The 72,089-nt window shown below is 36.4% G+C and overlaps 1 long non-coding RNA gene across 1 annotated transcript; it reads left to right on the plus strand.

Annotated features, from left to right (window-relative positions):
- Positions 1-8,942: 8,942 nt before the first annotated feature.
- Positions 8,943-51,856, plus strand: LOC140627626 (uncharacterized). The gene is made up of 4 exons (XR_012026278.1): positions 8,943-9,059; positions 46,926-46,974; positions 49,146-49,287; positions 49,675-51,856. It is a non-coding gene; the product is annotated as an uncharacterized lncRNA (long non-coding RNA).
- The last annotated feature ends 20,233 nt before the right edge of the window (positions 51,857-72,089 follow it).

Here is a 72,089-nt window from a genome sequence, read left to right on the forward strand (position 1 = left end):
CCCTTCCATCCTCAAAGCCAGCAAAAGGGCATTGAGTCTTCACCTCACACATCAGATCCGTCTGATTTATCTATCTGCCATACTTCTTACTCTAGCCAGAGAAAGTTCTCTTCTTTTAAGGGCTAATGTTGATTAGGCTGGATGCACAACAATTATCCAGAATAACCTCCCTACTTTAAGGTCTCTTACCTTAATTAAATCTGTAAAATCCTTTTTTGCCATGTATGATAACATATTCACAGGTTCTAGAGGTTAGGGTGTCATTCTGCCTACCACACTACCTGATAAGATTATTGTAAGAGTTAAATGAGATAAGATATATTGGGTGCTTAATATATTCAATGAAGGGGAGCTATTCCTATGCATTGTTTTTATTTGTGGGTTTTTTTTTTTTGTACTTTGCAGTTTTGGGAATCTGTGTATTATACTATAATATTGCTTTTCTTATATGCATCCATTCCTGTAAGACTCCTTTTTCTGAATAGCATAGTACTTGTTTTGCATTCATCACACACCAGATTCCCTCTCTCATGTTCAGACTGCAAACTCTGACCAGCCAATATCTAAGCATTATACCACAAAATGTCCACTGTTGTTATGATAGTAAGAAATTGGAAACGACCAACCAAAAAATATCTAAAAATATAGGTATAGCTAAATAACTGACATACAATATAGCATTTGCAGCCCGTATAATTAGACTCATGAAGACTAATGACACAAGAAATAATTTATATTAACATAATGTTACTTGAAAAACTATAAACTGTTTATATATGAAGCAAAAGATCAAATGATGTGTGTATAATGATATTTGCATAAAGAAAAACCTAGAAGTAAATGTTTCAAAAGCAACGAATATGGTGGTTATCTTTACTGTAGGATTACTGGTGATTTTTCTTCATATTTTTTCCTGTATTTTAAAACTCAAAAGGTATGTATATTATTTTGTTCTAAAAACCAATTGTTGCATGCAACAGGGATGAATGTAAAAGGCATACTGCTAAATTTAAAAATCCAGATACAAAAGACTCTTTATTGCATGATTCCAGTTATAAAACATTCTGTAAAAGGTGAACTTACAGGATTATAGACCAGCAATCAGTGACTACCAGGGACTGACTGCCAGGGACTGGGTGTAGAAAGAGAGGATTGACAGGGAAGAGACATGAGAGTAGTTTTTCATGTAATGGGAATAATTCTGAAAGTCAGTAGCATGATTCTTAAGGATCATAGAACTGTATACCTTAAAAAGGTGAATTTTACTGGATGCAAATGTTACCTCAATAAATTTGACTTTAAAAATAGTTTTTCTTTGTTTTATTGGACCAAATATAGTAGCATGCTTAAATACCTAAAGAATATACATCCCTACTTACAGTTTACAAATGCTATCATTTAACTGATTCTTCAAGGCTGCAAAACTATTTTAGAACTTTTTCATTAATAAATTTGGTTAAAGCCAGCCAACCAATCAATCAGCCGTACAGTCAACAGAAACAACAGTGGCTTAGAAGATATTACCCCCAGACCATGTCTTTAAAAGACTGGGTTTAACGCTATCTTCTGTTTGGTGTTGGCTTTTGCTTATGGCTGTCCCTTGTCATACTACATCACTATCTCCATCCTCTTGTCTTTTTTTTTTAATTCCTGGACATCCTTTGGTAAGTCAGCCATTCTTTGTGACTGCCACATCGCACTTTATGGACTCTAGTTGGCAAGAATGGATCTCACCTTTAAAGATTTGTTAAGATGATCGATCTCGCATTAAGTGTTCTTAACCAAACACAAAAAAGAGAAGAACACAAAGAAACTTTTGGAGGTGATGGATATAGCTTATATTATTGATTGTGGTGATGGTATCGTATTTGCATATGTCCAAACTTATCAAATTGTATACATTAAATATGTGCAATCAATTATACTTCTCTAAAGCTATTTCAAAAGAAAGCTATTATATTAATATAACACACTCAAAGAATACACATTTGGACTTCCTGAAGTAGACTCAACTGTCAACATTTTATCCACTTGCATAAGCAATAAAACTACAAAGACAGCAACTTAGATGCATGGTATTAGAGTTTTAACCACGTCGAATTAGGACTCAACACTCAGTCCACTAAAAGGGAGTCAAAGGTTGTCTCCACTGACATTCCTATTGCCTGTCACCCTATAGTTCCAATTCTTTTTTTCTGCTGTCTTATGTGTGTGGCACCTACAAGGTATTCAGTTTCTCACCGTCTGGAGCTAGCAGTGTTTAGTGTTCACTAGTATACTGGAAAGCACCCAAAGGATGATATCTTAATAAAGAAAAGTAGAAAATGGATGTGTCCTCAATTTATTACACAACAATTCAGAGCATTGAATATGGGGTAAACTGCTCATATGTTTCTAATATGATTTGTTAATTAAGAAAATGGTAGGGGAAGAGATAAATGACCCTCATATTACATAGCAAATTAAAACTCCAACCTAATGCTAGCATTCATTATCTAGCTTCTTAATTTACCATTGCTTTCCCCCAAAAATGGATATATTACATACATTCCTAATGTCTCCAATTTCTTTTTATGATAAATTTCATATTTAGGCCTAACATCTATATATAGAACTTATTTTTTATCACAAAACTGGATTTTAATGCCTCACTGAGAATATAAAGTTTTAAAAGACTGTTTAACAAAGCCAGAGTATTTTTTTCAAGTCACGATGAATGCATCCATTTGTATTCCCCTGTGCACAATTCACTGAACTTCATTTGGAAAATGTCAAGGATAAATATTCTTCAAATGCTTCCATTAAACAGACGATAACCATAGTAACAGTGTATAGTTTGATTTTACCTATATTTCTAAAATTCTCTCTTAAAAATAAAATGATATTCAAATTGAAGTTGCAAATGGGAAACACTTATGTGGTTTTTACACACTGTTCATATAGGGATATTAAAACAAAGATACAATATACCTCCTAATGCATTACATTTAGTGGTGCCTATTGTCAAAAAGGCTTTTTACAGTAGCTTTTTTTATTGTAACATGCTCTAACTTGGAATCAACTATATCTTCACTTGAGAATGCAGGGACACTGCTCTTTTCTAAACTCACAAATATTAGCTATCTCCCTTTTACAAATACATACCAAAAAATGACAGACAAGATAGATTAAAATGTGCCCTAGGTCTAACCACATGATATTGAAGTGGAAAGAGAACCTACAGATCATTGAATCCTGCATAGTTATTTTTACTGATAGGAAAAGGGCCACTACCTATGACTGAGCCTACAGGCAAACAGTTACATTACTTCAAAAAAGAGAGTAACATAAAGAGAGTAATGATCAAGTCATGCACACTTCGTGCTTACTTCACATTTAAATCATGTTAATGATACAAAACAGGAAACTGAGAAAAAGCCCATAAAAATAAGGAGGCCCTGAGAGATACACAGGTAGGATAGCAAAGATGATGGGGTGGATCCTTATCCACGAGGTGTTGCTTAGAAGTCCTACAAAACAACTAGCTCCAATAATCAATATTTTTAATGATTACCAAAGCCCCTTCTCAACTATGAGCTGAGAAGATTAGCACATGTTGAGAATATTTTATCTGAAGTGAAACGTTTTTTTCTTCCTCCTCTCCAATCCAATAAGAAGCTAAAACATAGCCAGAAGTGAAGTCTGAAAACTCAAAATACAAAAGCTTAATCTGCAGAGCTACTAAACAAGATTTCCAAAATCCCTGAGAAATCTTAGGTTCTGTGAAATCACTTTATCACATCAGATGAGATGTAGAACACACAGAAGGGACGATAGGAGCTGGCAGTACCAATAAAAGCAGGTTGATAGTTTTCAGATTCAAAACCTTTGTCATCTTAAGAGAAAAAAAAAAGATCTTAGTCTAAACCGAATCAACCTAGCAGGAAATTGTTATTTCGTAGGGCCACTTTCTTGAAAATTAAACAATCTACCCATGAGGGGTATTTTTTTCTATAAAACTACACTACATGTTGGCATGAATAAAAGCTCCAATTTTTCAGTACCCAAAGCACACCTTTGGTCACAGGTGCAATTATTTTAAGAGTTTTCAACAACTGGGCCTTGTCTCTCATAGTCTTGGTAGAGCATGAAGAAAGCCTGTTATTCTGGCTCACAAAAGGATGCCCCGTTTCACCTGATAGCTATTACTTAAGCCAAATGAAATATTTTAAAATTGATTTTCAAAGTAATTAAACTGACTTCTGGAGTCATTCCTTGTGGACGGGGTCCAGAATATTCTCACTTTCACCAATACAACTGTAACCGAAAAGAACAAAGGTACAAGGTATGGTGACTCTAAGAAAGAGAACATACAAAGTGGGTAGAAGTTTCAATCTTCAGTATGGACCAGTCAACTTGTGGTGTTTAGTTTCTCAGCATCATTTCCTGCAATTCTATCCTGCTGGCACAAAGTTTTGGCACAAATCTAAAGCCTCTCTTGAGACTACATTACAAACTTGCCAATTATCTTTGCTCATTTTCTGTATACAAAGATTCTGATTTGAGACTACGTCCTCAATCAAACAGTTCTCTGGAACATGAAAGGATTGCCACAAATATATTCTAAACAATTACATTAAAATATGTCATTAGAGTCAAAAAGAGTTTGAGTATTGATAGTATCTGATCACTAAAAATTCCTCCTCAGAATTTTGCACAATAGGCATATGATTGGGGGGTAGGGAGTATAAACATTGCAGGGTGGGGCAGAGTGGTAGAAAGAACCCTGGATGTAGAACACAGAGGCCTGGGAAATGCTGAGTTTTGTGGGTATTTCCTTTGTTAACCCTGACAAATCACTTCCTCTCTCTGAATTAAAGATTACTGATTTGAGAAATGATGGAGTTAGATTATCTTTGAAGGTAGAGTAATTGGCAAATTTTAATTCACATGAGATCACCCAGGAAGCTCATTAAACATGTAGGTGCTTGGGTCCCATCCCTAGAGACTGATCCAATTGGACTGGACTGTGATTTTACAAAGTGGATCATGAAAAGAGGACATCTGAGACAGGTATTCTCAGACTATACTTTGAAAAAACACTGTACTAAAATATTTTCTTGATTAAAAAATTCCAAAGTCTATGAGGAATAGACAAGAAGTAATGACACTTGAAGAAGATAGGGAAAAAAGTTATATAAATTTCTTGTACTCTGTCATAAGTAGCTGGGGAGTAGCATGCTTGTACATGTGCATTTATCTGCGAACCAAATCCTAATGACAGTAGACAATACATTTACACAACAATCTCCTGATGAATTAAACTGCCACTGCTCTTTTTTCACTGCAGAAGGATAAATGTAAATAAACTGACCTATAGACAGTCAATTCATTGGCCTGTGTCTCAGCCTAGGATTAAATGTCATATCCTTTATATGTGAGAATGGTACTACACTTCATGTACACTGGTGACATGTTTGGGGAATTTGATTTTTTTTTTAGTAGGAGGTTTGATGACTCCTTCTTTTCATGGGCTCCTCTGTGACCATAGGGATAATTTGGAGAGGCTCCTGGGTAGTGTTAGTGGTACTGCCTGTGACCACAGAACAGAATAAAAACATCTAACCTAACCAGGGACCTTGGCCTTGACATCTCTACAAATCTGGGTGGTAATATTGACTCAGCATATGCTGATGACAGTCACTCTGTAAAGTATCCTGTTTATCTATGAAAGAGATCAAGGTAATGCTTTACTGTCTATACTCATTAAGGGAAGGATGAAAAAAAAAGAAGGGAAGGATGACTCACATTGTGTTTTAGAGGGTAAACCTTTATCTAAGTTAAAACAAATCTGATCTTCCTACCTCTATGCCTTTTTTATCCTCTCTTCACTCAGAATTCCTTCCCCACCTTTCCATTTGTGTAAAACTTTCTCCTCATAGGAGATCCAGCTGCTTGAGGCTCTGCTTCAATGCCCAGGTAGGATTAACCATTCCCTTATATGAACTTCCATAGCACTGAGGCTGCACTTCTAGGGGGTACTTTAAACCTTTGCAGGCCTTAGTTTATTCATCTGTGGAAGACTGGCTATTTGTTTGTTAAGTTGTTTTTTGAAATACTATAGGGGGGCCTGGGTGTCTCAGTTAGGCATCTGACTCTTGGTTTTGGCTCAGATCATGATCTCAGGGTAGCAAGATCAAGTCCTGAGTCAGGCTTCACACTCAGTGTGAGGTCTGCTTAAGATTCTTTCCTTCTCCATCTGCCCCTCTCTCCACTCACATTTTTTCTCTCTCTCTCTCAAAAAAAAAAAAAAAAACCCCAAAGACCCCACCAAAAAAATTGCTAGAACTGATACAGGAATTCAGTAAAGTAACAAATAGAAAATCAACACACAGAAGTCTGTTGCATTTCTATACACCAATAATGAAGCAGCAGAAAGAGAAATCAAGGAATCCATCTTATTTACAATAGCACCAAAAACCATATCTAGCAATAAACCTAACCAAAGAGGTAAAAGATCTCTACTCTGAAAACTATATAACATTTATGAAAGAAATTGAGGAAGACACAAAGAAATGGATTCCACACTCATGGATTGGAAGAATAAATATTATAATGTCTATACTACCTAAAGCAATCTACACATTCAATGCAATCCCTATCAAACTAACACCAACATTTTTCACAAAACTAGAACAAATAATTCTGACATTTGTATGGTTCCAGAAAAAAGACCCTCAATAGCCAAAGCAGTCCTGAAAAAGAAACACCAAAGCTGGAGGCATCACAATTCTGGACTTCAAGCTATATAAAAAAGCTATAATCACCAAGACAGTATGGTACTGGCACAAAAACAGACACACTGATTAGTGGAACAGAATAGAGAACCCAAAAATTCTATGGTCAACTAATCTTCGACAAAGTGGAAAAGACTCTCCAGTGGAAAAAGGGCAGTCTCTTCAATGAATGGTGCTAGGAAAACTGGAGAGTAACATGCAGAAGAATGAAACTGGACCACTTTCTTACACCATACACAAAAATAAATTCAAAATGGATGAAAGACCTAAATGTGATATAGGAATCCATCAAAATCTTGGAGGAGAACACAGGCAGCAACCTCTTTGACCTCAGCCCCCTCAACTTCTTGCTAGACATGTCTTCAAAGGTAAGGGAAACAAAAGCAAAAATGAACTAGTGGGACTTCATCAGGATAAAAAGCTTTTGCACAGCAAAGGAAACAATCAACAAAACTAAAAGGCAGCCTACGGAATGGGAGAAGATAGCAAATGACATCAGATAAAGCATTAGTATTCCAATTCTATTAAGAACTTACCAACTTAACACCCAAAAAAACAAAGAATACAGTCCGGAAATGGGCAGAAGACATAAACAGACATTTCTCCAAAGAAGACGTACAAATAGGCTAACAGACACATGAAAAAAATGGTCAGCATTACTCATCATAAAGGAAATACAAATCAAAACCACAATGAGATATCACCTTACACAGGTCAGAATGGCTAGAATTAACAACTTAGGAAACAACATATGTTGGAGGGATGCAGAGAGAGAGGAGATCTCTTACATTGTTGGTGGGAATGCAAACTGGTGCAGCCACTCTGGAAAATATTATGGGGGTTCCTCAAAAAGTTAAAAATAGAGCTACCCTACGACACAGCAATTGCACTACTAGGTATTTATCCAAACGATATTAAAATAGTGATTCAAAGGGGCACATGAACCCCAATGTTTATAGCATCAATGTCCACAATAACCAAAATATGGAAAGAACCCAGATGTCCACTTGTGGATGAATAAAGAGGTATGGTAAAGAGGGAACAAACTGAGAGTTGCTGGAGGTAAGGTGGGTAGGAGGATGAGGTAATTGGGTAATGGGCATTAGGGAGGCAGTTGATGTAATGAGCACTGGGTGCTCTATGCAACTGATGAATCACTAAATTCTACCCCTGAAACTGATAATACACCATATGTTAACTAATTTGGATTTAAATTTATTAAAAGAAAAAAATATAATAATGCTATAGTTAAAATTTTAAGTGTTAATTATGTTTCATTTCCTTCCCTAGATTCTGAGCTCACTGACAGGATGTATTTTGTATTCTTTTTTTTTTAAGATTTTATTTATTTATTTATGAGAGACACAGAGAGAGAGGCAGAGACACAGGCAGAGGGGGAAGCAGGCTCCCTGCAGGGAGCCTGATATGGGACTTGATCCCAGGACCCTGGCATCATGACCTGAGCCAAAGGCAGATGTTCAACCACTGAACCACCTAGGTGCCCCCCCCTTTTTAAAAATTGTATTTAATTATTCATGAGAAACACAGAGACAGAGGCAGAAGGAGAGTATTTTGTATTCTTTGTTATATCTGCCCTATCTTGCTTAGAATCTAGATTATAATTGATAAATGTGTTTTGAAGAAAGGAATTAGTGAGTGAATGATGGATTAAGTGAACCCAAGTATCAGAGGTAAAAATCTCAAAATTTTCCATTGGTTAAAGGTTGCCATTTGGGGGTGCCTGGGTGCCTCAGTCGATTAAGCATCTGACTCTTGATTTTGGATGGGGTCATGATCTTGGGGTTGTAGAATTGAGCCTCTGTGTGGCACTCTGCACTGAGCATGGAGTCTGCTTGTCCCTCTCCCTCTGCTTCTTCCCCTGATTGTGCTCTCTCGCTCTCTCAAATAAATAAATAAATAAAATCTTTAATTTTTTTTAAATTTTCCCATACAGTCACATGGGATGAAAATACTGTTCAGACATGGGGCTGTCATGAAGTAAGCACACCCTTAGGGAAAGCAGATTAAGGAACGGTTTCCCCTCAGGATTGCGTGCTGAAGAGGAGTTATGATTCAAAACACAAATATGGGAATATTTTCCCAAGTTAATGGAGCAAGTCGAAGGTAAAGCAATTTAACTTTAGTTTGACTGATCTTCAAATCCACTCTGGAGCGACAGTTCTGTTGCATGTTGTGAAGCCTGCCGTGAAAATTCTCCCAATTGTCCTGCTTCTGGAGGGGGTAAAAGTTAATTCATCTGAGATCCAGTTGACTGCCACACAGGTAATTTGACAGCATGGTGCTTCTAAAGCACTTCAATTATACTACTCATTTTCCCAAAACTTAGGACAGAACTATTTTAATGCTCAGGGGTACTTTTGTGGTTGATAAAGAAGAAAATGTTCAAGTATTCTTGTTTTATACATATTAAGCATTAATCTCACCAGGAATGGTACAGTAGTGGGTGTGTTTAATTTTCTTTGCCAAATACTAAATTAAAAATATTATGAAGGAACTATACCAGAAAGGAAAAAAATTACACTAGTAAAGCATAACTTTCCTTTTACAAGGTTTGTTGAAAAAAGAAAAAAAAATGGTTGATCTCAATTTCTGTTTTTCTTTCTTCTACTCATTCTTTCTTTCTCTCTGTCTCTCTCTATCAAAAGGGGGCAAGTTTAAAACACTTAAAACCAAAAATAAGTTTGGGGATATTGGCTTACAATTTATAATCCAAATTGTCAGGTCTGAAAGGGATTAAAAATGAAATGTCAATCATCTAACATTTGGAATAAAGTTATGAGCATAAATCCTGGAAATTACACAAGGTATGGCCCTTAGGCATTACAGATTTGTATGCTGGTTTTCATGTCTGTGGACTGGGAATTTTCACCATCCTGTTATTTTACAAGAATGGATAAATCAGAGATGAAATATAATTTATAGATGTTCTAAATTAGAAAATATGAATAAATACTATATTCATGTGTGTACATATGTATTCACATACCTACTTTTTATACAAACTTAACTAAATTATAGAATTTATTCTTAATGCTGTCTTAGTCCAAAAGGGAGGATCCGTGCTTTTTACCTTTTACCACTAAATATGGTATGTAAATCCATTATAACTCAGAAGGTGTGGGCCTAGCACATTGCTAAAGCCTAGACAAATTATTTCCTGAAGCTGGTCATTAGTGGAAAGTAGCTTCAGACCTCTGCTAAAATAAATTCAATGCAACTTCAATTTTACGAGTTTTATATTTAATACTGAGGACTTGTTTGATTAACAAGACTAGGACATCTATTAGGCAAAATAACCAGGAGCCTCAGGGAGAACTACAAGCCTGAAGATCTGGACCAGGGCTAATTAGGGAATTCAAATGAGCCTCCAACCCTAGGTTAGACTGGGTTGCTTCAAAACTTTAATCACTGCCTTCCTATTCATCTTTGGACTGGTAGTTTTCAGTGAATAGAAAATAAATTTTGGTGCATGTATTTGCAAATTATTGAGGACAGTATCCTATTTAGGTACAATACAGTATGCATTTGAGTGTTATATGAGGATTAACGTTTGAGTTTAATGTAAAATAATAGGTTACTACATTCCTACTGTCTTATCCTAAATGTATGAAGAATATACAATGACCATTTACTGTGGACCTAAAAAAGTATCTGATGCTGATAGGAGCTGAGAGATGGATGGTGGGATTAATAACCCTATAAGACAAGTTTTATGTACATATGTATTATGTATACATTCTATAAATATAATAAATATAATATATTGAACTCAATATAATATAATAATTACTGAGCATCTGCCATGTGTCAAGCATTGCAAGAGACACAACAGATTCAGTGGTGAGCAAAACTGACAAACTGACATATACTTGGCCATCATGGAGTTTGCCATTTAAGGAGAGTAGTGTTAAATTGAATATTAGGAGTAAGCCAAGGGAGGAGGGAAGCTTTCAGGAAGGAAATACTATTTGAAGTACTTATGAAGTATACCTGTATTTTCAACCTTGTAAACACCAACATGCTGTTCTTTATAAAAACCTTGCTTGCTCTTGGACTCATAAGCACAAATGGGGTACACACAGGGATTGTTTTCCTACAGCTGAAATACATCACTATTGAACTACCACCCACCCTCAGCTAATCTCTTCCATAGACACACATAGTTACTGAGTGACTAGACTAAATTAGGCTATGGCACAGTGTGAAGACAATTACTTTAACTAGAAATTAAATCAGCAACTTGTGTCCCTTTGGTTTACTTTAATTGATTTAATTACCAAATAGCTGCATATATGGTCAAGCTGGGCACACAGGTGCATGGGCACATGCATTATTGCTTTTCTAGTCTGTAGACAAATCTCTAAAGTGAGCAAAGCAGATGCTGTTAGTCCCATTTCACAGATAAGGACAACAAGACTCCATTTAAGGTCAAAATATGTAATAAGAGTTATTCCAAAGTTCAAAGTACAAGTCTTCTGGCCAAGAACTTTGCTCTCTCAGCCGACTATGCATATACTTGGCAACATTATATAAAAAGTAAACTGGTTATTTCTGTGTACTTTAAGCCTTATAGGTGTATTCTATCAAAGACATTATAAGATTATATTCATTCAATTCAAACCAAAATTGCATTAAAATTCATAAATGAGATACTTACTTGGTATTAGTCATGATTCAGTGGGTAATCATGCAATACATGCTTGGCAGAGATATTATTCACTAGATAATAATGAAGTGATGCTTTCTTGGATAAAATTCTACTTTCAGGTCTGCAGAGTAAATGTCAGTTTGAATCTTCTTTTTTTTCTGCTTGCTACTATAGAAAAAAAAAACCCTGTATATTTCAATAACAAAAACTGTAGCATTTTTATTATGTAAGTTTATGCTCCAAACGAATGTAGTAGAAATTCAATTTGCATAGATCCCCATTGAAATTTGAGAATAGGTAACTGAAAATATCTGGTCTGAAAATATGTATAATGTCTATAGTATCAAATATCTATAATACAGAAGAAGAAACTAGAAATAATAGATTTATAGCAAAGAAAGAAGAACCACAGGCATAGTAGCGTCTCATTGAAGAATTCTGCTTCATGACATCGGTCTTGGCAGTGATTTCATGAGTCTGACAACAAAAGCATAAGCAACAAAAATCAAAACAGTTGGACTACATCAAACTTAAAAACATCTGCACCACAAAGAATATAATTAGCAGAGTGAAAAGGCAACCTACGAAATGGGAGGAAATATTTGCAGATCATATATTTGATGAGGGGTTAATCTCCAAAATATCAAAGGAACTCACACAATGAAGTAAATAGCTTAACACTTCAATTTTAAAAATGAGCTAAAGACTTGAACAGACATCTCTCCAAATCAAGACCTGCAAATTGCCAACAGTCATATGAAAAAATGCTTATTGGCACTAATCATAGGAGAAAACAAATAAAAAACCATAATGAAGTATCACCTCACATTTGTTAGGACGGCCATTATTTTATTTTATTTTGTTTTTTTCTTTCTCCAAATTTTTATTTAAATTCCACTTAGTTTAATATACAGTGTAATATTAGTTTCAGGTGTAGAAATTAGTGATTCATCACTTATATACAAGACCCAGTGCTCATTACAAAAAGTGTCTTTAATCCCCATCACCTATTTAACCCTATTTAAAAAGTGTCTTTAATCCCCATCACCTATTTAACCCATGTCCTCCATCCCTTCCCTTCTAGCAACCCTTAGTTTGTTCTCTATAGTTAAGAGTCGGCTTTGGTTTGCCTCTCTTTCCCTCCCCTCCATGCAGTGTTCATTTGTTTTATTTCTTAAATTCTACATATGAGTGAAATCATATGGTATTATCTTTCTCTGACTGACTTATATCACTTAGCGTAATACTCTCTAGTTCCATCCATGCCATTGTAAATGGCAAGATTTCATTCTTTCTGATACTCAGCCATCAGAAAGAATGAAATCTTGCCATATATATGTATATATATATATATATATATAGAAATAACAGATTTATATATATAAAAGAACCACAGGCATATATATATACATATATATATATATATATTAGAACATGGGAGATATATATATATGCCTCTTCTTTATTCATTAGTCGATGGACATTTAGGCTCTTTCCACAATTTGGCTATTGTTGATAATGCTACTGTAAACATTGGGGTGCATGTGCCCCTTTGAATCAATATTTTTGTATCCTTTGAATAAATACATAGTAGTAACAATTGCTGAGTCATAAAAAATTTCTATTTTTAACTTTTTAAGGAACCTCCACACTGTTTTTCAGAGTGGCTGCTCCAGCTTGCATTCCCATCAATAGTGCAAGAGGGTTGCCCTTTCTCTGAATCCTTGCCAACACCTGTTGTTTCCTATCCTGTTAATTTTAGCCATTCTGACTGGTGTGAGGTGGCATCTCATTGCAGTTTTGATTTCTATTTCCCTAATGATGATGACATTGAGCATCTTTTCACATGTCTGTTAGCCATCTGTATGTCTTCTTTGGAACAGAAAACCTAGAAATGAACCCATAACTATATGGTCAATTAATCTTTGACAAAGCAAGAAAGAATGTCCAATAGAAAAAAGTCTCTTCAACAAATGGTGTTGGGAAAAACTGGACCTTCTTTCATGCAAAAGAATGAAACTAGACCACTTTCTTACACCATACACACACACAAAAAAATTCAAACTGGATGAAAGACCTAAATATGAGATAGGAAACCATAAAAATTTTGGAGAAGAACACAGGAAGCAACCTCTTACTAGATAAGTCTCTTGAGGTAAGGGAAACAAAAGCAAAAATAAACCATTGGGACTTCATCAAATTAAAGTGTCTGCACAGTAAAGGAAACAATAAACAAAGCTAAAAGACAATCTACAGAATGGGAGAAGATATTTGCAAATGACCTATTTGATAAAAGGTTAGTATCCAAAATATATAAGAAATTTCTAAAACTCAATACCAAAAAACCCCCAAATAATCCAGTTAAAAATGGTCAGAAGACATGAAAGGACAGTCATTATTTTTAAAAAAGAAAAAAAAAAAACAAAACAAAACAAAGAAAACCAAACAAAACCAAAAAAACTAAACAAAAAAAAAAAATAACATGTTGGCAAGGATGTTGAGAAATTGGAATACTTGCCACTGTTGGTAAGAAAGCAAAATGGTAAAGCCACTATGAAAAACAGTATGAAGAGTTCTCAAAAAATTAAAAATGGATCTACCATATTATCCAGTAATTCCAATTCTGGGTCTATATACAAAAGAATTGAAATCAGGACCTCAAAGTGATATTACCACTCCCATGTTCATTATAGCACTATACTTGTGCTTATGATACAGCTAAGCTCTAGAAACAACCCAAACGTCCACTGACAGATGAATGGATAGAGGAAATGTAGTATATACACACAATGGGGAATACTATTCAGTCCTAAAAGAGAAGGAAATTATTCAATATGACACACAGCATGGATAAACTTTGAGGACATTAATTACATTAAGAGAAACAAGTGAGACACAAAAAGACAAGTACTGTGTGATTCCACTTATAGCAAGTATCTAAAACAGTCAAATTCATAAAATAGAGACTGGAATGGTGATTACCCGAGGGTGAGGGAAGGGAAAATGGGCATTTATTAATCAACAAGCATAAACTTTCAGTTAAATAAGATGAATAAGCTCTGGAGACCTGCTGTAAGGCATTGTATCTATGTCAACAATAATATACTGTATACTTAAAATTTGTTAAAAGGCTAATCTCATGTGAAGTGTTCATTACCATAATAAATCAAATAATCCAATCATGAAATGGGCAAAAGACATGAAGAGAAATCTCACAGAGGAAGACATAGACATGGCCAACAAGCACATGAGAGAATGCTCCGCATCACTTGCCATCAGGGAAATACAAATCAAAACCACAATGAAAAAAAAAAAAAAAAACCACAATGAGATACCACCTCACCCCAGTGAGAATGGGGAAAATTAACAAGGCAGGAAACAACAAATGTTGGAGAGGATGCGGAGAAAAGGGAACCTTCTTACACTGCTGGCGGGAATGTGTACTGGTGCAGCCACTCTGGAAAACTGTGTGGAGGTTCCTCAAAGAGTTAAAAATAGACCTGCCCTACGACCCAGCAATTGCACTGCTGGGGATTTACCCCAAAGATACAGATGCAGGGAAACGCCGAAACACCTGCACCCCGATGTTTCTAGCAGCAATGTCCACAATAGCCAAACTGTGGAAGGAGCCTCGGTGTCCATCGAAAGATGAATGGATAAAGAAGCTGTGGTCTATGTATACAATGGAATATTCCTCAGCCATTAGAAATGACAAATACCCATCATTTGCTTCGACATGGATGGAACTGGAGGGTATTATGCTGAGTGAAATAAGTCAATCGGAGAAGGACAAAAATTATATGGTCTCATTCATTTGGGGAATATAAAAAATAGTGAGAGGGAATAAAGGGGAAAGGAGAAAATTAAGTGGGAAATATCAGAGAGGGAGACAGAACATGAAAGACTCCTAACTGGGAAATGAACTAGGGGTGGTGGAAGGGCAGGTGGGCAGGGGGTGGAGGTGACTGGGGGGCGAGCACTGAGGTGGGCACTTGACGGGATGAGCACTGGGTGTTATTCTGTATGCTGACAAATTGAACACCAATACAAAATAAATTTATTAAAAAAATAAATATTTTTTAAAAAAGAATGTGGTTGTCATGTGGGGTAGGTTATACATTTAATATAAAAGAAACCAGCAATTCTAGAAGATAATTTCTAAGTGTGCATGAGTGTATGAGTATATATGCACATATTTGTCTTTTAAATTTTTACTAATAATCACAATAATATTCATTGGAGAAAATTTGGAAATTAAAAAATTGTAATACCACCATTCAGAAATGACTGCTATAAACTTTTCACTGCATTTCCCTTCAGATCATTGATTATGTTTGATATTTCTCATGTATTTTGTAGTGATTATCCCTTCATTGCCATCTGTTCTTTCTTTTTTTTCATCTATTCTTTCAAACATATTTTAATTCTACCATATTTCATTTAAGTGTTCCTACATTGTAGAATGTTATGAATTTGCCCAGTTACTTTTTAAAAATTGTTTTATTTAAGTATTTTAGAGAGAGAAATCATGAGGGGTTGGGCAGCGGGAGAGGGACAAGCAATCTGACACGGGGCTTGATCCCAGAACCCTGGGATGGCTCTATCCTGAGACCCCAGGATCATACCTGAACCAAAGGCAGATGCTTAACCCACCAAACCACCCAGGTGCCCCTTTTCCCAGTTACTTTTAAATATTTTCCAGTTTTACAAATTGAAACAATATCTCAGTGATACACATTTTATTTCTTTGACTATTAGTGAGAGTGAACGTGCTTCCCAATATTTGTTGACTAGTTCCATTTCTTTCTTTGTTGGTTGCTTGAGAATGTTCTCTTTTTTATTAAGGACAGTAGCTTCTCTCTCTAAAAAACAATACCATCAACGAAACCAAAAGCAAATTACTGAGAAAAAAAATGTTTTTAGCACATTTGGCAGATAATATACTATGATGGTCTCATGACAACACTTCCAGCTTGTTGCCTTAGAAATGGGATTTTGTTTGCAGTGATCTTGAATAACAAAATTCACCTTTCCAAAATCAGCTTTAGGGGTTAAATGATAATAGGAATATAAGTGAACCCAAAGGAGGCAAAGAAGGTCACTGTGTCCAGCCCCTATAGGCAGCTGATATTGGCTACTAAAGTCTGATCGATGCACAAAAACTCTTTCCCATCAATTATTCAGCCTTCTGGCCTTTCATATCCATATTAACAGTTAAATGTCTCTAAGCCATCCAGGAAGGATTTATAAATCAGAATGCAATCTTTATACCAGTGACTCATCTTAGAAATCTATTTCTGACATTACAAGATTAATGCTTTGAAAAAGAATGAAAAAAGTTCTCATTTGGCATATATATGAAAATCTTTAAATGATACAAACTTTTAAATCTATCATTATTACCGTTAGTAATAATCATATTCCATATAGACACCTAATTTTTCATTTATCTTATTTGATCCTCACAGCAACGTGTAGAGCTAGAAAGGAGAGGCATTTTCATGCTCTTTATAAAGAAGTTGAGGTCCAAAAGACATTGGATAAAAACCCAAGATCATACCATTAATTAGTAGCAGGGAAGAGGCTCAAATCCTGTCCCTCTGATTCTAAATCCTCTGCTCCTTTTTTCTTAACAATGTCATTATCAGAGTTCTAGGCTTCTATCAATACTATATTTGGCCAATAGGTAATGTTCATGTACATCTGTCTGTTTACCACCAATCTAGTAATTATTAATAAACAGAATCTCTGAGTTAGTCTGACCTAATATATTTTGCACACCAATGTATCTATGGCTTTGTTCATATAGTTCCCTATGCCTGAATGAACACTTATATTCTCTATTTGATCTCTCTCTCCTTTCTCCGTCTCTCTCTCTCTCTCCCCACTGTCTCTTTCTCCTTCCCTTTCCCCTCCACTACTGACTCTCCAAGGCCCACCTCATATGCCATCAACATTTCCCATTATTTCCCACAAACTGAGTATGATATTTCTGTCCCTGAACACATACTTTATCTTTAGTGAACTTTATCTCTTATTTCAGATCTATGAGTTGCTTTATTCCCTTATCTGACTAGGAAACGTTCTATGGTTGTGACTGGCATATATGAGAGCTTGATATCATTAAGGAAAATAATGCATAGATATATACCTAAGGAATTATTGGCATAGATGATTGAAACAGGTATATGAACCCCCAAGATGGGTTAGAGTTACAGCTCTAGAACTGCCCATATCAAAGTACATCTACATTCCTAATCCTGATATGTAGCTGAAAACAATCCACAGAGACTTAAATATTCTGCAGGGGAGCCCTTCAGAACCTGATTATATTTCAAAAGCACATCCAACTTTGATATAATAACCTCATCTATTGTTATTTCTCTAAATTCAGTGACAACGATGTTTGCTATTGCCTTCTTCTAATTGGAGCTTTCTTTTTTAATATGTCCAACAGCATAAATTATGTAGGTAGCAATAACAGAAGCAGAAAATATTTCTGTCCAAATGCTATTTGGGAATGAATATCTATCTGCTCTAGGGTTTACTCTAGGATGCTGTGCTGCTTTTTTGACTTCCTGAACATTGATCTTTTACATTGAAAGGTAAAAGTCGGTACACACAATCCATAGTGCTTGAGTTGTAAATAACTGACCAGTCTATACACACAGTCCATAATGCTTGAGTTGTAAATAACTGACCAAGAGTCATGTATGATAGGACACCAGGCCCTAAGTAAGCAATTAAATACGAAGACAAGATTCCTTCTCTTTTCTAGGCTTCTGTTAATTTATCTATAAAAGTACGTTGTATTAGATCAAAATTTTCCAAGTCTTTCTGTGCAGGAGAATCTCCTGGGAAATTTATGTAAATACAGTCTTTTATCTCAGTCCTAGTCCAATAGAATGGAAATCCCCAGGGGTCATTCTAATGGATCCAGTCCATAGATCCCTATTAAGAAATAGTAGACAAGATGATTAGGGTCTCAGGCATTACTGAGTTTTTTATTTTTTATTTATTTATTTTTTATTTTATTTTATTTTATTTTTAAATTTTTTATTTATTTATTTATGATAGTCACAGAGAGAGAGAGAGAGAGAGAGAGAGAGAGAGAGGCAGAGACTCAGGCAGAGGGAGAAGCAGGCTCCATGCACCGGGAGCCCGATGTGGGATTCGATCCCGGGTCTCCAGGATCCCGCCCTGGGCCAAAGGCAGGCGCCAAACCGCTGCGCCACCCAGGGATCCCATTACTGAGTTTTTTAATCCCTAAATATATACTAAGTCCCAATGAGAATAGGAAAGTGCTTTTTTATCCATCTGGAATCATTTAAATAAATAAAAAAAAGAATATTGAACTGAACACCAAGAGACCTGAAATGAATCAAGAATTTTCCATGTCTCTTTGTGATCTTGGGACACATTCTTCCCTTTTATGGCTTCAGTTTTTTTCATCTGTAAAGTAAAATGATTGCATTACATCATAATTAATCTGTGGGGCCTTGCAAATTATACCTGCAGAAGTCCAAACAAGACAAATGGTGATGAAGCCAACACAAAGACTTGTGTCACCAGGGGAAAAGCTGCTGACTGCCTCACAGTGACACATTAATTATGGTGTTGCCAAGGTCTGGGATCTAGCTCTCAACCTTGTTGACTCAGGGATTTGAGTTGTCAGCACATCTACAGTGAACTTGCTACTTAAGAGGTAAATTCACAATGCCTTGGCTCAAAATATTAATCAAAAAGAGAAATGTTCATTTACAGGGAGAAATTGGACTATGATAGTAACTGGACACTGTAGTTGAGATATCTATTCCCCATAGATTTTCCCTATAACCTATAACAGTTGTAATATGGAAAGCCACCTATAAGGAGAATGCCAGGAACTTCATTATAGTGAGAAATATAACTTTAAAGGGAATAGGACATGAATTATTCTGGTGAGAGCAGTCTCTTCTTGAAAGCAAGACTCACCTAGGAAACCCAATAATTGTCAGTATTCCCACCGTGAGAGCTTAGAACAAGAACAAAGGGAGTTAGATAAATTGACAAAAAATTCAAGCACATCTCCTACTGTTTTGATCTCAAACTCCATTTAGCCTTCCCAAAATTAGCTCAGAAACTGCCATGAACCTAGACTTACAGGTGGGATCCAACATAGAATTGTCTTTTCAGAGGCTGAGAAAGGCAAATGAGCATCAATGAGGTGGGGGAAAAGTAGAAATGGGAAATGACTTTGAGGATAAATCATGGAGGGCTCTAAGTTCCATACCAATGAGTGTAGACAGAATTTATAGACAATGGAGAACTACTGAAAACCAAATCTCAGTTAAGTGACATATACAACATAGAATTGAATCAGAGTCAACTGGTGATAACTTAAAATGTTAGTCAATGAACATTATCAAATGTGTGGCTGGTGACTAGAACATTCAAGTGTGTTATGTAGTATCCCAGCAATCTAGTAGAAAAATACAGTATCTGAAAAGGGGTAGAAATTAAGACTTAGTATAATTCAGAGGGAATCCAATTTGAAGTCCAGTAAAATCTGAATATAGAACTCAAGGGCACTCTCATTGGCCAAAAAATGGCACAGATTGAGCAGTAATTACTTTAATGGACAGAAACATCAAATATTCTTAAAAATGCATGAATCCATAATGATAAAAAATTCACTAGATAACACTTAAAGTTGCTAAGTCAGTAACTCATTATTCTGAAAACTGATGAATAATGACAGGAAAAATGAACCACTTACCCTCTTTTTCCAGATCAATTATATTTCAGGACAACCAAATAATGAATAAGGGAGAGTGCTTCTTTATAGAAGAGCATACACTGATAAATTCAAGAGCAATACAGAATGAAAAAAATCTCCATTTTGTGACATCTAAAGGAATGATATATCTTGCCATGATCAATTAATGGTAAATTCATTAGATGAAATGTTGAAAAACTTAATGATAAAAGAATTAAACAACATCACTTGAACCCCCATCGATAGTTTACATTACTGAAAGTAGGACAATCAAATATCATGTGCCTCCAGATGTGACAAAACAGGAAGTAAACAACAACACCCACAAATATTCTTGCCAAAAATATGCTTAAGCCTCTAGGTCTACCTACAAGTTTACAGGAATCACCAGGATTAGAGGAATACATTAAATGGCACATGAGGAAGCAATCTGACAAATCCAGAATGTGGGGCATTCTATAGGACAAATGATGTGGTTTCTCCCTCAATCAATTGCATGATGTGAGTTATCATCGGCGATGGGGGGGGACAATTATAGAAGAAAAGATACTCAGGAAACAAATCAAAAACAATACACAGATCTTGTTTAGATATAGATTAAAATAAACCTACCTCAAAAAATATATCTGAGAGAATCAGCAAAATTTGAATATAAGTGGTATTAATGATATTAAGAAATTTAGTTAATCTTCTTGGTTAATTTATCAATGTTGTTAGGTGTGATAGTTGTTAGGTGTGATAGCGGCATGGTGATTATGCAAAACTACTCTAAATGTTCTTGTCATCTAGAGAGGTTTATTTAAATGTCTTTGTGTAATACATAATCCTGGGATTTCTTTTAAACTTTTCTTGAAAATAAGAAAGAGTAGTGAGGAATCAAAGAATCAAGATTCAAAAGTAGTGATGATTGCTAGAGGTATGTGATACGTACATGGTACTTAATTATACTGTTCTTTTTACTTTTGTGTACATTTGAAATTTCCCATATTTTTTTTAAATACTGAATATGACTAAAGATGCAGAGATGGATCTAACTAAACCAGAACAAGCGGAAACTGTGTCCAAGAGATGCTACAGAGATACAAATCACAGATACCTCTTCAAAAAGTTTCACAAAATGCAGTGTTTCTTCTGTCATAGCACTTATCACTCTATGTAATACTTGCCTACTCAATTGCCACTTTGCATACGTTATATGTTAGTTATTGTCCATTTGTCTCTGTAGATCAACTCTCTATCCCTTTCCATCTTACTGTGTTCCAGAAACCTGGCTTGGTTAGGATCCCTTGCCTCTGGCGTCAACTAGATGTAATCAAAGGAAGATGCCAGCAAGATATCTGAGGGTGGCAAATTGAACACCAATAAAAAATAAATTTATATAAAAAATAAATAAAAATAAAATTCAAATAAAAAAAGATATCTGAGGGTGGAAGGAGAAAGGTAATAAAAGTATTAACTCTTCTGCTTCCCTCTTCTGGGCTGCAGGTGTTCCAGGCTGCATTTCTCTATTTAAGTCAATAGTTCTGTGTTCAAAACTTCCCAAGACACACAACCTTCTTTCTGGGTTCCAGAAAGCATCATCTTCCTTTGTCCCTTCAGAATAAAGGATACCTGTAACTTTAAAATCTTGATGACCCAGGTATGCTTTCTTTTTGTTTTCCTTGACCCTGCCCATATCTTTGTATCTTTGTTCAGCATAATCTCTTGAATTACTCCCTTTGAGTGTGTCATTGTGTCATTTGTTTCTTGCTAGAACCTTGAGTAACACAGGGTATAAGTTTCTTGAAGGCCTGGAAATTGTTTCTCTCTCTTTGTTCATTGTGATTTGTACAATACATGACTGTCTGGCACCTAATAGACATAAAATAAACATTAGTTAAAAGAAATTAAAAGACAGAAGGTAATGCATAAAATTCAACATTAGTTCCTGATTTAAAAGACATAAAATAAGGAATAGAGAAAAACATTTATCATATGTTCTTTTAAAAAAGCTCTATCCATTAGCTTCATGCAGAACGCAATAAATTAGGCATATTTGTATTTAAAGGGTCATGAAGAGGATAAAAATAAGTGATAAAAATTGAAAAGAGGGGGGGCCAAAATTAATATTTTTTCAAGTCATACCCTAATAAAATCCTAGTAAACACTGTCAGTTCTCCCTAAATAAATCAATAAATGCAATTTAATTTCATTTTATAATTTGACAAAATGATCCTTAATTTCATGTGGAAAAATGATGAGATTAGGCAAGAGGTTGTAAAATAAAAAGGGTAAGGAATTTGCTTTACTAAGCAATAACATATAGTTAAAATAGGATAGCTATTAAGAGAATTCTACTTCTGACAATAGTGTACCAAGTGATTTGGAACAAACCTCCCTCTAAGAACAACTAGAAAATACACACAAATACTATATTTAGTATATATGTACACACTCTAAATAAAAGCTGTAATTTAGGAGGGAGAGAGAAGTGCTGCCCAGCTTCCAATCATCACAATCCCTGCTAGTTTACTTGCCATAAGCAAACAAATTGTCTCTTTCTTTTTTTTTATTGGAGTTCAATTTGCCAACATATAGCAAAACACCCAGTGCTCATCCTGCCAAGTGCCCCCCTCAGTGCCCATCACCCAGTCACCCCAAGCCCCCACCCACCTCCCTTTCCACTACCACTTTTTTGTTTCCCAGAGTTAGGTGTCTCTCATATTTTGTCACCCTCACTGATAACAAATTGTCTCTTTCAAATATGTCATAAAGCTAGGCCTCAATATATTTCCACAATTCTTAACATAAAAGTAAGTTATTCAATTAAAAATAACCAGGCACTGAAGGTTCTCATGGCTGTAGGTACAAAAAAATGATGGATAGAGGTGGAGGAAGAATGGTTGGGTGACCCAGACAGACATCAATCGAAGAGATGACAGAAAGAGGGTTGGCGTGTATATTGCTGACAGTATATTTTGACAGGGTTTAAAGGGAGACATGGATATCCCTCTCAGGAGATTCTACATGATGAAGGAGCTCAGGTAAGGCTGAGGAAAATCCAAGGAAAACTATACACATTAACGCTGGGAAGACTATAATACTAGGTTAGGCGACCCTTAGATGAAAGTAGACTAAACCAGAGCAAGACCAGGAACGCTTTCCATGCCAGGCTAGGAAACAGAGGAAGAGGTCTCTGGACCAGTCTAAAGGTAGGGTGAAGGAAAGAGCAATACAGTAGATTACTCTCTCCTCTCTACCTCCAGGGATATATGACTTCAAACTCCACCTCCAGAATATGACCTGCTATAGGACAAACAGAGATGAAACTAGATTTGAATTGAGGTAGAGATCGAAATTGTAAACTCGATTGGACTGAAAGTAACCAGAAAGTTATGGAATCTACCTAAAATAGCATCTATGAATGAGAACCAAAGCAGTGTTTGAAAAAAACAAAACCCTTGCTTGTCTATTCTCCATTGAGTTGAGACTTCTTAATAAATCATTATACTTAATAAAAACTTACCATGTGTCTCACACACTCACACATACACATATGGATGACAATTTATTGAACATTTACTGAGTGTCTCAGGCACTGTGCTAAGTGTTTATTTAATTCTCACCACAATCTTATATGGTAGATACTTGCTTTTAGCACTGAGAACAGAAGCTCAGGGTGGTAAAGTGATTTATTTAAGGGCTTATACCTCGTATATGATAGAAGCTGGATCTGAATCCAGATTTCTTTGACTCCAAGGCCCATATGAACAACCACTTGAAAATGGAGGGTGTCTTTTTCAGTTTTTTTTTTTTTTTAACCTGCCATAGGGACACCTGGGTGGCTCAGTCGGTTAAACGTCCAACTCTTCATTTCAGCTCAGGTCATGATCTCAGGGTCGTGAGATCCAGCCCCAGGTTGGCTCTGCACTCAGCAGGGAGTCTGCTCGAAATTCTTTCTCTCCCTCTATCTCTACTCCTCCCCCAACACTCTGTCTTTCTAAAATAAATAAATAAATCTTTTTTAAAAACCTTGCCATTGTTTATAAATTAAGTTTTATTAGAACACAATGTCAATTCTTGTACATATTGTGTACAGCTACTTTTGTGTTACAAGAGTTTAGTAGTTATGAAAAAAACATAAAGCCTACCAAGTGTATCTGGCCTTTTACAGGAAAAGCTTGTCATCCTCTGCCTTAGATAGTACTTGATAATGTTTGCTTTAAAAGGAATGAGGGTCTTTTAGACAAATGCTTTATTTACCACTTATAGCTTTTCTGCACATATTACCATTACAGCTCAGAAAAGTCCTACTCTGTTTTTGCAAGCTTATTTTGTCATGAAAGACTTTTCTTCTATTTTCTAGTCTTTTCCAAAAATATATTTTTCAGCTTGAAATAAAATAAAATCTGAGAAACATCATTTTGAGAAATGAATTAGCTAATAAGTGACAACTTCTTATCCTTTGGGTCTTTATTTTTATGTACTTTTTGTTCTACAAAGTTGCTGCATATCATTTTTACTATTATGGCATTACTTAAAATAGGGTAATTACCTCTAAGCTTATTTTTCATTGATATCATATGTAACTTGTATGATTTTTTAAGCAAGAAAATAATCAAACAGCACATCAATTACTGAAGCCTAACTGGCTATTGAAATTGGAGAAGTCTGGTCAGAAGATAGAACAACTAGATATGGTTCACTTGCCACAAATGGGGAAGCTGCAATGACTAGAAAATTATTAATATTTCAATATTTATTGAATAACTGATTACCATATTCAAAATCAAACGCACCTTTCTCTTATTGTATCAAGAATGTTTATTTTGATGAACTATGTATAAGATTGGTTCTATGCAAGCTTTGATGAAAGGAAGTGATAAAGAATGTTAATTTCCCTTTTGCTTGTGCCCTTAAGCAATGTAAGTTTATGAGGTAATTGAAATTAAAGAAAAATATGGAAATTTTATTTTGATGAAGCCAAATAGCTGCCTAATGGAAACCTGTTGCAGAAATTAATTTAGCTCCCTCTTCACTTCAATGACTACGTTGGAATGAAGGAGCTCAGAGGTGTCCACTAGCGGCATCTCACAAGAAAGTCATCCAGAATAACCACACTGAGAATCTTTCTAATTTGATCATAAATTCTTTGAAGACAAGTTTCATTGCATGCTATAGCCTTGTAGCCCCTTCGGTGCCTAGCATAGCTCCAAACACAACGCAAGTACTCCGTCACTTGAGTATGTAAAAAGTTTAGATTTCCTTTATATGCCAATTTCATAAAATTGCTGTAACTCATTAACTTTAAGAAAAAAAATATTTGCTACAAAATTATAGGAGACTGATCCACAGAAATGTTCAATAAGTTAATTATACACAGTCGTATATTGTCTAAATATTTCCCTACAGATTGTTCTATTATTTTGTGAATAAAAGGCCAAGAATTTCTCAGAAGATTTTAGATTAAATATTTTCTACCTTGTATGTATATCTGTGTACATCTGTCTTGTTTTGTAAAGAGAGACATACATAGGTAAAGATGACTATTGTATTTGGCCTAGTTTGAGGGCTTTTTTTTTTTCTTGTTACTATATTTTTATGAATTGTTTAGAAACATTTCTCATGGGTGACTCAATCTATAAATGGGACATTATCTTACAAAAAACACAGTACTGTCAAGGTTATTGGCTCTACTTCCAAATTCTCCTATATATTGTATTCTAAGTCAACAAGGATAAGAATGACAAAATGAAAAATTGGACATTATGTTCATTATGCAATTTGATTTGCATTAAATCTCTAATCAATGCTTTTTAGAGGTCTTAGTAAGCAGATTAATACAAATATTATAACTGGACTCTTCAGAGTGTGTTAATAATCATTTGTGAATAATGGGATTCCTTTTTGGGGGGAGGGATTTATTTACTATATCTGGATCATTCTCTTTTGAACCTGTCTACACAAAGGAAATATCATCGTTGGCCAGAACTGGTAGCACTTACAGGAGTGGTGGGCAGTGTTTTAATGAAAAAGGAATATTTACCTACGAAAATTACACATCAAAATGTTTGAAAATCACTAGATTCAGAGATCTGGAAAAAGGTAATTCAGGCAACATGGTTAATTTATACCTTAAGAAGACCAATGCAAATGTGGGCTGAGTGTGATAAATACATCAAGATTGGCATATATTAAAACTTTGTTTAACTTACAACTTTCAGTTATCTATTGGCCACAGGCCACGGGAATTAAATGAGAAGCTACAGAATTCTTAGCACAAATTCCTCTGGAGAGAAGAGTTTGGAAAAGCTGTCATTGACTAGCCATTGTCCAACACAAGGTCCCTCTGATACTAATACTTGCCTGTGTCCCACTCAGATCCTATGTCAAGCCTGTGGATTCATTTTCATTTGACTTGAGAGGAAAAACAGTGACATGAATGGTAAGCGGCATGGGAAGATACTGCAAATGAATTGGAAAACAATTTGAAATTGGAGTCAGAATGTGTCAAGTCCGGATCATGTGGGTATAGAAGTAGACTGATATGGCTAGGCCATGCTGCTAGCTCGGCAGCCTTCATGATGCTCACATGCAGGTGCTGTGTACTCTCGATAATGTCTTAAGAGAATAAATGACTTGGCCTGGCATGTAGAAAAAAAAATGTGTTCTGTGTTTCAGGAGACCTGGCTTCTATCGCTAGTTCTGTAGTTGATAAGATATATAATCTGATGGTGTCAATTTTCTCCATCTGTGAAGTGGGAGGCAGTTGAAAAGATGATCCTCTAAGATCCTTTCTTTCAAGCCCTAACCTGGTGTGGTTCTGAGGTTTTCCTATGTGTGCACTTTTTGAGCTTAGAAGGTAATGACTAATAAGGGAGATGAACTTAGCAATAAGCAGCAGTAATAATAGTAATAAGAAACAGAAAGAAAATGCACTAAGTGTGAAGACAAGCAAAATTCCAAGGGCACATATAAGAGTAAATATTTATTTGGATTCGAGGGTTATAGTACAGAAATTTTCAGCATCTGAAAAGAGCACTGAAGTAAAAAAAAAGAAAATGAGAACTATTTTGATCTGTAGGGAGGGAATGTCAAGGCATAGAAGAGCTAGAGAAAAAAAGACATGGAGACATATGGACTTCTGAAATAGAGGTATTCAAGTCACGATACATAGGCCAGTGTGGCCTGGCTATCAGAAATATGAGAGTTAATGCCTGGCCACAAGACAAACTGGCTATCCAATCTTGAGCACATTGCCTATCCCTTTTGAGCCTCAAGTTCCTCATCTTAAAAATGGAAGCTTATAGAAAGGTTGTTGTGAAAATTAAATTAGATAATTTATATAATGGGCTTATACAAATTCACAACATATTATAAGTAAATAATCCAAAATGAGCTATTATTATCATCATTATTATTATTTAGAAGGATAATATAAGGAAAATTATTTGAGCCTAATTACAAATGACTCTGAATACTATGATAAATAATCTCACTTCTATTTTGTACAATAAGGAGCTATGGACTATTTTGAGGAGTGAAGCAAGATAAATAAAAACTGACAAAAGAAAGAGAAAGAAAATCATATAGCTTTGCTGAAGAAATGCTCAGCAATGAAGTAAAATTAGTTTTAGTCTGTTTCTTTAAAAAGTCAACCAGTCTAGACATGTCTCCAATGAGAAACTCAATTTAAATATTAATAGAACACATCTCAGCTGTCGCTCAAGTCCCATTTCTTTGTTGCTCAGTTGCAGTCTGTGTGGATGCCAACTTTTGCAACATGCCAGTGAAATTTCGTTCTTCGTGCATCCATGGTAGTTCCTTTGAGGTATGAAAATGGAAATATGATGAGAGAAAAAAATTGATGATTGACAGTCAAATTCAAAATCAAGAGTCCATAGCAACTTTAAGAGACCTCAGGAAATGTATTCCTATTTCACTGTGACCATAATAAATACCAAATTTGATCACAAGTGCATCTGCACAAGGGTGATTATCAACATTAATCAGTTTTCATTCTAGCAAAGGACAAGTTGTTAAACACTGTAAGTGATGCCCAGCGCATGATCCTGATTTGAAAATTTCTTTGCTTTTTTGACCTGTACCAAACACATGGGAATCATTTGCTAATCTCTTCTTGTGTGTGTGTGTGTATGTGTATTTAAAGAATCAATATTAAAAGGAGAAATCACAAAGCAGACTAACAGATTTCATTAAATAACAACTAAATTACTTTGAACATTAAAAAAAAACTAAATTAAAAAATTAAATGGCAAAAAAACAAAGTGAACCACATGTGCAGCTCCTAAGACTTCATGAGGAAAGAACCAACTTGCAAATAGATGAATGAGTAAAAGGTTTATATAAAGCTAACTCATTAAAATGAAGTGTAAAATGTTAGCAAAGATAAATGAAAACGTTCAGCTTCACTAGCAGTAGCCAGACCTAAACAATATTAGCACATGCGCACTATTTCATAGTAACTATTTTATATTAGATAAATTCTAGCTCTGTGTTCCTACCTTTGGTTAGTTTCCCAGGCAGGATGGGAGACTGAACACATATTAAACCTCCTCCTTCACTGAAGATATAGAAAAATGCTTGTTTTCTTTTTAAAGAATGCCTAACTGCATTAAATACAAGGGTAGACTATCCATGGGCCAGAACACTGGCGAAAGCTGAAAGATTATAGGAAGCCATGATCAGAAACAAGCACTGGGGGCCAGGATTTTAATGTCCTGTGATAGCAGAGACTGAACTGATTACTCACGTGGTTAGATAGCAAAACTAGTCTTCCCTCATGAAGCCAAGCCTAGAGTAGAACTCTCGGCCCATATTCAGGGGCAGATATAACTGTACCCTGCAAGGTTGCCTGTCCTACCAAAGGACATTAAATGCCACCATAAGATTGGGAACTCAGCCTGTGCCACTTGAAGACATGGTGACCAGAATTGTGGCATTGAAATAAAGAGCTCCAAGCTGCTCACAAAGACTCTCTGGAGTCTTGAAACCCCAAACTGTCTGTCAGAGGCAACGATGACGTTGCCCAACATGGAGAGACATGTATAATTTAAAACAACTTCCCATTTTTGCTTTTGTTTCTTTTGCCTTCGTGGATGTATCTTGCAAGAAGTTACTGTGGCCCAGTTCAAAATGGGTGTTGCCTGTGTTCTCCTTAGGATTTCGATGGAATCTTGTCTCACATTTAGATAAATGAACTATTGGGACTTCATCAAGATAAGAAGCTTTTGCACAGCAAAGGATACAGTCAACAAAACTCAAAGACAACCTACAGAATGGGAGAAGATATTTGCAAATGACCTATCAGATAAAGGGCTAGTTTCCAAGATCTATAAAGAACTTATTAAACTCAACAGCAAAGAAACAAATAATCCAATCATGAAATGAGCAAAAGACATGAACAGAAATCTCACAGAGGAAGACATAGATATGGCCAACACGCACATGAGAAAATGCTCTGCATCACTTGCCATCAGGGAAATACAAATCAAAACCACAATGAGATACCACCTCACCCCAGTGAGAATGGGGAAAATTAACAAGGCAGGAAACAACACATGTTGGAGAGGATGCGGAGAAAGGGGAACCCTCTTACACTGTTGGTGGGAATGTGAACTGGTGCAGCCACTCTGGAAAACTGTGTGGAGGTTCCTCAAACAGTTAAAAATAGACCTGCCCTATGACCGAGCAATTGCACTGCTGGGGATTTACCCCAAAGATACAGATGCAGTGAAACGCGGGGACACCTGCACCCCGATGTTTATAGCAGCAATGTCCACAATAGCCAAACTGTGGAAGGAGCCTCGGTGTCCATCGAAAGATGAATGGATAAAGAAGATGTGGTCTCTGTATACAATGGAATATTCCTCAGCCCTTAGAAACGACAAATACCCACCATTTGCTTCGACGTGGATGGAACTGGAGGGTATTATGCTGAGTGAAATAAGTCAATCGGAGAAGGACAAACATTATATGGTCTCATTCATTTGGGGAATATAAATAATAGTGAAAGGGAATAGAGGGGAAGGGAGAAGAAATGGGTAGGAAATATCAGAAAGGGAGACAGAACATGAAGACTCCTAACTCCGGGAAACGAACTAGGGGTGGTGGAAGGGGAGGAGGGCGGGGGGTGGGGGTGAATGGGTGACGGGCACTGAGGGGAGTACTTGACAGGATGAGCACTGGGTGTTATTCTGTATGTTGGCAAATTGAACACCAATAAAAAAATAAATTTATTATTAAAAAAGAATATAGGGACATCAGAGAAGTTGTCTTAGAAAGATATACTCATTAATTTTAGATTTTTTTTAAGATTTATTTATTATTTGGGAGGGGGAGGGGCATAGGGAAAAGGAAAGAGAGAATCCCAGACAGATTCACCACTGAGTGTAGAGCCCAACATGGATTCAATCTCACCACCCTGAGATCATGACCTGAGCTGATATCAAGGGTCAGCTGCTTAGGCCAACTGAGCCGCCAAGGCACATCTGATTTTAGATATTTAATAAAAATTGTTATTTAAATATCATTAAAACACCATAAAATTTACACTTTTAAACTATACAACTTAGTGTTTTTAGTATACTTACAGAGTTATGCAACCATCAACACTTTTATTTTAATTTTTTTGATATTTTATTTATTTATGTATTTATTTATTTATTTGAGAGAGAGAGAGTGCACAGAGCAGAGGTAAGGGCAGAGGGAGCAAATCTCAGGCAGATTCCATGATGAGCATGGAGCCCAAAATGACCTGAAGATCATGACCTGAGCCAAAACCAAGAGTTGGATGCTTAACCAACTGAGCCACCCACATGCCCTAACCATCAACACTACGTTTAGAACACTTTCATCACCTTAAAAGGAAACCTTTACCCATTAACAATCATTCTCCATTTACCCCATTCCTCTAGCCCTAGACAATCACTAATCTACTTACTGTTTCATTTCTGAAATCTGGTCATTTCATAAAATACAATCATAATTTGTGGCTTTATGTGTCTGATTTTCACTTAGCATAATGTCTTCAATGATCATTCATGCTGTAGCATGTATCAGTACTTTATTTCTTATTATTGACAAATAATATCCCATTGTGTGGATTATTGTGTGATGAACATTATGTTCATAGATAGACATGTTCATGTTGATAGGCATTTGAGTTGTTTCCAATTTTGGCTATTATAAACAATGATGCTATGAGTATTTGTATATTGAGTTTTCATGTGGAGATTTGTTTTCATTTTTCTTTGGTATATACCGGGGAGTGGAATTTCTGTGCCATGTGTTAACTCTGTGTTTAACATTTCCAGAAACTGTCAAACTGTTTTCCAAAGTGTCCACACTGCTTTACAATCACACCTGCAATTTATGAAGGTTTTAATTTCCCCCTATCCTTGTCAACACTTGTTAATGCCTCTCTTTTTCATTCTAACCATTCTAGTAGGGGTGAAGTGGCATTTCATTGTGGTTTTAATTGGCATTTTCCTGTTGAGCATCTTTTCATATTCTTATTGGCCATATGTATACCTTCTTTTTAAAGATTTATTTAATTGAGAGAGAGAAAGAGAAGCAGAGAGAGGGAGAGAATTCCAAGCAGACTGGGCATGGAGCCCAATGTAAGGCTCAATCCCATGACTCTGAGAGTGAAATCAAGAGTCAGAAGCTTAACTGACTGAGCCACTCAGGTGCCATGGCCATCTGTATATCTTAATAGAGAAAATGTTCAAGCCCTTTATCCATATTGTAATTACTTATCAGTCTTTTTGTTGTTGAGTTTTAAGAATTATTTATATATTCTGGGTACAAGTACCTTATCAGATATATGATTTGCAAATACTTTCTACCATTCTGAGGGTTTTCCTTTCACTCTCTTGATAGAGTCCTTTGAAGTATAAATATTTTTATGTACAAATGTTTTTGATGAGGTTCAATTTACCTATTTTTGTTGCTTAGCTTTTTGATATCATATTTAAGAAATTATCGCCTAATCTGAGGTTACAAAAGTTTACAACTATGTTTTCTTCAGTAAGTTTTATAGTTTTAACTCTTTTGTTTAAGTCTCTGACCCATTTTGAACTGATTTTTGTATATGGTTTGAGATAGGAGTCCAACATCATTCTTTTTGCAGGTAGATATCTGGTAGTTCCAATAATTTCAGACTTTTGTTTAAATGGTAAAAATGAAAGGAAAATAAAGAATAGAATGTGATAAAGTACTCAAGTAGAGCAGGAACAGAATAAAGCTCAATAATCCAGTAGGAAACAGGAAAGGAGAACAGAAGGAGTAATGCAAAAACATGGTAAATACACAAAATAGACCAATGATCTCAATAAATGGAAATAGATTAAGCATTCCTATTAAAAGCCATCTAAACCCGAACAAAAATAGTTCCTGCTATATGCTATTTACAAGAATCATATCCAAGCAAAATGACAGACAAGTTTAAAATAAAGTGTTCAAGTAAACTACTAACAAAAGAGAGAAAAGTAATGTTAATATTCAGAAAAACAGAATTGGAGGTGGAAAATATTAATGGGAACAAAGACAGAGATTCCACTCTGATAAAAGAACAATCCACCAAGAAGATGACAACCATGACAATCATGTATGGACCAAACAGCACAGCTAGAACAGTATGAAACAAAGCCAGAAAGAAACAAGGAGAAAAAGTAGCACTTCCTATAATTTCTTATCTGCTTATAATTCACTGCTTTGCCAAATTAGATATGATTTGGAAGTCACCTTATTTTATTGTGGCATTGTGTCTTAAAAATGTGTATAAGTAAATACATATGAGATAAATTATACTATTATCTTCCACCTTTCAAATTTGTAAATGTCTTCAGAAATGGATAATTCTCAATTGATGCTGGCAGCAGTGTCATCCTGAGCCATATTGGAGCCTGAGGCAAAAGGAAAAAAAAAATCTCATCCTGTCTTTATTTAAAATGCTATTTTGTTCACTATGAATTTTTGCAATAAATTTTGTTGTTCTCAAATTCTGAATTAAAATATGTAAATTTGGTGTCCAAGATGAGGGCCTCATTCACCTCATCCTTGTACTTCTACTGGCCTGTGTGGCAATGTTCATAGCCTTTGGTCTACTAATTCCACCTACTAAAAGTGAACCTAACTAGTAAATGTGAAATAAGGAGAGAAAACGGGAAAAATTTACATAATAGATTTTAATTGCAGTGCTTCACATAAAGGAATACAAAAGAATAATTAAATCAGCTACATGAAATGACATGTAATAAAAGGTGTATTTTAAAATCTGACCAATATATGCCTGTGACAGATTAAACAATCTCAGAAAGTGCTTTAAAAAGGAGTTCCAAAATTCAGGATTTGGGAGGAGGAGTACATGAGATTCACCTAGAAAGCATACTTAACAAAATATTTTACAAAACTGCACATTTCCGTAAGACCTAGAGGTGAGACCATGGCATCTATAATTTTAACTGGCTCTACACAAGATACTTATGTAGTCAACCTGGCATTTGGACATTTGGAAATCATGATTTAGGACAAAATTTGGTTGATTGTTAGTTACTGTATAGAAGCTTACGTATTAGAGGAATTTTTTTTAAGTGATCTTATTTTACAAGCCGGAGTGACAGAGTGAGTCATCTTAGAAGGCAAAACCAGGGTAAGAATTTGAAACTACTATCTTTGTGTTCTCTAATAGATCTTGCTGGATTTTCTGAGCATGAAGACTGCCTCTAGACAGAAAATATAACAAACCAATAGAGTTTTTAAATTCAGTTTCATAAATTGGGCCTTCATAGACTGGGGCAGACTTATATTCATTTAAATCTGCATTCCTCTTTGAGAAAGAAAACACAATACTGCCCAGTTTTCCATGAGAACTGCAAGAGAAATCATTCAAAAATATTTTTCTCCAGAATGTGTATATTCAATAGCTGTTAATAACGCACAGCTTCCTTTAAATCTTTTTATAATAAAAAGCTTTTAAAATGATTAGAATGGTCTCTTGATTCAGATGCTAAAAATGAAATCACAGGATGTTTTCCAGAACATCTGCAAATCAGTGAACACACAAATGGAATATTTAAAATGGCTCTTCCGATATTGGTAATTGTATCCACCATGTGTTAACATTCCGTCTGCTACCTCATTTCATTCCAGCTAACCCTATACAACTGCCTCCCAACTCCTCATCCCATCTGATTGTATACAAGACAGACATATATTCTATTGAACAAAGGACAAAGGATGATTCACAATGAGAAAATACTCTTATGCTAGGCCATATTCATAACTTTGAGGGTCATTGCTTAATAGAAAAAAATCTACCCAGGAAGAAACATGTTAAGTAGCTGGCACTTACCGTACTAGGAAACCTTGTTACAAAGAATGAGTGTAATTCTGAATCATCGAGGGAACCCTTTCAAACCACAATTTCTGCTCCAGATATATTCTAAATGCAGCCAGGCCACCTGTTGACAACTGCTGCTGTGAAGCAAGGCACTCTGAGTCTCTTTTTTGCCCTGATAACATATAATTGATATGCACCCATTGGTGACTGCTGAGAAATATTCAGTTGTGTATTCATTCTAACAACTATTTAACAAGTGCCTATTCTCTACCAAGTTTATGTCCAAAGAAATAAGACAATAGTAGTGAACAAATATGCAGAAATCTCTGCCCTCATGCAACTTGCTTTTTTTGGTGTTCTGGCTATAAGTATCTCTTATTTTAGGTAAGTGGAATATAATGACATTTAATTTTGCAAAATGCATACTGTATTTTCAAACATTTAAATGGCTATTCATGCAAGTCTGAAATCATACTGAGTGGTCTGTGACATGAAATAGAAAAATCAATAAGATTATGTCAGTCTTAGTAAGTTTAAATTAAAATCTATAATTGCTCACTAAATCAATCAATTCTAGGTCTTTGGGTTAGATTAAAGTAGTCAAGATTGTAACCACCTTTATTTCATGACTTACATCTACAATTAAATTATATTACAGCTATTCTTATCATCATATTAGAGGAATGTTTCTGAATAGTGGTATAAAACGTATTCATGTTCATTTAATCCTATTTCAATGAAAGCTAGGAAGTGAGGCATATTTTTTTTAAAGTACCTATCTTTTTATAATGAGTACCTATTTTGTTATTTAGGAAATCTCTTTGTTAGGAAAGCCTGAAGGTCACAGCCCACATACCTGCACACCAGAAATTTAAAAAATTAAGCAATGGCTTATGTTGCCTTGGAGGGAAAAGAAGCTTGAAAGGTCGAGATAACAGTTTTGTTAAAATAACTAGTTAGTCAAAACAATATGTCAATAATGGATGCTCCCAATCATGCATTTTATCATTAATTGATAGTTTAAAGCGTGTGTTGGAGTAGTATGACACCATTTTTGATTCCTTAAATAGAATCTAAAAAATATGTATTAAAAATTTGTCACTGTTTTGCTCTCCATCTCAAAGAGTAGACTTCCTGAGGCCAAAGCTCACTTTTATCATATACTAGCCGTGTGACTTTAACCAAGTAACATAAATTCAGAGTCTCAGTTCCCTGATTTCCAAAATAGCACTAATAATAGGGCCTACATCAGTGTCATTGTGAAGACTAATGAAATAATTTACAGAAAGCACTTTCCACAATTACTGCTTCATATAAGCAACAAATAAATGTTAACCATTATTATGAGCTATTTGGGTTTACCTCTAAATAATTTTCTGTCAACCAAGCCTACTGTTGGTAAAAGTGAAAGTTTGGAAGCAAGCTGAATGCCCAACGAAAGTGATTTAGTTAAATTATGATTGTTCTAAATAATTGAATACTATGTGGTAATTAAGCTCATGTAAGGGAAAATATAAAATAACAAAATATTTTGCTTCGTTTTCTAACAATAGGAATCACTACATATTCACAGAAAATCAAGATATAACTAAAAGTACTGAAAAACATGTGCTGAAAAGTGTATAACTTGAGGCAGTGTAACTGGAAATCAAGCATTCTATGGTTTTGTATAGTTTGAGAAAAGAAAAATGCCAAATTCGTTACATTACACATACATATTAATTTTTTAGATGAACTAGAAAATATTTAAAATGGATTGTGCATATACCTTCTAAACAGTGTTATGAAAAGTAGAACCAGGGATCCCTGGGTGGCTCAGCGGTTTAGCACCTGCCTTCGGCCCAGAGCGTGATCCTGAAGACTCGGGATCGAGTCCAATGTCGGGCTCTCCGCATGGAGCCTGCTTCTCCCTCTGCCTCTCTCTCTGTCTCTCATGAATAAATAAAATCTTTTTTGAAAAATTTATTTTACATTATTTACAAGAGTCACACAAATACAAAGGCAGAAAAATATTTAAGTAAAAGAATAGGAAACTACGCAAAATAAATGTAAACAAAAAATATGGCTTAGCTACATTAATATCAGACAAAATAGATTGTCGGCAAAAATCGTTACTATAATTTATAGAAGAATCAATTCATCATAGAAATTAGGCAATTCCAAGCCTGATAGAATCTACTAAAAATAGCTTTTAAAATAGCTTGGAATTTTATTATGTAAAATTTGACATAACTACAAGAAAAACTAAATGACCAAATCCACCATTATATTGAAAGTCTTCTACATACCTCTCTAAACAGTTGATGGATTAAGCAGAAAAATATTAAGTATCTGGAAGACTTGAGAAACATAAATGCATGCTTAATCTAATGAAAATATATAGAATATGGCACTCAACAACTGGATAATGTACATTCTTACACACATACCGAATATTAATATAAGCTGACAGTGTACTAGACCTTAAACCAATTCTCAAAAAAATTAGGAGACATGCCCTATCAGATAATCCAGTATTTTTATACAGCTATAGTTATTAAGATAATGTGTTTAGAGCTCAGGGATAGACGATAAGTACAATGGAACTAAACAGAGATTCTGGAAGCCAACCTATACACATGATGATCAACAAAGACTAACCTTAATTTGAAAAGATAAGCCTCAAACTGGAAGCAGCATATAAAAGCAACAATGGTTTAGTGTCCAGAATACATGAAGAAATTTTCAAAATCTTCAAAATGACAAACAAATCAACAGAAAAAACAAAGAGGCACAAATCATGAATGGGCGTTTCACAGAAAAACCAAAAACAAAGACAAATGGTCCACAATCATTTAAAAAGATACTGAAATTCGTTAGTAATGACAGAAATTCAAATAAAAACCACAGTAATACATAATTTCACACTCACCAAATTGGTGAAGTTAAAAAGTCTGGCAATATTATATATTAGTGAAGATGTGAGGTGATGAGAGTTCTCATACAACTTCAAGCGGATATGTAAATAAATATGACCAATTTGGAAGTAAGTTGCACATGTTTATTTCCTGTAACATAACAATCATACTCTTAGGTATATATCCTAGATAACTTCTTGAAAATTTGGACCATAAGAAGAGTTGCCAGATCTAGCAAATAATAATACAGAGCATCCAATTAAATTTGAATTTCAGATAAATAATAAAAAATAGCATATATCTCTATATATCTCTTATGTATTGTTAGTGACATATTTATACTAAAAAAAATCTGTTGTTTGTCTGAAATTCAAATTTAACTGGGTATTTTGCATGTTATCTGGCAGCCCTAACCATGAGATATGTACAAAAATACTCACAGCAGCATTGTTTGTGCCAGTGAAAAGCTGGAACCAACGAAAAGATTCATGGACAAAACAACTGTGCTACAGCCCTGCAATGAGATACTATACATTGTGGAAAATACATGAAATATGGCTATTTTAAAATTTTAAAATTCTATTTTCAAACAATGTTTCTTTTATTTATTTGTTTGGCAATGTTCCCATGGTTTTAAATGGTGACATTTTTTTCCCTGAGTTTTGAAGCAGTCTTTTTTTTTTTTTTTCCAAAAAGTAAGTTTTTTTTTTTTTTTTTCTTTTTCTGTATGAGTGTTTGTTGAAATCTATACATTACACTGAAGAGCTCAAGTGCGGTCAGTTTATCCTTTTCTAGGCAACTTACGGCCTCTTTGAAGATCATCAAACAGTTTTGGAGAAGCAGGATATACTTTGTTTTACTATCATTTTTTTCCCACATTTTCATCCTCGATGCATTTACTAAGTACAGAAAAACATTTTTCTTTAACCACACTTTGAAAATATGATTTTATGGCAGGCCACCACTTTAACATGTTTCCTATGGCCAATAGCAGTGAGAGCCATCTTCTCTGCACAGTTCTAAGGAGGCTATCTCCTTCGATTTCTATAAAGTAAAAATCTCATCAAATGTTTTCTGTGTGATGGAGCATCCAAACACTTTCACTATGAAAGCCTCAATGCCTTAGGTAAGCAAAACACATTCCTTTCTAGCAGGATTGTGGACAAGGTCTATAGAACATTTACCAGAAAAGATCTTTTAATTTTCTTCCGTAAAAAGTTTATAAACTGAAAGGAATTTGCCATAGTTTACCTTTGCAGTATCTGCTAAATATAGATAAGCAAAGTCTAATTTGTATCTTTTGCTCTATGTTTCTTATAGTTTTAATCAAAATCTCCTTTTTAAAAAAATAATTTATTTATTTATTTGAGAGAGAGCCTGCACATGAGTAGGGGGAAGGGCAGAGAGAGAAGCAGACTCCCCAGTGAGCAGGGAACCCAATTCAGGGCTTGATCCCAGAGCTCTGGGATCATGATCCAAGCCATAGGCAGACATTTAACTGACTGATGCCCCTCAAAAATCTTAGAAATAAAGCAACAACAACAACAGTTTGAGGGGCGTCTGAGTGGTGTAGGCAGTTGAGCCTCTGACTCTTGGTTTCTGCTCAGGTTGTGACGTCAGGGTCCTGAGATCAACCCCTGTGCTTTTCTCCATCTGTCCCCATCAATAATGAGAAATCAGAACTTTTCACATGATAGGGTGGAAGTTTCCTGGTAGGCAGGACTTTAAGGACTAAAACTATCACAGATATGGGGGAAAAGCGTCATTTGGTCCCTCAAGTGACACATTAAAACATCATTCAGTTCAACCACATTTTTTCTTCCAGAAAGAAAGTGAGGCTAAGAAAGAGCAGGTCAAATTTACCTAGCAAATCAGTGCCAAGTTTAACACCCCTCACCCTCTATTCCTGACCTCCAATTTAAAGATCTTTCTAACTTAGGTGTTATACTATATGTTGGCAAATCGAACTTCAATAAAAACAAAACAAAAAGAAAAAAAATAAAGGTCTTTCTAGTAGAACATCCGATTTTCATTGATTAGAATCTGACTGACCAAAATGTATTAGAAAAGTTAAAAAATAATGGCAATATATAGGCAAGCAATTGAGATCTGAAGAAGATATTTCTGACTGTCTTTATAGATTTAAAGTTGGAATAAACCGCTACAAGTAATTTCTTGTTCCACCATTATGTGCAAATGTTTGAAACTTGTTTCACCAGCATGTAGCATAAAAGTTTACAATATATATAATTTTCATATGTTATAGACTGAATGATTGTGTCCCCCACAAATTCATATGGTGAAACTCCAATCCCCCCACAGTGATATTTGGAAATGGGGCATTTGGAGGTAACTAGGTTTAGATGAGGTCATGAGGGTGGAGACCTCATGATGGGATTAGTTCCCTTATGAGAAGAGACGCCAGAAGGTGTTTATCTCCCTCTCCCTCTCCTCTCCCTTTTCCTCTCTCTCTCTCTCTCTCTCTCTCTCTCGCTCTCTCTCTCTCTCTCTCTCTCATTCTGTTCAAGTATGCAAAGAAGAGGCCATATGAGCACACAAGAGAAATGGCAGCTGCCTACAAGCCAAGCCAAGAGGCTTCCGACTGAAACTAATCCTGCTGGCACCTTAATCTTGGACTTCCAGCCTCCGGAACTATGAGAAATAAAATTCTGTTGTTTAAGCCCCTCAGTCTATGGTACTTTTTAGAGCAGCCCGAGGTGATTAAGATGTCATCTATACATTTGGAGCAAAAGATTATTCTCCTCACACTATATGATATAAGCTATTTACAAGTATTGTCAAAAATAACTAAATTTTATAAAGGAAGAAATCACACATAATATTAGATAATAATTAACACCTTGAATAAAATATAATAATATATTTTTAAAAAGCAGTCTTAAGGAAAATGTAGAGTGGAAATTGTCGATTACTGTGTATATATGCGTATGTGTGTGAATTTGAGGTACACAAACCCAGTTTGTGTTTGAGCCACACAAACCCAGTTTCTTTATCATGTTTTGGCAGCCTTCCCATTCCTTCCAATTCTCACTTGTATGAACTCTTCCTTGTTACTTCAGGCCTTGAGAGTCTTATTGATCCGGTTTCAGAAATGTAATCAATTTAGACGCGTGAGCTGAAAAAGCCATTCTTTATTCATGCATTAGTGGTGTTCTCTCCATGCCATAGCTGCGCATTGATGCAGTCTCAATTCCCCATCCCAGCCTACTGGATTATGGCTGCACACCTTCCCTAACATAGCACATGATGACTTTATCTACATTAGACCACACCAGAACATTCCAGAATGTTCTTTCCTGGTCCTATTAGCCTCTCTACACACTTCAGTCCCTTACAAAGATAAGAGATAGGAGTGCAGTCTCCACGTTACAGATTCCATTTCCATCTGCTTTTTCACTCTCACTTAAAGCTGCTTTGCAATAACTGTTCCCTCTGCTCTGCATCCATTCACATTCCTTTTGCTTTTCCAAACCCTCATTTTCCTCTCTTTAAAGTCTCTCCAACAGTCAAATTTTGATATCCTTGGCTAATACACTGTATTGTTTTGCATTTCAACTGAGCTATTCTTTTTTTTTTTTCAACTGATCTATTCTTAGTTACATATCATCCATAGAAGCTGTGGAGCATGGAGATTAAGAGTATAGACCCTAGACTAGAGCCATTCTGCTTGGGTTAAAATAGTTTCCTCTCCCACTTCTTACTTCTATGACCTTGGGCAAAGTTACTTAACCTCTTTTTGTGCTTTATTTTTGCCTGTTCATAAAGTAATGATAATGAGAGTAGACTTTTTAAGGTGTTTCAAGGATTAAATGAGATGATCCGTGTAAAGCACTTATGTACCTAGTACAAAATAAGTGATGAATCAATTGTAGCTATTAATAATCTATCCTTTCTACTATCTCCATGCTACGGTGCTAGGTGATATAGGTCAAATTTGTGATTTGAACATATTGCATGGTTAGGTTACAGCAATTTTGAAACATGCTCTAATCTATTTGTTCTCTGGAATAGATTACCAAAAATATTTCCTAAAATGAAATTAATAGGTTCAAGTCATACTGATTAAAACAGTATCGGAAGAATTGAACTTATACTGGACATTCAAAATTCCTCTTTAGAAATAATTCAGAAGAATCAGTAAGGCATAAATTCTGGTAACATGACTATCATTAATATCTATAAGTTTGGGCATATCATTAAAACAAATTCAATTGGAATTTTCACACATGATAAAATGGGAAGATTTAATTCATTTCAAAAATATTTGTTGAGCTACTACTATCTGCTGGTGTCTTTAGTAGATGACTTATATATATTATGTCATTCATTTGTATAGCAGTGCTATGTAATAAGAGCGATTATCCTTATTTTGTAGCCAAAAAACATTGAGGCTTTGCCTGTCTATCTCCCTGGTTAAGAAGATCAAATGCATGAAAATGTGAATATTTTCTAAACGAGAACATTAAACTTCCCAAACACTGTATTACTTTAAATTCAATATACTTGTTTTGACAAAGTACATCATTTCAGTAATTAAATTCTTGCCTATTTTTTCTTCCAGTGTTTTGATGAGATATCTGAATCATGAGAACCACTGACTAGTGTTTCTGGATTTGGATATGACGATTAAATTAGAATCTTTTCAAGATAATTAATGAAATACTAAAAGAAGCTTTGAAAGAAAAATCAATTTTAGATTGGATAAATGGCACTATTTTAGAAATATATGTATCACACCATTCATTATGCTATAATGAATGATTATTAATGTGTCATTAATTAATGCTTATTATTAATGATTATAATATACAATAAGATATTTATTAAGCAATTTGTGCCACAAACTAAAACAGCTAATGTTTGTGTGTATTTTGAATCTTGAGAACTTTTCATCACAAATACTAAAGAAAAAGGGATTTTGAGACCTATGAATTAAATTTAACTGGTTTTGAAAACAGAAGAAGCCAAAAAAAAAAAAAAAAAAAAAAAAAAAAAAACCTCAAATTGCATACAATTGTTTTTCCCATGATAGACTCACACTTTCCTTATTTACCACCTGGGGATTTCTTCTTATAAGTTGATGCAATAGATGGCAATCCAGAAGTGCCATGTCTCTGCAAAGGATATCCAACCATTTTTATTGGACAAGTGTCACTTTTAAAATAGCTGAATAGCAAATGTGAAGTAGTAATATCTAATGTCGAAAAATGAAGCCACCTAAGGAGCAAGAAATGATAGATAACTTGGTGGTGTTTCAATATCATAAAAAGTTCATAAATGAAGAATAGTTTTGGTGATGCCTCAGTTTTGATGTGTGGCCTGTAGCTCCAGTATACCATTTCAGATTGACCCTCCTTTGTAGATAGAATAAAAATAAAAGATCTCATTTCCTCCTGAAAATACCCAATATGACTGTATAAGTATGTATTTGCGGGCTATTGAAACACATTCCCTGCGAGTACTCCATAAACTCAGCAGGGGTCCATTGGGACCTGGAATTTGGCCTGCAGAAATCGGTAATAGCAATTTTAAGCACTTGTAGGATAATGAGAAAATTTAGGCATTCTCAATAATATCATTCAATGCAGTGTATCTTCATTTCTTTAATAAAAAAGGAAATTCCTGCTGATCAAGTGTTACATAGCTTAAGGCTCATTTGGGGGGATGTAATGGCCAATGCCTAATTTATGTTCTTAGGGTTCATCTCAATATTAACCTTTTATGATTCCAGTGGGGTTAGAGGCTTAATAGAATGAGGTGAAGTTATTAAAACATATAACTTTATAATATACACATTTCTCACTGTTCCCTCCGGAGTCAAAATGTTTCCTCTCTATCTGAATGAGGCAGGGAATGATTTATCCACATATTCTTCCCAGTTCGCGTTTATCTTTAATGAGGACTTTGCCAGTTAGTTTATTTTTGTAATTAATGATACTTTGCTCCAGAAAAAAAAACTGATGTCAATCAGTTTTATATATATATATAAACTAATATATATATTGGCTGTCTTTTATTTTATATGTATATGTGTGTGTGTGTGTGTGTGTGTAGAGAGAGAGAGAGAGAGAAGCAATTCAGAGTCCTCGTGTATGTGTGTTCTGTACTCTCTATATCATTTTAAAATCACAATCATGACTTTCTTTTCCAATGTTCATTACTAAAGAAAGTTTTGCAGAAATGCTGCCTAATGCTTCCTGAAGGTCACCTGAAAGTGAGTCTGTGGCATGGTCAGATAAGAGAACACTGCCTAGAGCCATGCTATTCACATCATTAATCAGAAAGTGAGGAACTTAGAAGTCAGTCTGGAAATATGAGTTATGTGGGTAAGAGAAGAATATATAATCCCGTTCAGTAGAGTGTGAAAGTTTCCATATATCTGCTACTCCTAAATCAGTAATAGCTGAGGATGAAGCTTTACGAGCTTTTTAAATAAAATGGTATTCTTGATAATATATGCCAGATGTCTCTGAAGCAGGATCCAAGGCCACACAGTAAGTCACCACTCCAAATTGTCTTAGTAAAGGTATTATTTTGAGTTTTGAGAGAACTATATGTGGGTTGCCACGTAAATCTGTCTTACATTGGATCATTCAAGAAAGAAGCAAAACACCACCAAATATTTCATGTTCCTCTGAACTTCAAGGCAACTTTAAATATTTAGGGTGCTGGGATGATTGGCTGAGGGGGAGTGGCTAAGTAAAAATATGCTGAAGTCATACTATATGCCAGATTGATGTGGATATTATTTAATTTATCCGGCACACTACATATGCATATGCAAATATGCAGCTACTGAGGTGGGAAATTTAGACATTAAGTTAAAATAACTTCCAAGATTATGAGACCACAAAGTTGTAGACTTGAGTCCACATTACTCCAAAAATTAATGTTCTTTTCCTGTGAGGAATTGTGTGCCCTGCTATATTTTATTTTAGTAATGTACGCATATTTATACCCATGAAACCTTCAGCTACAGGAAGGATAGAACCTTCATGCAACTCATTTTTGCAGCCTCACAACACCTAGCTCCATGCTATGCAACTAGTTGGCGCTCGGTGGAGGGGGGTTGGCAGATTGAACTAATGAATACCGACCTCAAGTATTGGCAATAAAATATAAATGTAAATGTGGTGAATGAATGAATATATTTTGGAAAATTGTCTCAGCAGAGACAAGGTGGAACAGTTCATATCTAAGGAGAGAACCATCGATACTTCTGGTCAAGGGATGACTTCCTTTTGGTTCTGTTGGCACATCTGCCTTGGTCCCAGTTCTTATATATTTGATTGGTAGGTGATGCTTTTAAGGATAAAAGATTCTCATAACCAATTTCAAAGTTGGTCACTTTAACATTTTATTACCATCTACCCTGAGAATCCAGTTCTTAAGAGGACAGAAAATTATTGGAGAGGGCAAACAAACAGCATTGACAGGGGTTCCCTTTCACCTGCTATGGTCAGAACAAATATAGCTTTAGGACAGCAGAGGAAGCCGTCAGATGATGTGAGTACCTTCAGCACCAAGAGCTTTTTCCTACCTTGTCAGGCTTTCCCACTTGCTCCAGGAATTAGACAGTTTATATGATTTTACAAAAATAGCTCTTTAGAACAGGTATCTAGAAGCTCATCCTTCTTGCCCTTGGGTTCTGTCTTTCTACTTGTAGTCAAGTTTGGCATGGCCTTGGTGGTCCAACATTTTACAAAGTAATCTACATAAAGATATGGGCATTGTTTTTTTTTAAGATTTTATTTATTTATTCATGACAGACACACACACAGAGAGAGAGAGAGGCAGAGACACAGGCAGAGGGAGAAGCAGGTTCCACGCAGGAAGCCTGATGTGGGACTCGATCCGGGGTCTCCAGGATCACACCCCGGGCTGAAGGCAGCGCTAAACCGCTGGGCCACCAGGGCTGCCCATATATGGGCATTGTTTTTTAAAAAAATAAAAGTGTTTTTAAGAGGAAATATACAAGCTTATACAAAAAAAGGCTTTGTAACTATTTTACTGGCTAATCGTCAAACAGAAGTTTATTGTTACTTTTTTTAAATATATTTTACACACAGTCAGAGGGGAAAAAAGGCATTGTTTGAATCCCAGACTGGGAAAAAGAAGCCCTATCCCTCTGCCCTTGGTTTTTCATGTTACACCATGATAGACACACTATTATAATTTCACAGGAAAAATATTTATATGTCAGTGTGTTTGCTGGCCTACATGACCTAAACCTACTAAAAAAAAAAAAAAAAAAAGAAAGGAAAATGCATGTTATAGCTGGAAGAGTTGTTTGTTTTCAGTCCTAGGTAAGCATTACAATCATTTTTAGGGCTATATAAAGCTTCCAAAGCAGGGGCCCCATTCCTTACCAATAAATCAGAAATTCCAGAGTTGAGGCTCTGGGGAATCTTTTCAGATCTGGAGTTTTGAGTCCTTCAGCTCTTATATTATTATTTCTTTGATAATTCCTGATTCACCATTTTATGTTTTCTCTTTGAATATGTTTCCTACATTGTCTCTGGATTTCTGAAACATTAGATGATCTTTACATTGCTTGTTCACAGTTAAGAGTAAAACCAAGTACACACTGATGGAGACGTCACTTTGCAAAGGTGGAAGTACATGAGGATCAGGTGGTAAACTGGTCTCCTTACTGAGGAACCACTGGAATATCCGCCTTTCAAAGTTTTTTTTTTTTTTTTTTTTTTTTTATTTATGAAGTCAGTTTCCCAGGAGAATGATCTACCAATATTATGCCACGTTGACATAACCTGCTCTGTGAGGAGGAAAGGCAGGGAAGGCTGGGAGTCTCAGTGTGCACACTTTCACCTAATCCTTTTGTTTTCAACTCGGTATCTCACCCCTGGCCTCCTTTGTGATAGGTTTCCCAAAGTCTGGAGCTTTCCAAGTTCAGCTTTCAGAAACAAAACCTTTGATCTCTTATTTGGGAGGAAAAGAAAGTGGGTCACTACTGTGGAGGGTGAGGGTGGAGATCTGGATGTCCATCAGCTCTACACACAGACTTTCAACACTTCCTTCTGGTTTCATTTCAACTCCCCACTCCTGTTTACTGCAGTGTCTGATACTTCAACATGAGCCATTCTGATTTTTGTGTGGAAAATCACCTTGCCTCTATTTATGTCTGCCCCCTGTTGGCATTTTTATGTTATAACTTCCTCCACTTTGTTAAATCAATCACCACTCTTGCATCCACTTCCAGGTTTCTTTGGAAAACACACCTCCTCCACTAGAATATAAGCTATAGGGTGGCAGGGATTTTTGCCTGTTCTGCTCACGGATTTGTCCCCAGTGCCAAGAACAGTGCCTGGCACATAGCAGGTATTCAATATGTATTTGTCGAATTAATGCTGAAATTGTTTCCTTTTTTGACAGTGGAACTTGCCTTATTTACTTTGTCCTTAATTTTTATGCCATTTTTGCCACTTTATTCTCATTTCAGCACTGTTTCTGAAGAGAAAGATGGTAAACATGAGAATTTAATCCATCATGTGAGTAAGTGTAACTTATTTTAAGATGTCTAAATTAGATTATCTGAGTATCCTCTGAAAGATGGTGAAAGGGCTTCATTTCCCAGACTCCTTATAAATTATAGGCTTTGCCCAGTCTAGCCCTCACTGCTTTCTCAGACATCCCAGCTCATATTCTTAATGAATAATTCATTAATTTCTTCATCCACTTATCCACCTATCCCTTCATTCTTTACATGTACCCATTCATTCATTTATTTTAGATATACTTATTGAGGATCCACTCTGTTAAATACCAGGACACCAGGAATACGATGAGGCATAGGCCATGCCCTTGAGGTGCTCACACTTCCTGAAAAGAGGTCTGCATAGAGGTTGAGAGAGAATCGGACACCCTTTTTCAAGCTAGCACATGACTCTAATGAGAGAATTGAGGTTTTATCTAGCTCCCCTCCACAAGAGGACTCTCAGTGGCTAAATGGGAAGGAGCCCTGTGATATAAATGTATCTACCGCTAGGCACACACATCCAGACATGCAGATCAAGAGTAACCTGCTTCCACCATTATTCTAGACCAAGAAAATACTTTTCTTTGAGTTACTGTCCTTCCTTCTCTACATCGTGTTGAAGGAAAACAAGAACCACATCAAAAAAGCAATTTGGTACAAAATAATGCATTCAAATCCTTGCTGTTTCCTTTAGAGAAATTAAATAGTGAATATACTTTCTACTTGTACAGTCCCATAATCTGCCTAACACCCTGAAAATCCTATAAAGGTGCATTTTCCAGCAGATTGACAGAGTTGGCCAGAAAAAAACCAACAGACCCATTTAGAAGTATCTTCTTTTTTTAAAGATTTTATTTATGTATTTGAGAGAGAGAGAGAGAGTACAAGCAGGGGAGGCAGAGGGAACAGACTCCCTGCTGAGCAGGGAGCCCAACATGGAGCTCAATCCCGGCACCCTGGGATCATGACCTGAGCCGAAGGCAGATGCCTAACTCACTGAGCCACCCAGGCACCCTAGAAGTATCCTTTTTGAAAGGGTTAGAGGACAATGTACATAAAGTTGAAAAGGCAACAAGAGCAATGTTTTTACATTGGTAGCCTTTTTCAAGCTACCTATCTGACTATCTGCAAGGCTGCTCTAAAGAGCAACCACAACAAACCACAAGCTTGCTAGACCCTGTGCTGAGTATAGTGCAGATGCAGGGGCAAGCAAACTTTTAAAATTATTTATTTATTTATTTATTTATTTATTTATTTATTTATTTATGAGAGACATACAGGGAGAGGCAGAGACATAGGCAGAGGGAGAAGCAGGCTCCCTCCGGGGATCCCGGGATCACAATTTGAGCCAAAACCAGATGTTCAACCAGAGCCACCTAGGTTTTTTGTTTTTTTTTTTTAAGAGGGGCAAGCAGACTTTTAATGCCAGGACAAATCATTAGGGTGGCGCCAGCCTGAATCTTGCATCATACAAATCAGAGGAACATCAAACAGAAGTCATTAACACAGAAAGCAAACACCCTTGAGTTTTCCTGTTATCAACTATTTGTTAACTTACTCATCAACAAGCCTTCATGGGTTTTCTTTAGTGAAGCAGAGTGAGAAAAGGGGAAAAGAAGGAATCCGGAGTCTGATGAGCGTATGCAAATCCTGTACCTCCACTTACTCTGTCTGACCCGGAGCTATTTATCTGAACTCTCTGAACCTTGGTTATTCCCTGTGTTGAAATGGAGATTAAAATAGCTTTGCTGCTTCACTGGGCTGTTATGAAGTTTAAATGAGATAATGTATGTAGGAGCAGGCTTGGAGTAAATGTATTTGTAATTGATATTATATATACACGGATGGTACACTCAATCTGCAATTACAGTTCCTGATGATAAAGTTATCTGCAAATAAATTAAAAAGACATAGGCCCCGTCTAAGCTTCAGGCTTAAACCTGAAAAGTGGAATTGCTGTCTTTACTGTGTGGGTGCTTTGTAGAATGTATTACTTTTGAGAAGACGATCATTTTAGTCTTATTGTACCATTTATCACACAAATGTTAGATGCCTGCTTAGCATTCACCTCGTCTCTGAACTCTGCTCACTGTTACTCGCAAGACTTCCTCATACTTCCTGTCACTGATGTCCTATTTCCTCCAGGCTTCTAAGCTTTGTCTCTTTATCACTGTTTTATTCCAGCCTTTTTTCTCCAAAGCCTGGCAGGCTTCATGAAGGAGATTGAGCTCAGCAGTCAATGAAGAGAGAAAGCTAAGGAAAGCAGCCATGATCAAGGACTGAGACCAAAGGAAAGAAGGTCAAAAAAGATGCTAGTTGCTCTGAGGTAAATAAAAGTAGAAGAAAGACCTGAGAATCAGGAAAAGAAGATAAGCAGTCAGTAAAAGAATGTTGAAGGAACTGTACTCCATTTATGGAGTACTTGTTCGATGTAAGGGATTATGGGAGGCATCTATAGTTATTATCTAATTTAAGACTCACAATGAGCCTATGAGGGAAGTACTGGTATAATGTATCTGCAATATCCCCACTTGGAGAACAACTTTCCGTCACAGAACACTAATCTTTAGATGTATGAAAAGGCAGGACATAGGCATAGGCAGTATAATTAAATGTGAAGAACTATGAGCTTTTAAGGAGAATGGAGTTTTATTCCCAACTTTGTCATTTTTGCTATTTTTTCACACAAGTCCCTCACCTCTCTGAATTTTAGGTTCCTCTTCTGGAGAATCTAGATAATAAGTCTGGCTTACTTCACACTGCTGCTGTGGATCACATGAGGTCACACACAGTCATAATTGTTAAAGCTATGAGTTAAAGAGCTATGGAGCTTGGCTTCTAAACCTGAGTAAGTAACTTTATAACTCTGGGCAGTTGTCCACCTCTCAGTCCTTCTGTCTCTTTTCTCTCTAAAGTAGGGACAAATTCCACATTTCTTCTGGTTATAATGGAGTATCTGATGCTCTAAAGTGTGTTTTCAATCCTTTCCCCTTCCATCTCCTAAGGGAATTAACTTTTAAAATAACCGTTTTGTGTTATCTCCAGTTACATCATTGACTTGTCACACCCACATTTAAATTTGACATTTCCATCTTAACGTTTGCCCCCTCCATTTCCCACCAGTCACTACCCTATATCTGTTATCTGCCTTCCCTACAAATCACTCTTCTATAATTAGCATTCTGTTCCTACCCATCTTTTGAAATCACCCTCATAAGCTCACTGACAATCTTTTCCTATTTCTCAGTCTTCTGACCCATGGCCACTTCTCACAGCGCTCTGAGCAAACTCATCCACTCCAATGGACTTGATGAAATAAAATGCAATTACCATCAATGAAATCAATTCTCAGTTAGAGCCCATAGGGAAATTATTGGAATATCCAGAAGTGAATGGTTGGGAAGAATGTGTAGTTTTAAAAACACCTATTACAAATGGCAGTCATTGTTAATACAGACTATTGAATATAAACTCTAAAAGTATTGAATAGTAGGGAAAAGGAAAGGTTGCCAGAAAAGATTTTATTCATAAATTATATCCAGAGATATCCCAGGGAAACTTCATAACACTGAAGATGATGAAAACAAAGAAAAAACACAATTACCTAAAATTTGACGTAGACTACTTAATAGCAAGTAAATTGACAATATACTATTTCACAGCAAGATTGAAACGAGGATATTATAGGATGAAAATTACCAAATTTTGAGAGAAAAATACTGTAAACCTAAAATTCTATACCTAGGTAGATTATCATTCAAAAGAGGAGGCAAAATAAGGATTTGGGACCACGAAAGTCCTGAGAAACATTACAATGAACACATCTTTACTAAAGGAAATAATAAAAGATGTAATTCAGAAAGAGGGAAGGTTAACTGAGATAGAGGGAATGAGAAGCCAGAAGTAATTGTGAACAAAGCCATTCAAATATGCATTGGTAATTCAGAACAAGAATCAATTATTTGAAATAACAATATCTGTAATAATGATTATTTGGGGAATAAAGAAGTTTCAAAACTGAATTTAAAATGTAGAAAAGTTTAAAAACCTGAATAGGCTAAAATTTATAACAGCATAAGGGCAGAGAGCAGGCTGCTGCGAGATGGGTCACTTTGGCATGAAGATTATTTTTAGCTAAAAAGCAATCAAAACTCAGGAGATTCAATAAAGGCTCTTTACCTCCCCCTTCAGTTGCCTAAAGATAATTTATGTAGAGAACTTGCTCCAGGAAGAGAGCTAGCACTATAGGTAGGTATGTTATGACATAAACTAATATGGTAGACAATGAGGAACCTAATAAGACCTGTTTGATCCAAGTCCTCTGTGTCTCATTGTTTCCTAGTGGCCCAGCAAACATCTGTTTACCAAACATTTACTCTTTTTCATCTTCCTGTGAAGTGCATTCTTTCCCCTTAAAGTCCCATACCCCAACCCCTTCTCCTTGGTTCAGAATGACATATATACCTCATTTTGTTTAACTGTGTTTGGAATCTCCACGTCTGTGTGGGTTCTCCATATGTACTCTATTAAATCTGATTTTCTCCTGCTAATTTGTCTTGTATCAATTTCATTCTTAGTCCACCTAGAAGAACTTTGAAGGAGAGAGGACAACAGGAATTGAATCAGTAGTTAGAAAACAACTATCTTCTTCTCCAAACAAAAGCATTTAGAATTTTAAAAGTTTACATTTCAAAATATTCAAGGACCAAATAATCTTTCTTTCCATCTTTTACAAACTAGTCTAGAAAATCTTAAATGATAGAATGCTTACCAAGTTTGTATTGAGACCTTGGTAAGATAAAAGTAATATAAGAAAATTAGAACTTTAGGTCAATTTCATTTGATTATAGTCAGAAAAATGCTGAATATATTAAAACCCAACTAAATTCAGTAAAATAGGGACACCTAGGTGGCTCAGCAGTTGAGCATCTGCCTTCAGCCCAGGGTGTGATCCTGGAGTCCTAGGATCGAGTCCTGCATTAGGCTCCCTGCATAGAGCCTGCTTCTCTCTCTGTCTATGTCTCTGCCTCTCTCTGTGTCTCTCATGAATAAATAAATAATATTTCAAAAGTAAGTAAATAAATAAATAAATTCAATAAAATAGGGATGCCTGGGTGGTTCAGCGGTTGAGAGCATTTACCTTTGGCTCAGGGCATGATCCCAAAGTCCCGGGATGGAGTCCCACACTGAGTTCCCTGCATGGAGCCTACTTCTCCCTCTGCCTATGTTTCTGCTTCTCTCTCTTTCTGTGTCTTTCATGAATAAATAAAATATTAAAAAATAAATACAGTAAGATATATGTGCATACAAAAATAATGTGTATATGTAAAATTTATATGTGAGTTTGTGTGTGTGTGTCCATGTGTGTACTTATATTATACCACTAGAAGGCTTTACTCAGGAATGTAGCCATGGTTTAAATTGAGTCAACTATTTAACGTAACTCATCATGTTAATATGTTAAAGGAAGGTAATCACAAAATCATCTCAGTAAGTAGTGATAAAGCATTTTGTAAATTTCAGCTATTCTTGATTTTTTAAAATGCTGAGAAAACTAGGAATAGAAGGCAATCTTTTTATTTTTTATTTTTGTTTTTTTAAGATTATTTATTTATTTATTCATAGAGACACAGAGAGAGAGAGGCAGAGACACAGGCAGAGGGAGAAGCAGGCACCATGCAGAGAGCCTGATGTGGGACTCCATCCAGGGTCTCCAGGATCATGCCCTAGGATGCAGGCAGCGCTAAACCGCTGTGCCACTGGGGCTGCCCGAAGGCAATCTTTTTAATATGATGAAGTGTAACTTTGAAAAACCTTCAGCAAACATCATACTTAATGATGAAATATTTAAAGTCAAGAATAAGGAAAGGGCATGTGCTGTCATTTTTATATTCAACGCTGCACAGTAGGTCATAGCCAGAATTGTAAGGTGAAAAAAATATGTAAGAACTTGTAAAGTAAGAAAAAAGAGAGACAGACAGACAGAAGTTCAGTATTCCCAAGTAATATGCTTGTTTATATTAAAGGCCAAAAAAACCTATGCTATAAAACCATTAGAACAAATAAGGAAATTCTACTGAAAAAATGAGAGACAAGAAAATATAAATCACATTGTTACACAACCCTAATGATTAGACAATGTATTTTTATGAAGACTGCTATTTGCATATGGTTTAAAACTAACTATAAGATACCGAGGAAAATATTAATAGAAAGTATGCAAGTTCTTTGTGGAGAAAACTATAAAATGTTATATGAAATAATAAAATAAATCTAGATAAAAGAAATATATGGCATGCATTTGTCTGGAAATAATATGAATAATAAATATACCGGTTTTCCATGAATGTACAAATTCAGTGCAATCCTAAACAAAATTACAATAAGAAATTTTTCATGGAACTTGAGAAGTTGATCCTAAAAATTAAATGGACTTGTAAAGTGCTCAGAATAAGTAAAGCAATTAAAGTATTGTAAGGGGCTTCCTGTATTGGAGAGCAAGAATTATGATAAAACTAAAGCTATAGCACCTAAGACAGGATGGTACATGGAATTACAGACAAATGGACAAAAGGATTCTATTATGGAGATTAGAAACAAACTTATACTGTATGGACCCTTGATATGTAATAGATGTAGTATTATAAATCTGAGGGGAAATGATGGAGAATTTTAATAAATGGTGCTAGTACCACTGGTTGTTTACATGGAAAAAAATAATTCCCTACCTCAAATCATACACAAATGTCAAGTCTAAACAGATTGAAAACTTACATGTAAAAATCAAATTATGTAATTTAATGAAGTAAACAAACAAGATGAGATGGGCATTATGGGCTCAGGTTAGGGAAGGACCTCTTTAAAGAGGCATACAAAAGTTCAAACCATGCTACGATGAGGGTGGACCCTGAAAATACCATGCATACTGAAGGAAACCAGTCACAAAATATGACAGATATGATTCCATTCATATGCAATGCGTGAACAGGGAAATCTATAGAGATAGAGAGTTGATTGCTTCTGGCTGGAGGGATGAGCATTTGGAGGATCTGTTTGGAGGTCTTTTTTAAGGTACTAAAAATGTTCCAAAAGGGACTGCCGTGATGGTTGCACACAAGTATGAATATACTGAAAACCACTGAATTTTACATGTTAAATGGGTGAATCATATGGTGTGTGAATTTTATCTAAAAGCAGTAAAAATATAAGGTCAAATGATAAATGAATAGGTTGAGACACAGTCCTTGACAGGAACTGCAATTTAAAAAGTTGTGTAGAAAAAAACAAAATATAAACAAAGTGAAAGGACAAGCAACAGACTCAGAGAAGGTATTTACAGTGCATATAAATAACAATAGTACTCCCAAATTTCAATGAAAACACGAGGAAAAAAGGCAAAGTATATGTAAATTTCATTTCTGTACGAAAAATAGGCATACGAAGTGGTGTTTTATTACACCGGACATCAGGAAAGTGCAATTAACACCGTAAGACTGACAAAAATGAGAGTGTCTGACAATACCTAGTGTTGGCAGGATGTAGAAGCAGGAGTTCTCATGTAGTGCTGGTAGGAGTATAAACGTCTATAACCAGAGAGGAGAAATTTTTGACAAGATCTAATATTGAAGATGCATGCACTCAATAACCTAATAATCCCATTCCTGGGATTGTCCTAGTATTGTATGAAAAAAAAATTGTCCTAGTATTGTATGAAATGTGCAATAATCTGGCATTGTTATTAACAATGTAAAATTGGAAACAACTCATTAATAGAAGAATGGGTAAGTGCATCATGGTTCATTCAGGCAGCAGAATAATAAACAGCCTTTAAGCTGAAAGAACTCTAGGTGCACGTATCACATGAATTAATCTCAAGAACATAACATTAGATGAAAAACAGGCAAGTTGTGAGAAGGCTTAAAAAGCTTAACAGCCTAGATGTAGAGATTTAAAACATATAAAACATACCACGTGTTGTTTATGGATGTATTAGGACCGTCTGGGCTGTACTGTGATAAAAACAACCAAGGTGACAAAATAATCTCAGAAGTCTCAAGCACCAAAGATTTATTTCTCACTTGTGTCACATATCAATTGGCAGTTGCTAAAGGGTTCTCCTTCACATCATCCTTATTCTGGGGCTCAGGCAGATAAAACACCCACTATCTGGAAAACTGTTCGCTGTCATGAAAGATAGAGTATTTGAGGGTCTCAGATGAACAATTAAATGATCTGGCCTCAAAATAACATGTGAACTCAAATCATTGCTTATTGGCTAGAAGTAATCCCCTACTTCTAGGGGATTGGTGGGTTGGTCCCCTTCAACCACAAAGGGGGTGGGAAGTGTCATCCTCTTATTTGCTCAGGGTACTAGGAGCTGAAAACATTCAGTGAATAGAATCAACTACAAAGTTTGGCATGTGTTGACAAAGAATTCAGGATCCTACTAGGCAACATGGAACAAGAAGTGAATAAAGGATGGATACAAACAGAGATTCATTCTATCTTTAATGTTTTACTTTTTTTACAGATTTTGTTTATTTATTCATGAGAGACAGAGAGAGAGAGAGAGAGAGAGAGAGAGAGAGAGAGGCAGAGACACAGGCAGAGGGAGAAGCAGGCTCCATGCAGGGAACCCAACGTGGGACTCGATCCTGGGTCTCCAGGATCACGCCCTGGGCTGAAGGCGGTGGTAAACCCCTGAGCCACCCAGGTTGCCCTAATGTTTTACTTTTTGAAAAAGTAAAGGGAAGCCTGAATGAAATGTAGCAAAATATTGAGGTTTTTCAAAAGTGAATGGTACACTTCAACAGATGAATGGATAAAGAAGATATGGTCTATATATATTTATACATACAATGGAATATTCCTCAGCCATTAGAAACGACTAATACCCACCATTTGCTTCGATGTGGATGGACCTGGAGGGTACTATGCTGAGTGAAGTAAGTCAATAGGAGAAGGACAATCATCATATGGTCTCATTCATTTGGGGAATATAAAAAATAGTGAAAGGGAATAAAGGGGAAAGGAGAGAAAATGAGTGGGAAATATCAGAAAGGGAACATGAAAGAAAGACTCCTAACTCTGGGAAACGAACTAGAGGGGGTGGAAGGGGAGGAGGGCGGGGGGTGGGGGTGACTGGGTGGCGGGCACTGAGGGGGGACACTTGACGGGATGAGCACTGGGTGTTATTCTATATGTTGGCAAATTGAACACCAATAAAAAATAAATTTACAAAAAAATAAAAAAATAAAAAATAATAAAAAAAATAAAGTGAATGGTACCTAAGTACATAGGTACGTGTTTATCATTTTACATAATTATTTATGTAATGGAACTACTAAATAAGACTGAACATATGAGAAGAAAATAAAAAAAATTAACAGCTGGTTATCATACTTAAGAAGAAAGAGAATATATTAGGGAAAAAAAGGCAAACAAACCTCTAGCATAGAGATCATTAAAATAATTATAAGAGGATACATTGTACAGTTCTATTGTTTTATGAAACCTGGCTGGAATGGGTGTTTCCTAGAAAAATAAATTCTCCGAATGACTCTAATAGACAAAAAGCAGAAATGGACTAATAATCATTAATCCATTTATGATATAAATTGATAAAGATATCAAAGAACTACATTTCCTCCTTCCTCAAATTGTCAGAAGTAGATGGTTTCACAGACAAAATCTTTCATATTTTTAAGAAGTTGATAATACAATTTTCATTTATTTAATGTCTTTGGAAGGCATATGCGAAGTGTTCTACATTTATTATTTTATGATGTCTTCTGAAGAGACCTATTTGATTAATTTTATTATACCCATTTTATAAATTTCAAAACAAAAGAAAAGTAGCAGGGCCAGATTTTAAATCCATTTCTTGGGCTACAGAGATCATTCCTTTAGAATTCATATCCTCTGATAAAAGAAAACCACACGCCCAAAATGGCTTCACTTAGGCTAAGTCCCAGAACTGGGGCTTACTACATAATCTAATTGCAGTTTCAACTTTCCTCAGGGATGTAGTCTACATAGTCAGGAATTTTCTGATGGGCGCCTTGTTCTGCCACCTTAGCCCCCTCCATCACCTAAAGGAAGATGAAGTAATCTTCGCAATACAGCCCTCCACTCTTGTCCCTAAGGGAAAGCAACCCTGCCTAGAACAATCCTTTTCTTTCGCTAATAACTTTCCTGCCCTGCCCTCACCCCTTCTTCTATTTAAAAACCTTCCATTTTCTACTTGTTAGATGGGATGCTGCCCAATTCAAGAATCATTTGATAAAACCAATTAGAGATTCAAATTTACTCAGTTGAACTTCGATTTTTAACACCCTATAACGTCCATGCATTTTAAACTATTTTTGAACAGTGAATGACAGGGAAGCTTCTCCAATTATTTTTTTAAGGCAGCATAATAGTCTTACCCAACCCAAACCTGATGAAGATAGCAAATGAGAAGAAAATACTGAAAAGTATGTATTTTCAAGTATTGATGCAAAAATCGCAAAAGAAACATTTGCTAATATAATCCAACAGCAGAGCAACAGAATAATATATAATGATGAAGTGGGAGGCATTCTAGGAATGCAGAGTTCAATAACAGGAATCCCATAAGAATTGCCTAAATATAGTTTACCATGTTAATAAGTCAAAAGAGGAAAAAATATGGACATCCTGGTAGATGCCAATAAAGGAATTTATAAAATTAAACCATTAAAATACAAATACTTCCTGAAAAACTATAATATATGACTCAAATTAAAAGCCTTATATTTTATTGTAAAAAGAATAAATGAAAAGACTGAATTTAATTCCAGGAACAAAATTAAGATGCTGCTTTCACCACTATTATTTAAAGTTGTTTTAAAAGCGCTAGATAATGTATTTAGATAAGAGAAAAAAAACTCAGATATTACATATTTGATATGAAGATAAATGCAAAATTAATATCCAATGATTAATATCTTCCATTTATACCAACAAAACAAATTAAAGTGTAATGGAAAAAGCCCATTTACATAAGCAGTCAAAAATAAAATGAAAATTAAATACCAAGGAATAAATTTCACAAGCAATGCATACATACTAAACGAAGAAAACTACCATATAAAACTTTACTGAGGGAAATTAAAAGAAAAAGACCTGAATAAAAGTAGAGCAATGTAGAAAAGGCAGTATTTTAGAAATGTCAATTCTCCATGTGTCATAAAACGCTGATTAAAATGAGATATTTTTCACCCTTTGGATTCATAACAAAAAAAAATATATTAGCAAAGAGGGATGAATATGAAGAAACCTGTTGTTAGGGAAGGTGTGGGAGTGGGCACATTCATGAATAATATTGAAAACTCAAATTGTTCCAGCTTTTTGGAAAGGCAATTAGCATTGTGCTTTCTTAACAAATTAGATGTGTGACTCAAATTAAAAGCCCCGTGTTTAATCATAAAAAATTTTCAACATCAAAATTAATGCCAGGAACAGGAGAAGAATGCTTATTATTATAAAATTATCTTGAAAGTATGAGGTACTTATGTTATGGAAAAGTACGGATAGAACAATGCAGTAAACTAGAGAGTGTAGACATATATATAATCATATACTGTAATTGGGAATATAATACAAGTAGCATTCTAAATCTTCGAGGGGGGAAATGTGTTGTGCCCAAGATTGCGAATCCAAGAAACCACCAAGGAGCCAACACCGATGCAAGCGCATGAGGGTTTATTAGCAAGCTCGAGCTTGGGTCCAAGTATACCCGACACAGCGGAGCAGGGACTTGGACCCCAAGGTGGGTTACAGCTGGGTTTTTTATAGGCTGGTCTAGGGGATTTTCAGGAGGGGTGGAGGAATTTCTCAAGTTCTGTCTACATTCTGATGTGGGGCTTAAGGGCATTGAGCTCTGTTCTCATTCTAATATGGGACTTTCTACCAGGGCGTGGGCTCTGTTGTCTCTCTGATACGGGATTCCCTGCCGAGGACATTGAGGACATTCTGCAGTTTTTCCCATAAAGTTCAGCTCTTATTCACAGGGGCCTGAGATGGCTGTACTTGTGCTAATGCTAAACTTTAGGTGGGATGGCCTTAATTTTTCTCGGCCTCCACAAATGGACTAATCAATAAATTATTTGGGGGAAACAGATTATCTACTGAAAATAGCAATAGTAATAAGACTAATTCAAGATAATATCAATCATATACTTACTATGTACCAAGTTTTGTTCCGAATTCTTTGGATGGATTCCTTCATTTTCATCACAAGCTGATGAGTCAGTGAGTATGATCACTCCCTTTTTTACAGATGAAGAAACAGATTCCAAGAGGTTAAGTGATTTCTCTCAAGGTCACTCAGCTACCAGGTGGTAGAGGCCAGACACAAGTCTTTCTTATCTTAGAGTCTAAGCACTAGCTGATTACTAGCTTGATTACTACCTCACTCCAAAGCCCTCAAATAAATTCCAGGTAGATAAACATCTAAATGTTAAAAATCAAACCACAGTAGAAAAATATATTTATAAATGCTTTTTGTGTTCCTGATGCAGGAAATGGCTTTCTAAGCCGCACTGGTATATGTAAAAGCCACAAAATTTTGATAAATACGATCATATAAAAATGTAAAGCTTCTTTTTAGCTAAAAATACTATGATGAAAGTTAAAAGACAATCTGGGAGGAAGCATTTGTAATACATTTGACAGACTAATTTCCTTAATATTCACAGAGCTTGTATAAATCAAAACTAAAAAGATGAGCGACATTATTTAAAAATGGGCAAGGAACATGAAAAGCCAGTAGAAAAATAAGAACAAAAAAGGTTTATTAAAAATAACAAGCTCACCTTCACTAGTTATCAAAAATGTAAATGAAAATATTTTCCTCCTTCAGATTGGTAATGAGAAAAAAATATTAACAAAGATGAAAGAACATGAGGAAATCCCCTGTTTGGAAAGGTGTAGGATATGGGTGTATTAGGGCACTGATGGTGTGAGAGCAATTTATTCCAGTCTTTTTTGGAAGTACAATTAATTGTGTGCCTAACATTTATTTTAGTTAAATATTCTTTGGCTCAGTATATCTTCTATTAATATTTCCTAAGATGATGGTCAAAAAGTGCATAAAGGGGAAGCCTGGGTGGCTCAGTGGTTGAGCGTCTGCCTTCGGCACAGGGCGTGATCCCGGAATCCCGGGATCGAGTCCCACGTTGGGCTCCCTGCATGGGGCCTGCTTCTCCCTCTGCCTGTGTCTCTGCCTCTCTCTCTCTGTGTCTCTCATGAATAAATAAATAAAATCTTTCAAAAAAAGTGCATAAAGGTGCGTGCCCAAGCATGATCTCTGCAGCACTGTTTTTGAGCTATAAAGCCATGAAAGAGAAAGCTCAGCAGCCATGAAAATGGGGATGTGAATGGGCATGGAAGGAGATCCACAATACACTGGTGAGTGAAAAAAAGCAAGACACGAGACAGCATGCATGGTACGGCCTTATTTGTGCAAAAGTGTATGCAGATGTGTGTGCTTACATGTACACATATACAAATATAAGACTTGAAAAGTCTTGGCCTCTTGTTCTCCCGCTAAAGCCTGTTTCCATTGGGTGTCTCATTCAAACAATGGTCTATCTCCTGAAATATTTGAAAAGCAACTTTACTCTTTGCTTCCTATTCTTGAAAAGTGCCAGAGTAGAGAATGCATTCATAATGCACAGCAAACCTTATTAGACACTCTCTCCTTCTCTTTGTCTCTGTCTTCCTCTAGGTCTTCAATGCTTCAATTCCTGTAATTGGAAGTACAGCTTTAGAAACCTCTGGTGCATGTTACTGGTTTAACAACCACAGCCAGGGAGAGAGGGAAAGAGAGAGAGAGACTGTAGATTCTTTTTCCCAGTGTCTTTCCCCAAATTATCAGGAACAGGGCTTGCACTGAATTAAAATGACAGCTCCCCTATTACTCAGGTAGAGGAGATAAAGGGGATAGGGCAGGGGAGGGGAAGAAAATTCATAGAAAAAAGGCCCTGGGCAGATAAAACTATAAAGATAACTACAAAGATAAATATATATTCTTAAAGCTCCTTGGTTATTTTCTAAGATAAATGGGTTAATTTGTGTGCATTGCAAGGTTTCCCGTTTTACAATATTCTTAGTATAAGAATTCATTCTCTAGCATTAGAAAAAAAGTTTCTAGGGCAGCCTTGGTGGCGCAGGGGTTTAGCGCCGCCTGCAGCCCAGGGTGTGATCCTGGAGACCCGGGATCGAGTCCCACATCGGGCTCCCTGCATGGAGCCTGCTTCTCCCTCTGCCTGGGTCTCTGCTTCTCTGTGTGTGTGTGTCTCTCTCATGAATAAATAAATAAATCTTAAAAAAAAGAAAAAAGTTTCTAGAACTTTCCTGTGAGCCTTCCCTGTGCGCACCATAAAGATTCCTGTTATGTTAAAGATCTGTAAGTTCATATGTAATTGCTTGAATGATAGGTGGACATTCTTTATGTGCTTTTTTCAAAAAAAATTTATTTATTTATTCATGAGAGACATACAGAGAGAGGGAGGCAGAGACACAGGCAGAGAGAGAAGCGGGCTCCATGCAGGGAGCCCAACATGGGACTCGATCCTCGGTCTCTAGGATCACACCCTGGGCTGAAGGTGGCGCTAAACCGCTGAGCCATCAGGGCTGCCCCTTTACGTGCTTTTAAATTAGACCAGAACTTTTTAACTTTGGCACTATGGACCAATTGGGTTGGATGATTCCTTTTCCTTGTTGGAGATGGGAAAGCTCTCCTATGCACTGTTGAATTGTTAGTAGCATTTCTGGCTTCTAGCAATTAAACGCCAGTAGGACTTCCCACTCTCCCTACCCATCCCCTGACACCCCAGGTTGTAACAACCAAAAATATGTTCAAGGGCAGCCCGGGTGGCTCATCGGTTTAGTGCCGCCTTCAGCCCAGGGGTGATCCTGGAGACCCGGGATCGAGTCCCGTGTCGGGCTTCCTGCATGGGGCCTGCTTCTCCCTCTGCCTGTGTCTCTGCCTCTCTCTGTGTGTCTGTCATGAATGAATAAATAAAATCTTTAGAAAAATATGTTCAAACATTGCCTAAAGTGCAATAGGGATCAGAATTGCACCTCACTGAGAACCACAGTAGCTGAAACAGCTCTTTTCGGGAGGGTGAAGACTATATATACACATACATACGTACATCTATATGTATCTGTATATATTATATATATATGTAATTTTTTGTATCATGAGAAACTTTGTTTCTGATTTGTGAAATAACCAAAGCGGATCATGTCAAAAGTAAGCACCCGAAAAGCCAAAGCTCACACAATAAGTACACATTTATTTCTAAAATTCATGAAAGGCTGATCAGATAAAAAAAAATCATAAGAAATGTCATTATAACAAAAATGACACTGATAAAAATGCAATATAGAAGTGAAAAATGCAACTATCAAGGGTGAGGAACCGGCAGAGTTCAGCCAAAATCTAATTAGAACGATTCTATGGGGAAAACGGAGGGCTACTCAAATTTATTTTTTAATCATTTTGTTGTTTCTGTCTTTCTTCAAGGCAGAATATGCTTAAGCTCATACTGGGATTGTTTCTGTATAATTCTTGACTGATGGAATGAATCAGAGAATTGCATAAACTCCCTGGTGAATTCACCATCTGCCCATGCCCTCTGAATATTTTCTATGACTGAACTCCTTAAACAAGTGAAGTTGAAGGCATTGCTGAGCAGAAAGGAACAATGAGAATATAAAATAAAGTGAACACACAAACATCAAAACTCTTGCTAGTTTAGAAGCCCACACTGCAAACTTGCTTTGGGGAAATTTGTCAGTATGCCCAAAGAGCTTCCTCTTGCTTTCTGAACTTCTTGCTGTGATGAATATCTTTGGTGACACGGTGGTATCAGATTCATCTCCAGCACTAAGAGCTACTAGAATTAAACAACAACAAACAAACAAACAAATCAAAAAAGTCCTAGGGAATGCTCCTGCGCGTGCATGCCTGGAGTTGGCCAAGCCATCCATAAGGAAAGCTTACAGTACACAGACCTAGCGTTAAATCTTAGTTCAAACGCTGACTCTGACAGTGATTTCCAAGACACTTTCCAGTTTTCACGTTTTCCGACTTTTCAGTTGCAGAATTTAATCAAATATATCTAACAGGCCAGTTGGCCATATACTATCTGCAGAAACTCATGAGAACCCTTCCTTTCCCTCTCTGTCCCATCCTTTGTAAAATACTCTCTGGTAGTCAAGAAGTCTTGTCGTTCATTTCAAAATAGAAATGTTTTTGATAACTTAAAAATTAATCCAAAGTAGATTTTGATGCATGTCAATAAATTAGCTGGGTTGGTATGAGTGTATATATAATTGATTCACATGAGATGTATTGAAGTTGGAATAGACAAGAATAACATTTTGTGGCTATATTAATTGTTCTATAACTTTTGTTCACTTAAGATTCTCGCTGTTTCTATCATAGTTCATGCAAGTCAGTGCTGTTCTTAGTCAGCTGTACCCCAAACCTGGCCGATGGTTCTCCAAATTCTCAGCTTTATCCAGATTTTTTAAAAGCTGAAGCACATAAATAAACTGCTTCACTAGAGAGACATCTTTAGGCTAGGCATGTATCAAATATAGTTCTTGATATATTGGTTCAAACAGGAAAGGGAAGAGTTGACACAAAATCCTTTATTGCGGCTAGACCGGGGGTCAGCAAACTAAGTCCCAGGGGCCAAAACCAAGCCATCATCTGTTTTGTAAATAGAGTTTTATTGGAATGCAGTCATGCCTGTTCATTTACATATTGTCTACAGCTGTTTTTGTGCTGTAAAGGCAGAGTTGAGTAGTTGTGACAGGAAAATCGTGCCCTGCAAAATCTATTTGCTATCTGGCCCTTTGCAGAAAATGATTGCCAACTCCTGGCATAGACTATCAAAGGGAACGGATTGTACAAATAATCCAATCTTCTTATTTTATGGAAGGGAAAAAAACTGAGGCCTAGAGGGAGTACATGGTTTGCCCAGAGTCACACAGCTTATCAGTAGCAAAATAGTTACTGGAAACCAGGTTTCTTGATGTCCTTTGAGAGAAATGGATCCTGCCTCCAAGAATTATAACTAAGGTCCACAGTTCTCTAGAGTTCATATTTCAGCCTATATCACAATGCTTTTGGCTTTTTTTTTAAATTTTATTTACTTATGATAGTCATCAGAGAGAGAGAGAGAGAGAGAGAGGCAGAGACACAGGCAGAGAGAGAAGCAGGCTCCATGCACCGGGAGCCCGACGTGGGATTCGATCCCGGGTCTCCAGGATCGCGCCCTGGGCCAAAGGCAGGTGCCAAACCGCTGTGCCACCCAGGGATTCCCCCTGCTTTTGGCTTTTAGATAGAAGAGTGAAAAGACAGATCTGTGAACTCCCTTGCTTTTTCCTGGAGATTAGGTGAGATGATGTATGTATGTATGTGTTTAGCCTGATACGCCACTCATGTTAGTTTCCTTTCCACTTTCATTTTTCTGGATGAGCAAACTGAAATCTGCTGGGTATGTAGCTTATTTGGAGGCCATACCTGCAATGAGGATTCAAAATTGAATTCATCCTTGGAATTTAGAATTTCAAGTCTAGTCTTCATCCTATAATGCCAAATGAACAATTCAAACATAGAACACTAGAACCTCGGAATCAGTTGGGGTAGGTGTTTCTTTGCATTTGCTTGTAGTTTGAAATAACAAATGAATAATCATTGTTTCTTCATTGGCCTTCCCCAACTAGAGTAAAAAGTTCCCAGAAGGTTACCAAATGCAATTTTCCTTCCAAGTAGGCACCAACAGCTGCCTATTAATAGTTTCTTATCAGGGAGTGTGAAAAGTAATCTCCCACTTGCGCTGCAATGACTTGTAGTAAGTAAGAACAAGAACTAGAGATGTGCTCACATGGCTGCCAGATGCGAAGACCATCCACCTTCCTGTGCTCTGTACTGTTGCAATTCTAAGCAAAATAACTTATCCTGTCTGGGAACAATACTAAGAGGAAGTGCAAGAGAAACAAATGGCCTAAACAAAACAAACACAACTGATCTTACACAGACATAAGGAAGAAATGATTTCTTCCTCCATTTTCATGGCTCTATCCAAGGCTCTTCTCTTCAAATTGAATATAATCCCCAGTGTAATTTTAGGCATTTTAGAATGATGAATTACATCGCACAAATGTGGACTATGGCTTATATGAGGAAGGCAAGAAAACCAGGAAAGATAATACTGCAAATATCAAGTTGAGAAGTAATGATGTGCTGAATTAAATAAAAATGAAGATAGAGATGACCTTGTTTGAAGATATTAACTGAGTAAGAATCTTAAGTCTTTTCTAAAACAACATGATAATGGAAGGGAGTGATGAACCACCATTAAGGAGATAAAACCCATGAGATTTTTTTTTTTAAACCCACAAGACTTTCGATTATAGATTGGATAGAAATGATGGAGAGGGAGAAAGAAGAGTTAACGGTGACTGTATCCATTTCCTATTGCTGCTGTAACAAATTACCACAAACTGAGTGCCTTAAAATAGCAGAAGTGTATTATTTTAAAATTCTGAAGGTCAGAAGCCCTAAATGAATGTCGAAAATCTAGGTGTACAGGGCTGCATTCCTTTTGGAGTCTCAAGGGGAATAAAAGAGAAGTAGGGAGGGTACTAGTGTGAGAGGCTTTGGTCCAACATTGCTGGTATTGAAGATGGAGAAATAGGGCCATGAGACAAAGGAATGTAGGCAGCCATTAGAATAAATGGCTTTGAATGACACACTGGACCAGAAGGACTTAACAGATATATTCAAAACATGTTATCTCAGGGGTGTCTGGGTAGTTCAGTCACTTAAGTGTCTGACTCTTGATTTCAGGTCAGGTCATAATCTCAGGGTTGTGAGATGGAGCCCCACATTGGGCTCTTGCTCAGTGCAGAGTCTGCTTGAGAGTCTCTCTTCCTCTGCCCCTCCCCCCACTTGCTCTCTCTCTCTCTCTCTCTCTCTCTCTCTCTCTTTAAAAAAAAGAAGAACATTTCATCCCAAGACAGCAGAATACATGTTCCTTTCATGTGCACATGCGACAGTCTCTAGAATAGATCGCGCACTAGCTTACAAATCAGGCCTCAAAGAGTACCAAAAGATCTGAGATGATACTATACACATTTTCCTACCACAATGCTATGGAATTTGAAGTCTACCACAAGAAAAGAATCGGAAAGACCACAAATACTTAGAGGTTAAAGAATATCCTACAAAAGGATGAATGGTTCAGCCAGGAAATTAAAGAAGAAATAAAACAAGTGAAAATGAAAATACAATGGTCCAAAACCTTTGGGATGCAGCAAAAACAGTCATTTTTTAAAAATATTTTATTTATTTACTCATGATAGACACACAGAGAGAGGCAGAGAGAGAGACAGAAGGAGAAAGGAGAAACAGTTTCCTCGCAGGGAGCCTGCTGCAAGACCCGATCCCCAGACTGAAATCATGTCCTGAGCCAAAGGCAGACGCTAAACCACTGAGCCATCCAGGTGCCCGCAGCAAAAGCAGTCATAAGGAAATATATAGCAATGCAGGCCTACCTGCAAAAAAATTCTCAAATAAACAACCTGACCTTAAACTTACAGAAGCTAGAAAAAAAATACACAAAGCCTAAAGCCAAGAGAAGAAGGAGAAAATAAAGATAATAGCAGAAATAAATGATATAGAGATAACAATAGCAACAAAAATACAGTAGAATAGATCAATGAATCCAGAGGCTGGTTCTTTGGAAAAATTAATAAAATTGATAAACTCCCAAACAGACTTATCAAAAAGAAAGAAGAAGGATCCAAATAAATAAAATCATAAATGAAAGAGGGGAAATAACAGCCAACAATAGAGAAATACAAACAATGATAAGAGAATATATATATATATATATATATATATATATATTTAAAGATTTTATTTATTTATTCATGAGAGACACAGAGAGAAAGAGGCAGAGACACAGGCAGGGGGAGAAGCAGGCTCCATGCAGAGAGCCCGATGTGGGACTCAATCCTGAGACCAAGGATCACACCCTGAGCCAGGGGCAGGTGCTCAACTACTGAGCCACCCAGGGATCCCTGAGAATATCATAAAAAACTTTATGCCACCGAACTGGAAAGTCTGGAAGAAATGGATTAATGCCTAGAAAAATATGCACTACCAAAAGTGAAATAGGAAGAAATAGAACATATGAACATACCAATGACTAGGAAGGAAATGGAAACGGTAATCAAAAATTTCCCAACAAACAAAAGTCCAGGGCCGGTGACTTCAAAGGCAAATTCTACCAAACATATAAAGAAGAGTTAATACTTTTCTTCTCAGATTATCCCAAAAAATAGAAAATATTTGTCTCATGGCCCCATTTTCTATCTTCAACACCAATAATGTTGGACCAAGGACTCTCCCACTAGTACCCTCTCTGCTTCTCTTTTACTCTGCCTCAGTTTTTCACTTTTAAAGATCCTTTTGATTACATTAGGCAAACCCAGATAATCTCCCTATGTACTGATCAGCAATCCTAATTCTATCTCAACCTTAATTCCTCTTTGCCATGAAGGTCACATTTTGATGGACTACAGGGATTAATACATAGACATCTGCAGGTGGCCACTATTCTGCCTACCACAGTGACTTCTTGAATTCTTCTTCAAATCACCGAGATGTGTCATAGTTTAAAATATACATGTCAGGGAACATTCCTCAGCATCCTAAAAGCCATCTATGAAAAGCCCACAGCAAATATCATTCTCAATGGGGAAACACTGGCAGCCTTTCCCCTAAGATCAGGAACAAGACAGGGATGTCCACTCTCACCACTGCTATTCAACATAGTACTAGAAGTCCTAGCCTCAGCAATCAGGCAACAAAAAGAAATAAAAGGCATTCAAATGGGCAAAGAAGAAGTCAAACTCTCCCTCTTCGCAGATAACATGATATTGTACGTAGACAACCCAAAGACTCCACCCCAAGATTGCTAGCACTCATACAGCAATTTAGCAGTGTGGCAGGATACAACATCAATGCCCAGAAATCAGTGGCATTTCTGTACACTAACAATGAAACTGAAAAGATAAATTAGAGAATCAATCCCATTTACAATTGCACCCAAAAGCATAAGATATCTAAGAATAAACCTAACCAAAGAGGTAAGGGATCTATACCCTAAAAACTACAGAATACTTCTGAAAGACATTGAGGAAGACATAAAGAGATGGAAAAAATATTCCATGCTCATGGACCGAAAGCATTAATATTGTGAAAATGTCCATGCTACCCAGGACAATTTACACATTTAATGCAATCCCTATCAAAATACCATGGACTTCCTTCAGAGTTGGAACAAATCATCTTAAGATTTGTGTGGAATCAGAAAAGACCCCGAATAGCCAGGGGAATATGGAAAAAGAAAACCAGAGCTGGGGACATCACAACGCCAGAGTTCAGGTTGTACTACAAAGCTGTGGTCATCAAGACAGTGTGGTACTGGCACAAAAACAGACACATAGATCAATGGAACAGAATAGAGAACCCAGAAGTGGACCCTCAACTGTATGGTCAACTAATATTCAACAAAGCAGGAAAGACTATCCACTGGAAAAAGGAGTCTCTTCAATAAATGGTGCTGGGAAAATTGGACAGCCACGTGCAGAAGAATGAAACTAGACCATTCTCTTACACCAGACACGAAGATAAACTCAAAATGGATGAAAGATCTAAATGTGAGACAAGAATCCATCAAAATCCTAGAGAACACAGGCAACACCCTTTTTGAACTTGGTCACAGCAACTTCTTGGAAGATACATCCATGAAGGTAAGAGAAACAAAAGCAAAAGTGAACTATTGGGACTTCATCAAGATAAAAAGCTTCTGCACAGCAAAAGAAACAGTCAACAAAACTAAAAGACACCCTACAGAATGGGAGAGGATATTTGCAAATGACGTATCAGATAAAAGGCTAGTATCCAAGATCTATAAAGAACTTATTAAACTCAACACCAAAGAAACAAACAATCCAATCATGAAATGGGCAAAAGACATGAACAGAAATCTCACGGAGGAAGACATAGGCATGGCCAACATGCACATGAGAGAATGCTCTGCATCACTGGCTATCAGGGAAATACAAATCAAAACCACAATGAGATACCACCTCACCCCAGTGAGAATGGTGAAAATTAACAAGACAGGAAACCACAAAAGTTGGAGAGGATGTGGAGAAAGGGGAACCCTCTTGTGCTGTTGGTGGGAATATGAACTGGTGCAGCCACTCTGGAAAACTGTGTGGAGGTTCCTCAAAGAGGTAACAATAGAACTGCCCTATGACCCAGCAATTGCACTGCTGGGGATTTACCCCAAAGACACAGATGCAGTGAAAACGCTGGGACACCTGCACCCCGATGTTTCTAGCAGCAATGTCCACAATAGCCAAACTGTGGAAGGAGCCTCAGTGTCCATCGAAAGATGAATGGATAAAGAAGCTGTGGTCTATGTATACAATGGAATATTCCTCAGCCATTAGAAACAACAAATACCCACCATTTGCTTCAGTGTGGGTGGAACTGGAGGGTATTATGCTGAATGAAGTAAGTCAATTGGAAAAGGACGATCAGTATATGGTCTCATTCATACGGGGAGTATAAAAAATAGTGAAAGGGAATAAAGCGGAAAGGAGAGAAAACGAGTGGGAAATATCAGAGAGGGAGACAGCACATGACAGACTCCTAACTCTGGGAAACTAACAAGGGGTAGTGGAAGGCGAGGTGGGAAGGTGGATGGAGTGACTGGGTGACGGGCACTGAGGGGGGCACTTGATGGGATGAGCACTGGGTGTTATATGTTGGCAAATCGAACTCCAATAAAAATATATATACAAATAATATGCATCTCCTGCTGAGTAAAGTCTAGAGTCTGTACAATGTCTTATAAGGCTCTCTATGTAATTAAGAACTATGGACCTAGAGATAGAATTGGATTAGAATAAAGGTTTTGCCACTTAATAGTATTATAGACTCATAAACGATATTTCTCATTGGCTCGGTTTCCTCATCTGCAAAATGTGGAAACCAGTTACAGTCAACAAATACGGTTATGGTGAAGATTGAATACGTTGATGATAATAATGTGTTTAGTACAGTACCTGACTCAGTAACTATTAGTTCTTAGTATAGAACAGAAATACAGGTCAAGGATAGCTGGGTTTTAATTTTGGACATATTGATATGAGTTACCTGAAAAACACCTGTTATACACTGAATGTGTCCCCCTCATTCATATGTTGAAGTCTCAACTTCCAATGTGATGGTATTTGGGTGTGGGGTTTTAGGAAGTAATTAGGTTTAGATAGAGTCCCAAGTGTGGAGTCCTTAGGATCGGATGAGTATCTTATAAGAAGAGACTGGAGAGCTAGCTCTCTCTCTTTCTGCCACGTGAAGATGTAGCAAGAAGGTGACACCTGCAAGCCAGAAAGAGTCCTGTCAACAGAACATAACTATTCTAGCATCCTGATCTCAGACTTCTCAGCCTCCAGAATTGTGAGAAATAAGTGTCGTTTAAGCCACCCAGCCTATGGTATTTTGTCATAACAGCCTGAGCATTAACCCTTGGAATTCAGGATTCACCACTGGAAATTAGCATCCATATTTATCCCCTTAATATATTCTTTTCCCCAGTTGCGTAAACGACCATTTCATACTTTCCCTTCTTTCCTCAAACTTTTAACATCTTGCTTTGCTCATACTCTGCAAAATATATAAGCAATCATAACTTCCCAAAGCTCCCTCTTCTTCATCTACACATCTACCTGTACCGTGGTCATGTATTTAACTTTCTTTCTTGTAGCTACGGTTGACTGTTCATGCTCCTAAGCCCCAATCCTCCTCCACTTGTGCACTAGATTCCAACTCTGTTTGCCTACCCAAACAATTTCCCCTCTCTCCTCTGCATCTCCAAGCTCTCTCCACTTCATGGATCATTGCCTTCCACATACAAACATTTCAATATCAGTCTCATTATACACAAAAAAACTCTCTCAACCCCATTTTCCATCAACTACTGCCCCATTTTATCCTTCCCTTTATAGCAAAGCTCCCTGAAACAGCTCTCTACATTCCTTATCTGAAATTCACCTCTTCTTATTTTTCTTGAACTATCCAAATAAGCTTTTTAAGAAAGATTTATTTATTTACTTGAGAGAGAGAGAGAGCATGCATGCACACATGAGTGGGTGATGGGCAGAGGGAGAGAATCTCAAGCAGACTCCCTGTTGAACAGGGAGTCAGGCTTGAGGCTCCATGAGAGGTTCCATCTAATGCCCGTGAGGCTATGACCCATGAGACCTGAGCCAAAACCAAGAGCCAGATACTCAACCGACTGAGCCACCCAGGGTCCCCTATCCAAATAGCCTTTTTACTCTACAACTCTACTGAAGCAACTCTTATCCTAGATTAGCAAATGGCATTCACATTGCTAGATCCAGAGATCATTTCTGACTTCATTTTATCTGACCCATCAGCAGGATTTGACATTAGCTGATCACTTCTGACTCTGAAGCACTGTCTTCATTTGATTCCTAGGACATCATACTCATTTTGTTTTCTCTACATGTTTGGCTAATTTTTGCTAGTCTCCTTTGCTTGCTCTTCTTCATATTTTGTCCTCTAAGTATTGGAATACTACAGGTTTCAGTCCTCATATCATTTGGCTAGTCTCTCTACTTCCACTGCAAAGGTAATTTTACCCTGTCACATGATTTTATATACCTATATGCTGATGACACACAGATTAATATCTATAATCTGAACTCAGCTGCACATTTTTATATCCAAATGCTTAACATCACCACTTGGAGGTTTAACAAATATTTTTAAAATCCATGGATGCAAAACAGCTTCTGACAATCTCTTCAAACCTGTTACTCCCATAGTCTTCCCTAACTCAGTGGATGGTAACTCCACTTGTTTTGTTGCTCAGGCCCAAAACCTTGGAGTCATCCTTGACTTCACTCTTAATTTCAAAATATACATTTAATCCAGCAATACTGTGAATTCTAACTTCAAAATATATCCAGAATCTG

This window comes from Canis lupus, chromosome X, assembly GCF_048164855.1.
Source record: "Canis lupus baileyi chromosome X, mCanLup2.hap1, whole genome shotgun sequence".
NCBI lineage: Eukaryota > Metazoa > Chordata > Mammalia > Carnivora > Canidae > Canis > Canis lupus.